This window comes from Panicum virgatum, chromosome 5N (assembly GCF_016808335.1).
Source record: "Panicum virgatum strain AP13 chromosome 5N, P.virgatum_v5, whole genome shotgun sequence".
Lineage (NCBI taxonomy): Eukaryota > Viridiplantae > Streptophyta > Magnoliopsida > Poales > Poaceae > Panicum > Panicum virgatum.
In genome coordinates, this window is record NC_053149.1 from 61,538,891 (window position 1) to 61,608,770 (window position 69,880).

Sequence of the window (69,880 nt, forward strand, 5' to 3'; positions counted from 1 at the left end):
ATCGATGCACATCCTCCATCCCGTGATGGTTCTTTGCGGTATCAATTGCCCCTTCTCATTTTTCACAACCGTGAGTCCTCCTTTCTTTGGAACGCAATGCACGGGGCTTACCCATTCACTATGTGGCACGGGGTATATTATTTAGGCATTCAATAATTTGATAACCTCCTTCTTCACCACATCACGCATAGCATGGCTCAACCTTCTTTGATGCTCTACGATCGGCTTGTATTGCTCCTCGAGTTGTATACGATGTGTGCAAAAAGCGGGGCTAATACCTTTCAAGTCATTAATCGAGTAGCCGATCACCTTTTTGTGCTTCTTCAATAAATTCAGCAACTTCTCCGTCTCTTCCGGGCTTAATTCGTCGCTAACAATCACCGGGAAAGTCTTTCCATCTACCAAGAATTCATATTTCAATCCCTTGGGGAGCGGCTTCATCTCAACATCGGGCGCACCATCCTCTTCTTAATCTAACTCTCCAATGTCTTCAAATTTTTCTTCCTCCAAATTTTTCAACTCTTCCATTGTTTCCACTAGTTCTCCATCTTGATCATCTGGAGCATCCCCATTCTCCAAAGCGCGTTGGAGAGGATCCTTGAAAGAATCAATGAAACGAATGCTCTCTACCCCTTCGTTATCAAGAGGTAGAGGTGAAGCACTAGACGGTTTTGAATGAAATTTAAAAGTGTGCTTCTCTCCATCTAGATCAAAAGTGACAATCCCTTTTCCAACATTTAGAATAACATTTACTAATTTGAGAAAGGATTTTCCAAAGATTATGCTTTCATGTTCATCATCATTAGCATTAATCACAAAAAAGTCGGTAGGAATATCTTTACCCGCTATAGCAATATTTAGATTTCTAAGCACTCCTAGCTGTTTGATTAATCTACCATCTCCCATGATCAATTTAATGATTGTAGCATCTAGGTTCGGTGTTTCGTTAAAAAGCCCAACATAACCCTTGGAACTCATCACACTAACATGGGCGCCAACGTCACATAGAACATTGCAACATTTTACTCCTCTATCATGCAATCAACACGAGGTGTGGGTGATGGATTACCTTCGCCTTGATTGCTTCCAATCGCATATACTTGGGCTATGTGCGCGTAGCGTGATGATTCTGATTTCACTCCCATGATCCTTTTGACCTCCAGCACTTCGTCCAAGTCAATCTCTTCCTCTTTTTCTTCAAAAAGTTTCCGAATAATATCACCGGCCGATTCCTTGCCAAATGTATATCCCGTGTGATTATCCGGCGGAAAGTCTTCCGCTATCACCTTCGCCATTCCTCGTTGATTTGGATGCAGTCTTGCTTTGTCGAACAATCTTCCGAAGTCAATTGGTATCCAATCCATTTACTCGAATTCCCTTAGCGATTTGGTGGTGCCCAAGGTTCTTCCTTCCTTTTCCGGGTCGTCTTTCATTGCACTCCAGATCGATGTTTCTTCATCGTGGTTTGTCTCTATGACTTTCCCATGCTTCGGTTGTTCTTCCCTCACTTCCGATGTCTCTTTTCTGAAAATTCCAGCAAGCACCCGCACTTGAGATTCTTCCTCGGAGCTTGCCGAACATCGTTTTTCCCAATATATTCTCATGGCCGCACCCTTGCTTATTTTTTGTAGGAGTTGGGCGGCTTTCGTGAGTGTTTTCTCCATGAGATCTCCTCCTGCACACATTTGAACAAATTGCATGCACTCGGGGGTTAGGGAAAAATAAAAAGTATGCAAGAGTACATCACCGGAAAATCCGAGCTTCGGTCCTTGTTCAATCAATCCATTGAATCTATCCCATGCTTGGTCTATCCCTTCTTTTTCTTCTTGTGCGAAGTTGATCACTTGCTTCCGAATATGTTGAACCTTGCTTAACGGAAAGAACCGCTCGCAAAATTTCTTCATCAAGTCATCCCAATTTCCTTTTACCTCGAAGGATACAAGTGCAAACCATCTTCTCGCTTCTTCCGCAAGTGAGTATGGGAAAAGATTCCATCTAAACCAAGCTAGCGGAACTCCGTCTTGTTGTACCGTATTGCATAGCATTGTGAACCACTTGATATGTCTATATGGGTTGTCCGTCTCATCTCCTCTAAAGGGGTTTGCCCATCTTGATGATTTGAGGCTTGATCTCGTACTTGATGGCTCGCAACACCGAATCTAATTTTTGCATGTCGAAGTCTCCGATCGCGGACTTGTATAATCCCTTAGTGATTTTTCTCCTTCCTCCACGTGTTGAATGAGAAGGGCCATCTAGACAACCAAAACAAAAACAAAAATAAAAATTTTCTAGGGAAAAGGTTAGGCGTTAGTAACCAACAAAATTAATACAAAGTTAAACGTAGCAAAATCGCTTGTTCCCCGGCAACGGCGCCAGAAAAGCTTGTTGACGCTCCTTAGAGCCCCAATTTACGTACCGCAAGCGCACGGATCGTGTAGCTTTTCCCTTAGAGTATTCCCCCAAGGTTTATCAATCCACGGAACAAGCATTCTACTATGCTTAACTAAGCACTAATGACGTTGATAAAAGATCTATATTGAGTGATTGAGTGTGAAATAGATCTAATCTAACCAATCTAATCTAATCTAGACTAGTGAGCAATGATAGGTGTGTGCACAAGATATGAAGATCATTTGTCCATAGGGTCTAGGATCACTAGAGATATAATCGCTGAGCAATAAAGAACGGATCTAATCTACCAAAGGTGTGTTCCAAGATCAAAACATTTTCCTCCCGCATAATGTCACTACACGAGGATAATCGGTAACGAACAACAAGAACACGATAGTTGATGTAGTCTAAGTAAAACATGCAAGAGCAAAGCAAACCCAAAGCCAAGTTGCGACCTATTAAGCATCAAAGCATCATCAACAAGAATCATGATAGATCAATCTCATAAAGGATTCGGCAATTACAACTCAAGATCTCCTTACAACCCCATGAACAAACGAGGACTTTACCCCATGAAGCTAGGCGAAGCGTAGTCGATCATGGTGACGAAATCTCCGGCAAGGGATGGATCCCTTGCTGTCCTCCAACTTGCAGCGGCGCCGAGGGACGATGAGGCCTCCGGTGTCGCCTTTCTCTTGTGTCTAACTCGAATGGATCTCTCGAAATCGTCTCTGGATGCTCTCTCTCCTTCTTGACGGCGGCTTCGGGGCATATGTAGGCGGCTCTGGTCGATGGTTTTGGTAAAACACCAGCTGGGGTTGACGAGTACTTCACGCTGAAGAAAGTTGAGGCTGATTGGGCCCTGGAATGGGCTAGGCCGGCCGGCTTAAAGGCTCCAGGCCGGCCGGCCTGGGCTCTTTCGGCCCCTTTCGGCTCCATCTTTCGCGTGTGGGCTCTTCTCCTTATTCTTCATCTTAGCCCAATTGTGACCCTGCGTCAAAACATCTCCGAAAATGTCCAATTTCCTGCCAAAATACAACATACTCCAAAATCCAAGACAAAATCGAAAACGGTTAAGTTCGGGTGCCAAGTGGCGGGTTAGTACATGAATCATCCCGAAGAAATTACCAAAACCACTCCTAATTATATAATAAAATGGGTACTTAAGGAGCGCCAACACTGTTCAATTGCTAGTATGCCTTTCCATTGATGTTCAGCTAGCTAGTTTCGACCAAGCAAAGCAGACACGACGTCGGCTCGAGGGAGGCGGCGACTCGAGAGACAAGGCTGCGGTCCGACGGAGGAGGCAGAGGCCCGAGGCAGGCGGCGGCGGCCCGAGGCAAGCGGTGGCGGACTGAGGGAGGCGGGGACCCGAGGGAGGCATTGGAGGCCGGAGGTGCTGTCGAGTCCGCCGGCGGAAGACCTAGGCCAGGCAGATGTGCTTGCCCAGTCGCACGGAGGAAATGCAGGCACTCGCCCAGACGGAACGGAACGGAGGGGGCAACATGCAAAAGAAGCAGGCACCGGTGGGGTGAGGGCGGGCACCTGGATGCAAATTTTCCCCACCTCTGTCTAGTGCTCTCGGATGGAGATCTAGTGGTTTCTATTGGAGTTTTTAAAGTTTGCACAAGGACTTTAATTTTCATAGGATACGATATCTTCTACAGGTGCCAGGTGATGTGATTGAGCCCCGCTGGGAGGGTGGGGGGGGGGGGGGCTATGGCCCGGTAAGCTTGGTTTAAGCGTATGCGCGTATACATATTAAAAAATATACTAATCTAGTGTACACACAGCAAACTGACTTTTATCTATTACTCATGTTAATATATTTTAATTATATATTTCACAAAGTATGATTTTTAAGTAATCATGATCATTTTTAGCTAATATAATTTGTTTGTATCTAACTTTTTAGATATCAAAGATAGTATAATAAATATATTCTTATGGTAAGTCAACTGTGGGTTTCAAATATCCAAACCTTTAACACTAAATTACTTTTGCGGCCTCCTACTCCCACGTTGATGTCCCAGATCTTGCCATCCGGCGCTCAACACGTGATCCTATCTTAATTCTATCTCGCAACGTCCCTCGTTTTGTTAGGAAATAACACCTATGTAGCACCCCTCGCTCCTAGCCTCTTTTTTTCTACAACTACTCCCTCCGTTCTAAATTTCAAGAATCTTGGAGAGTCAAAATTTTTCAAGTTTGACTAAATTTATATAACAAGATAATAATATTAATGATACCAATTAAGTATCATTAGATTTTTTATTAACTATATTTTCATAGTATATCTATTTGATGTCTAAATCTTTGTGTTTCTCTCTAACTTTAAGATGGTTTGACTTTCCAAGATTTTTGGAATGACTTATAATTTAGAACAGAGAGAGTATCACTTAAGAGTTAAGATTGGCTCCACACCACAAGAGTTTGCACCAAAATTATTTTTGAACCAAGCAAGAAATGTAACTCACCCACATAAGAGCCTATTGCTACCCTATAATAAAAATAAGTCTATTACTGCGCTACAAGCACGTATTCATTTATCTCATCTTAGCATCCTCTTTCATTAAATCCTGGCTCTGTCACTGTTAATTACGATCTCGTACCATGGCCTTCTGCTGCTCCCAAACTTTTTGCTAACGCTGTGTTTAGTTCATGAAAATCTTTGGTTTGGAAACTGTAGCACTTTTATTGTTATTTGATAATTAATGTTCGATTATGGACTAATTAGATTTAAAAGATTCATCTCGTAAATTCCAGTTGAGCTATGTAGTTAGTTATTTTTTCAACCATATTTAATGCTACATGCATGTGTTTAAAAATTTAATGTGACAGATACTGTTGGAAATTTTTTGAAAAACTAAACAGGGCCTAAGGTAGGAAGGCCCTAGATGATTAGCGCAGCATTCTGTGACTACTAGCATCTCCTAATAACAAAAACGCTCGTCAAAGCTTGCCGCCGGTCGCGCCCGTAACATCCGACACCTGTTAAAAGAATCGCCCGCGCTCTCGGACCGCCGGACCGGTGATCCACCTATGACCCATCCACCTCAACCTTGACCAGGGCGGTGGGCTCTCTCTGCCATGGACAGCGCTTGACCTGTGCTGTGGGGATGGTGATGAAACCTTGCCCCACCTGTCAGGGTGCGACCTTAGATTCAAAATTTTTATAAATCATATGCATGATGTATTAAATATAGTCGAAATATAAATTGCATTACACAAATGGACGGTAAATCGCGAGACGAATCTAATGAGCCTAATTAGAGCGTGATTAGACACTAAATTACTACAGTAAATCTACAGTAAACATGCTTTAATGATAGATTAATTAGGCTCATTAGATTCGTCTCGCAGTTTAGAGATAAAATCTATAATTAGTTTTGTGATTAATCTATATTTAATATTTTAAATGTGAAAAATTCTCTTCTAAAAATCCCAAAATGCAAAATACAAAGTAAACTAAGGGGGCGTTTAGTTCCCAAAAATTTTTGGGGCCATTTGACCACTAATTAGGAATATTAAATATAGATTAATTATAAAACTAATTACACAGATAGACGGAAAATCGCGAGGCGAATCTATTAAGACTAATTAATCTTTCATTAGAGGCTGGTTACTGTAGCACAATATTATCTAATTATTGCATAATTAGGTTTATTAGATTCGTCTCGCGATTTCACCCGGGGGTTATGGAATGAGTTTTGTCAGTTATCCACATTTAATACTCCAAATTAGTAGTCAAACGTTGTAATTTACTATAGCCCGTGAAAATTTTTAGGAGCTAAACGGACTCTAAACAGGCCTGAACCCCAACACCTAGCCCTCCCTCTCTGTCCGTCCAAAACACCCCGCCGACTTCCCAGGTTTACCGGCTCATCAAGTACACTTTTTGTTTGGGTGTACTCATCCATTCTAAATTATAAGTCATTATAAAAATTTTGGAGTGTCAAAATATTTTAAAATTTGACTAAAATTATAAAGAGAAACATAAAGATTTATAATATCAAATAGTTGCACTATAAAAAAATAACTAACAAAAAATCTAATGATATTTAATTGGTATCATAAATGTTATTATCTTGATATATAAATTTAGTTAAATTTGAAAATTTTTAACTCTCCATAATTTTTAGAATGACTTATAATTTGACAGAGAGGGAGTAGTTTATTACCAGCCCTTTCGCTACCACCACGCCGTGCCGCGAGCAGCCAAAATCCACTGACCGCTAGGACCACATCTTTTCTGGGCCCACATGGACTAAAGAAACACTCACCAGGTGCCAATATTTACCGTCCGGCGATTCGAAAAATCAAACGAACGGAAGACTCGAGAATTAAAAAAAAAAGTAAAAACGCGGAGCAAAGGACACGCATCCATCCTGCCCCCGTCTCCCGTCGTAGTCGCCTCCTTTTCCCAGCGGTCTCAAACCCGCGCACACGCGCAGCGCCTCGCCGCGAGCGAGAGGGCAAGGAGAGAGCCCCGCGGGGTACGAGGCTCTCCCCTTCCGCCGATTCGAATCTCTCAGGGCCCGTGCAGTCTCCGGCGGCCGCGCCGAAGGATCCTCTCTCGCCCAATCGCCCGGGTGAGTTCTGGACCGTAACGGCAACCGCTGGGTCCTATCGTTAGAGTTTGGGTTTATGAGCGGTGGTTTTTTTCCCCCTTTTGCAGTTGCGGGTGTTGATCTAGTAGTGGCGGTTTTGTGTCTGCGGCGGGGGTCGACATGGAGGACCTGCTGGACACGGAAATCCGGAAGAACGACTACGACTGGTGATTGAATGATTTCTATCGTTTCTTAGTGATCGATTTCCTAATTTGGGGATGATTTCGTGCTGCACGCAATTGATTAATCATTTGAATAGTTACTGTGAACTTGGTGACAATGGGTGGCAATGCGGTGCTCTCAAACGGTCTGGAGAGTTGGCCTAGTCGCTCCCGGACGAGTTTGTGCTGATTGTACTTGTTTTCTTCAGGGGTTTTCCCAAAATCATGTTTGGGATTTTTGGGTCTGATGATTGTGATTGCTTGTGGGCATTAGCCAAGGTTGGCCTGCCTGGTAGGGACCTTATTTGGACTAGCTGGACAGTTAGTTGTGCTGAGAGCAAAGATAAGCATGCAACTTGATGGTTGGTGTGTGGGCTCGTTCCAGGAAGACCAAAGCTCTGGACATTATGTTCATATAATTTTTCTTAGAATAGAATGAAAAATAGGTTTTCCTACTTCACAATGTCATCAAATTATCAAACATTAGAATGACTTTATTGTTGTTTAAATGACATGCAGTGATTTATGCAGAACAAGATCACATTGCCCATGTAGTTCTGGAATTTTGAAAGTACACTGATCAAAGCTATGGGTTGACTTATCATTTGAATACAAGTTTACTTGAAATATGTATTGCTTTCATGCAACCATCCCACCATTTCGATTGCACTTATTGAACATGGTAGCTTCACCTGTATCAGGAAGTGTAACAGTGGTGGTAATGTGCTGTAGCCATGGGTCCAGACCGATCTGCAGGAGCTTTTAGGCAAGGCTGGGTTGTTACAGTAGCAGGGGCAATGGCTTGAGATCGTTTCTTGGTCGTAGTTTCAACATTTTCATGGCTTATGTGCAAAATAAAGTAGCCTGTACCGTAGAATGGCTTGTAATCGGGCTGTTTTTTTTTCCACTTATTTTGATACAATGATGTACAATATCCTGCGTGTTCAATAACAAAACAGTGATGTACAATACTAATTCGTTTTTCACGAAAAAATATAAGCATTTAGTTGTACAATAAGGCTGCTTTGGATGCCATTTTATGAGATTGTTCCAAAATGGATTGTTGTGTTGTTGCCTTGTTGGTCAAAATTTGGAGTTGATTTCCATTTATGCTTGCTTGAACCTCATCATTTCACAGCTAAAGATTTCTGATATTTGCTTTGCGGGTGCATGTGCAATGTGTGCATGATTGACTACTTATGTTGTCCTGATCTTATGTAACATATGTAATGCATTACTCAGGCTTCTGACACCCCCTGGAACCCCTCGTGTGCCTGCATTAGATGCTGCTGAGAAAGACCCATCCTCAACTGTGACTAAACGCACTGTTACCAGATCATCCTCGACGAGTAGAGCTTCGAAGGTTGGTACAATTACTATTATTAGATACCATTTGTTTCTACATGCAACCATGCATGCAACTTGTTGCTTGATTCTTTATGTATGTGTCAAGATACCTTGTGAAGACTATATATATTTTATATTGCCAGTGGCATTTGAATTCACTCAGGCCATATTAATGGTTTGTTTGCATAAGGAGTAACAATGTACTGCCGCATTCAAGTTGCATGCATCAAATTTACCTGCGGTATCAAGTATATTATTCTACTGGTCGATACTATTGCCACATGCTTGCAATGATCTTTTATTCATGCTTTATGGAATCTACAACTGCAAAGCTAGGAATTTTAACTATTGGGATTTCAGAGTTCATGGTGATTTAAAAGTGATTTGTGTCTAGCTTCAAGAAGTTGCTGGAATCGTCTTCTGGACAGTCTTAGATAGTATGCATAAGAGTGATAATAAAATTCTTGATCATCTGGGCAGCCTGTTAAATTAGTGGATGTTAGACATGGGTATTACAACATAGTTCATCCTCTATTTTCAAAAATCACATCTTGATAATTTGTCAACATGGTCAGAAAAAACTTTCCTTAGAAATAATCATTATCTGTGTAATTGGCGGAAACCGATGTTCTTCTCATAGCATGATGCTTATTGGCTTGCTTAATAACTTGGTACCCATATTTGAAAATCCTTGAATTATTGCACACATCTCTCAGATGTTAGTTGTACAACATGCGGTAGATTTGCATCCACAGTATACTGGAATTTACTTGTGAGAAATGAAAGTTAAGTTCATGTAATTTAGAATGGAAAACTTGATAATCACACCATCTTCAGTCTAACTGTGAGAACATACTCAGCTACAGACTTGTTTCTTGAAACTTTCTCCGCAGCTGCTCATATCGTGGTGGATCATGATTATAGTTAACGTAGCTTTGTATTTTATTGCAGCTTTCCTCTTCTGAACCAGAGAATGGGCACTCAACATTTTCCACTAGACCATCACGAAGTAATTCTGTCTCCCGCCGGGCAGTTCAATCTACTCTTATGTCTAGCAACAACAGATCATCAATCCTCAACGCAAACATTTCCTCTGTCAGTTCAAGACCTACAACCCCGAGCAAGCGGACTGCCACTATTACTGCATCAAAGCCATATGTTCCATCTTCACGTCCAGTGCCAACACGGTCCTCTACACCTGTCAAGGCCCGTCCGTCTACAACTAAAACTCGTCCATCTACTCCTGCAAAAAATCATCCTTCTGTATCTAGCTCTAGGACCAACTCTACTGCTCCCAAGACCACATCAGCGCAAAGCTCAAGATCATCAACTCCAACGTCTCGGTCTCGAATCTTGTCTACTTCATCTTCAAACACAAGTGGTGCAGTGAGTCGTCCCAGCTCGTCCTCTGGTAAAATTCCTTCAATAACTCGTACCAGTTCTTCAAGTACAGTTTCTTCAGTGAGCCGTTCTAGCTCTCGGTCATCCACACCCACTCGTCAGCCTACCATGCGTTCATCAACACCATCTGTTGGTTGCTCACCTTCTGGTGGGCGGATTTCTGGCAGCAATAACTTGACATCTAATGGCAGAGTCTTAGCCAGTAGTGGTTGGAGTTCAGCACCTTCGTCAGCACCATCATCCCGTCCAAGTTCCCCAAATACACGGCTACGAGCTCCGGTTCGCCCACTAGATATTCCAGATTTCCCAAGTGAAACTCCACCAAACTTAAGGACTAAACTGCCAGAAAGACCACTCTCTGCTGGTAGAGTACGACCAGGTATGTCTTTGGGGGTCAGGTCAACACCGAATGCTGAACCAGTTCCCACAGCTCCCGTAAAAAAGATGTCTGTGCCTGCTATCTCTCGAAGTAAGTTCTCTGATATAGAATCAAAGACATCTCCTACGAATGGACACCAAAGTAGGCAGAGCGAAAGATCTTTCTTGGAAGGTCAAACGACTAGAACCTCGCGGTCTGTCACAGCAGCAGACAATGGATTTGGTAGGACTATATCAAGGAAGTCACTTGACATGGCTATCAGGCACATGGTATGTGCACCCCTCATATTTACGTTAAATTCAACAAGGTCTTATGTGTTTCTACCTGTGTCATTTTATCAGAAAAAGAGAGAAATAGTTTTTATCTGTATTCAGTTAAGATTGCAACCATCACGTTACTGAATGAAAGTAATTTCCATATTACGCCTATTTAAAGTAGTAAATTTGAATGCTTTAAAGAATTTGGTATCTCTTAGAAGATGTTTTTTTAAAACAACAACAACAACAACAACAACGTGAATTGGTAAGTTATACCTCTTAGATCTGCAGTTGGCAAAGTTCTCTCTTAGTTAATTCGAGTTTCGTAAGTTTGCACTTTTTTAGGTGGTTGTGATTTTAAGTAACAGTTTTGTTGCTTAGAAGAAACTGAATGACATATTTTTTATAGGACATTCGACAAAATTTGGGTGGCATCCGTGGTGCCTCTCTTTTTCCTCATAGCATTCGCTCTACTACTACCAAGGGCCGACCAGCTCGAGCATCAGACCCAGGCCATTCCATCACTAATGGTGACCGATATATCACTGATAATGGCAGCAGCAATGGGCACTTCTCTGGAGATTCTAGCAGTGCTCTTTCGCACAATGGTGGGAGCTCAATTGGTTCCCCTGACAGGGAAAGCACTGGAACAAAAGAGGTTTTGAGTGAACTGGATATATACGCCAATTCACGATATGAGGCGATGTTGCTGAAGGAGGACACCAAGAACACGAGTTGGTTGCACAGTGTGGACGACAAGTCTGACCAGAGCCCAGTGTTTGATCACAGGTTCGAGCCGCTTCCTGAGCCATTCGGTCCGCTATGAACTGTTTACAACCCGTAAAGATACTTCACTGTTCTGTTCTTCCCTAGCTATTGCAAACCGTATGGCACTATTTGTTTCTGTTTCGTCGCCTACTTCCCCCATCTTTTCATAGATCTGCTAGAACAGATAAAGATTGTGGGGTCTGTACCTTGTACTCCTTGGATAGCTTGAATCTCCATTTTGAGCGATTTTTGTGCTGGAAATCCAATGTAGGGGACTCATTATATACTCAATTTACAACCTTGACATCTTTATGATGTGTAAGTTTCAACAGTTCACGGTACGATGATGTAAACCACTTTGTGTCCTGGCTTTGCATTGTTTTACAATTGGAAAAATGGCAAAGGAAAAAAACGCAATACAAGCAATGGGGATTTCAAAAACCTCTGCATCTTAATTGTTACAGTTTAACACCCGTGAGGCCGTGAGTTCTATAAGTTTTTATATTCTCCTCTAGAGAAGTTGTGTGCTTGATATTGTTCACAGTTAACCTCCAATGTAACTCCACCGTTGCTTGGACATCCGGGGCTGCTAGCGGACGCCCGTTCCGTCCAACGAACAGTGAGCCCTACCTCCACCTCTTTTCTTCCTTCCTCTTTCTTCTTCCTCCACATTCTTCTTTCCTTCCTTCCTCAAATCCTCTTCCATCTTCCTCCCGCTGCACTGCTACCGGTCGATGGTGCTGCAGCCGCCGGCCTCTCCCATTGCCCATGGCCGTTGGCTGCCAGCGACCGAGATGTCCACCATCCACCCGTGCCGCCTCCACTGTGCCTTTCCGGACTTCGGCGTCCTCCGCCCCTGTTGTCCTACCCGGTCGGCGGCGCGGTCTCGTCGCCTAACCTCACCATCGGGCAACCCGTCACCACCGTCGAGCCGCTGCCGTCCCGCCCCACATCCTTCCTCTATGGTTGTGGGTTCTGGATTCATCAAGCAACCCCCAACCCTAACCTCTAACCCGACCGGTGACGTGGTCCGCATCTGGCGACCTCCGGCGGTGGGGATGACCGGACGAAGCCGCGCGCTGCTACCCGCGCTGTCTAAGGATTTTGACCGGTATATAATTCGCAGGGACCACACCAACATTGTGGCATTATCACACTAGTCTCTCACACGGTGGCATTATCATTGCATCATTTTTATAATTCTCCCCCTAAATAGAAATTCTAGTGATTACCATTGAATTAAAGAGTGCACGATCCGTGATAAAGCACTAAAGTTATATCGAATGGTCTATGCTGTCAAGGGATCTGCAAATTCATTTTTTTGCGGGTATCTGCAAATTCATTAATAATGAAGGTACTGTAACAATTTGAGTTTGAGATGTAAAAAAATCGTAGCTTGCATGTTCTTTTCTTCTTTTTTCACTTTATACTAATTTAAATTCTAAAAGCTTTGTATTACTACCACACTAGCATGTTCGAGTTTAACACCGAGCTGACATATCTGTCTGGGACAATATTTGCTGGAAATCGAGTCAAGTCCACATGTGGTCCCAGTGCAATTCAAGGGGGATCTTGACTCGTGAGCAGCTGGTTGACCTATTAGCTCCGCTGGACACCGGTCTCTGTGACAGTGGTTCAACCACTCTGATTCACAAGCATTATAGGCGAAAAAACCAGAGCTAAGAACAGGTCCCCAAGTTTATTACAGTTCTTTTATTTGTCCCAGGTAAAGTTTTGCCCTGGAGATTCTTCTCCTTGGAGTTTACCTGTTTGTCCGTTGTCACCAACCTTGTTGTAAACTTGAAATTTTGAAATGTTTTTGTTAATCGTCTGCTTAATATTTTTGTCGGGTGGGTCTGCTCGGTTGCCGCTCTGGAATAAATTTTCGCGTTTTGGCATTGGCTTGCCAGTCGATTCATCCAGGCTGCTGAGAAGACAGGAGCGGCGAAGTTGGATGGGAACATAAATTTTGTTTTTGGATCCGTACATGCTACTGCCAAATTGGTCGTGTAGATGTAGCCATGTATACAGATTATGGTACTGCAGATCTGTAATGTAACCACCAATCTATGGACCCCGAGATGCAACCATTCCTGTTGGCTGTTGTCATGTTGCGTTGGAGCATGATGACCTTTTGCATTGTCTTGACTCTTGTCAGATAGTGAAGTGCTGGAGCATTGCCTGAATAACCGGCAGGTTCTTAGACAAGATGCTTACGATAATCCACTGAAGCCAACCATATGATAGTTGATACGCACACAGAGAGACAAGCTGTTAAAGAGCCAACCAACTGTTCATTCAAAACTCAAAAGAGTCCACCAACTGCAGTCCTTCGTTTTGAATTTTTGGCACAAATTTGATGGAGTTCTGCGCATCATCATGGCTGGCTCCTTTTGTTCTGTTACTCTTGCAGTTTCACATCCATCTGTTCATGCCGTTGGAGTTCGGATGCTTTGCCTGAAGTAGTGAGTGCCTGAGTGGGTTGTTGATCGGAGACGTCAGCAATAATAAAATTTGCGCTGCGTTGCTCTCACGCTCCACCAACTACACCTACCAGGCTGCCATAGTATTATCCGTTGACAGGAATTGATCAATATACTGGAGTACTCACCAACCGTCTTCGAATAAGAAGAGAAAAACGATGCCGGAATCATTGTACCATACCAGATTCTTTTCTTGAGAAATTCAAGCTCGGAAATTTATAAAATTGAGAAAGGAATAGTATGGTTCCTGATTATTATTTTTTTTGCAAAAAATGGAGAAAGAAAACAACCTAGTAGAGCACACTGGATACTGCATAATCATACTACCAGATGAACATATTTCATTGGTGAAAAGTTAAGATTCTGGTACGGTAGCATATTTCGTTGTTATTTGATAATTATTGTTCAATTATAAATTAATTAGAGCCATGTTTAGTTCCCAAAAATTTTCAAGACTCCCCGTCACATCAAATTTTTATACACATGCATTGAGCGTTAGATGTAGTTTAAAAATAACCAATTAAATAATTTAACTGTAAATGATGAGATGAATCTTTTGAACCTAATTAGTCCATAATTGGATACTAATTACCAAATAAAAATGAAAGTGCTATAGTAGCCGAACTCAAAAAAATTCACGAACTAAACACGCCCTAGATTTAAAAAATTTGTCTCGTATGAATCAGTTAAATTGTGTAATTAGTTATTTTTTCTACTACTTCTAATGTTTCATGTATGTGTTCGAAGATTCGATGCGACGAGTACTGTAATTTTTTTTTAAGAACTAAACCCCCTCGTAGGTTAGAAGTTTTTGGTTGATCATACGGTACAACCAAGGCATAGGGGGCAGAAGATTGCTGTGGTCAATGAGCCAGGCTGCCAGTGCCAGAGAGGCCACGCCACGCCAGCACATCTCCTGCAGGGCTGGCTGCGGCCCTCGCCGACGTCGACCGGCCACGCTCGGGGGCAAATCCGTCACTCAATAATCCCCAGAACCAAACGCCCAACACGCTTCTCTTAAATGCACACCAGATGTGTACACACATACAAGCGACGCGCACAGCCCGCAGCACACGAGTTCTCACTGCGCGCCTTGCCCGGTGGTGCCCGCGCCGCGTCCACACTACAATCCACACCCCCCGGTACTCCGGACAGAGGGGCACACCCGCACAGGCACGGGAAACAGCTCAGTCGCGGCGAGCTCCCGGGTCTCCAGCGAGCTAGCAGAGCAGGAGGAGAGAGCGCGAGGGGGCCGGCGTGGGATCCCGCCGAGGCTCTCCGCGGCGCCTCGGCGCAATGCTGTCCTCCTCCGGGGGCAGATCGGGCTGAGTCGCGGTCGCGGCTCTCGAATCGGCGCCGTCCTCGCGTGGTTCCGGCGGGAGGTCGGATCTTGCGGCGGAAGACGCGAGAAGAGAGAGTGGGAGGAGGCCGTCTCTGGATTTTCGGCCCGCCGGAGGTTTGGGACCTTCCACGTTCTTCAGTCCGCTTTCTTGTTTTCTGCAATCGTTTCCTTCGGTGCTCGATTTTGGTGCCAAGATTAGGATTTTGTCTGGATTGGCTCCCATTCCCCACCTTTGTGAGAGGATTTAGGCAGGGTATATGGGATACTCTAGGTTGTTGAATGTAGTTTGTTATGTTCGACCTTTTTGCAAAAGATCACTGCTTAGGATTTGATAAAATGTGAGTAGCTGCTATTTTTTTTTCTTCAGCAGACGATAAAATTGACCTACTTTTTTAGTGTTTGAAGAGTTGTGTAGTTTGAATCTTCCATTGTTAAAGAACCACTTGGGATGTAGTACTTGGTACTACTCTCTGGAGTGATGAGTTCTTGGTTACTTTTCCTTTTCTAGATGTGTAAGTAATCCCATTTTTTCATATGGAAAATGGTTTATGCTATATGTTGTAAATGCTATTTGTGTGGTTGAGACAGTCATATCCTCACTTTACTGGGTTCACAAACGTTGCGCGGATGGATTCTCGTGTAGGGCCATGCCAGGCTAGCCCATCCAGGCCATTAGAACAACGGCATTAATTCACCACAGTCCCCCACCAAAAGTTCAAAGCTCTCGTCTTTTTCCCTCCTTTGGTTTCTTGCATTGCATTAGAGAGCTTTCGCTTTTTATGCGCTAGCCTTTAGTATATGTGCCATCACTTTTGGTAAGCTTTTGGTTCGTTAGAATGCAACGGCACGACTACTGTATCAGGTGTAGAAGGAAGGTTTGGGGTGAGCTAGAATGCAGTATTATGCGGTAGTACATTATGGAGATTCACCTCCAAGTACAGGAATCTAGCAGTTTTTCCATCTGGGAGACTTTGGCTAAACAATTCTTGGCATCATGTGCCACTGTTCTCTCATGATGGTTAATTCCTATATGTTAGTAGAAAAACCTTATCCATTAAGAGATGGAACTTCAAGAGCAGCTAGGTCTAGAGGGAAGTTGTGAGCATTACGTTCGTGCATTACCTCCATACCAAGATTAGCATGGTTGATGATATCAGCCCAAGTATTAATAACGCGACCTTGGCTATCAACTACAGATTGGTTGAAATTGAAACCATTTAGGTTGAATGCCATAGTACTAATACCTAAAGCAGTGAACCAGATCCCTACTACAGGCCAAGCAGCCAAGAAGTGTAAAGAACGAGAGTTGTTGAAACTAGCATATTGGAAGATTAATAGTCATAATTCCAGTGCTTGGGGATAGTGTCTACGAGTATTTTTGTCACTAATTTGTTAAGATAGAGGTATGACGTATGTGCTTTATTAAAAGGAGGCTCGTGACTGATGAATGATGGCTACTTTCTGATGTGATATTGATGGTTTGCTTTTTGTCATATGCTCCTAATCGCAACCCCAACTGCCCCGTTTAAAAATATGGCAGGTCGGTTTGATGGTTGTCTATGGTTGAGACTTGAGACTAGATGAAAAGACTCTTGAGGGTCATGTGTGTTTCCTTTCAGAGGGGCGCCCTGCATAGTATGCCTCACTATGGAACCACTTTAATCCAGTTTTTTTTTTAAAAAATTTCAACAAAGGTTTTGCTCTGACCATGGGAACTCCAGTTGCTAAAGTGAATTATTTTGGGTTGTACAAAGTCCTAGCATCGGTAGGTACTAGGTAGAGTTTGGGTAGCTCTCAATGCTGCCCCTGAAACTCCTGAAAAAATGGTCATTTTGTACAAGTTACACTGTTTTTTTAGGGCCAAGTTACACTCTGTTGTTTGTGTTCTAATGCAGTACTCTTTGTAGTTTTAGTGTGTCACAGTTCTGTAGGCCGTAAAAGTCATTTACTGAACAAGGGTGTCTTTTTTTTTTTAAAAAAATGAGCTAAGATGAGGCCTTTATTTGGAACTAGGTAGAGATGCTACTGACAGGACAAGAATTTGTCGTACTTTCCACCTATTTATCTGAAGATCTCTTGTGTTCTGGGGATTATACTATTGGATGTATTATTTTCTATAACATTGCCAACATTTGCAAGATGCCCTTCTTTTCTCAAATTTCTCAGCTCTTATTGTCTTTATTTTTCTCATTAGAAAGTTAGTGATGAATGTGTCTCAGAGGTCAAAAGTTTATGCATCATGCTTCATATACTGGATTCTTTCTTTTATGCGAAACACGCTCTTGATGTTATCTGCTGCTTGCTAACTTCTGTTTCTTTTTCTGTGCTGCTATAGAGGATTGAAGTTCTGATGGGAAAGCTTCTATAGTATTGCTGAATCCAATTCTCTTCAACAAGTCTCAACCATGCAACCTCTTACTGTGATAGCCTTTGTGGCTGCTTCTCTCCTTCTTGCAAGCATTCCTCATGCCAAAAGTGCTGATCTCAACTCTGACAAGCAGGCTCTTCTTGCATTTGCTGCTTCACTGCCCCATGGCAGGAAGCTCAACTGGAGCTCCACAACACCTGTCTGCACATCTTGGGTCGGGGTGACATGCACACCAGACAAGAGCCGTGTGCATACACTGCGGCTACCTGCTGTAGGACTCTTTGGTCCAATACCATCGGACACTCTTGGAAAGCTTGATGCCTTGGAGGTATTGAGCCTTAGGTCCAATCGCCTTACTGTTGACCTCCCTCCTGATGTAGGATCTATTCCTGCCCTCCATTCCCTCTACCTTCAGCATAATAACCTGTCTGGAATCATACCAACTTCGCTCTCTTCCAGTTTAACATTCTTAGACCTGTCATACAACACTTTTGATGGAGAAATCCCATTGAAAGTGCAAAATCTTACTCAACTTACTGCATTGCTTCTCCAAAACAACTCACTTTCTGGGCCCATCCCTGACCTCCAACTCCCCAAATTGAGACATTTGAATTTGAGCAACAATAACCTCAGTGGGCCAATACCGCCTTCGTTGCAGAAATTTCCGGCAAGTTCCTTCTTGGGGAATGCTTTTCTCTGTGGATTTCCTTTGGAACCATGTCCAGGAACCGCACCTTCTCCTTCTCCAATATCACCACCATCACCCAGTAAGACCAAGAAGAGCTTATGGAAAAAGATCAAAACTATTGTGATAATTGCACTTGCTGCTGTTGGAGGAGTATTATTGCTTATTTTGATTCTTGTGCTCTTGATATGTATTTTCAAGAGAAAGAGGCACACTGAACCTACCACAGCTTCGTCCAAAGGAAAGGCTGTTGCGGGTGGCAGGGCAGAAAACCCTAAGGAAGACTACAGCAGTGGTGTTCAGGAAGCAGAGAGGAATAAGTTGGTTTTCTTCGAGGGTAGTTCATATAATTTCGACTTGGAAGATTTACTGAGAGCTTCTGCTGAAGTTCTTGGGAAAGGAAGTTATGGAACCACCTACAAAGCTGTTCTTGAGGATGGCACCACAGTTGTGGTCAAGAGACTGAAGGAAGTGGTGGTGGGCAAGAAGGAGTTTGAACAGCAGATGGAGATAATTGGCAGGGTTGGCCAGCACCAAAATGTTGTTCCATTGCGTGCTTACTATTACTCCAAGGATGAGAAGCTATTGGTGTTTGACTATGTCCCGTCTGGTAGCCTTGCTGCTGTTTTGCATGGTATGTTCTTTGCTTGCCTATTTAATTATCATCAATTAGCACTTTATTTCTGGCTTTCTATCCTGTTAACTTGTTCCTTAATACTGAAGCCACAAATTGGCAATTCAGTTTGACTAATATGCACCAGTTCAAGGCTATAGCTATATAGCTAGAAAATCATAAAATCAAAACTATAGACTCATTTTGACTGTTACAGTGAATGCTATTAGTGGGTTCAGGAGTGGGCTAAATATATTTGAAAATTTCTGTAATTTCCTTGTGAAGCTTAATGCTTTGATGTAACTAATAATCTAGGGTGATTCCTTCATACTTCAGTAGATATAACTTATTTTTGTCATCGGTCTAACTTTTGTGATCTGATTTTTTTCCTAGAGAGAGACCATCACATATCACCTTTCTGTTTGGATTGTGCTCTTTAATCTTATCGTTAAACAAATAGGCTCAAGTAGTATTGTATTTTGTGCTAGCTCTTGTTTCTTGTGAGGCCATATGGAGACTGACCTTTTTTTCCTTCTCTGACAGAAAGAATCAACTAAACTTATTACCATTTCTCCAAGTTAATTACATTTTCCCTTTTGTTTCAAACCATGAGTTAGAAACTGTGCAGGCATCATCTTTCAAAATGAAAATGCACGGGAATTAGTGTTCACTATGTGTATCGATAAGATTCAGACATTTTGATTCCACCAAAAAAAAAATTCAGGCATTTAGCATTATGTTTTTAATGTTTGCTAGCTTATGCCAGAAGCATCAGTCTTTGTTGAAGAGAAATTGTCTAATGTGTGTTGACCGTTGAAATGAATTGACACTATTGCATTGCATTGTAACTACTTTCAGGGAATAAAACTGCTGGACGACCTCCATTGGACTGGGAGACAAGGGTCAAGATATCGCTTGATGTAGCCAGTGGTATTGCTCATCTTCATGCAGAGGGAGGTGGGAAGTTCATACATGGCAACATCAAATCATCGAACGTCCTCCTATCACAGAACCAGGACGGTTGTGTGTCTGAGTTTGGCTTGGCACAGCTCATGACCACTCCACAGGCGCCCCCACGGCTTGTCGGATACCGAGCACCGGAAGTCCTTGAGACCAAAAAACCAACTCAAAAGTCCGACATCTACAGCTTCGGTGTCTTGCTCCTCGAAATGCTAACGGGAAAAGCCCCTCTCAGATCTCCCGGGCGCGAGGATTCCATTGAGCACCTTCCAAGATGGGTGCAGTCTGTGGTTCGTGAAGAATGGACCGCCGAGGTCTTCGACGTGGAGTTGTTAAGGCATCCCAACGTCGAGGACGAGATGGTTCAGATGCTCCAGGTCGCAATGGCATGCGTGGCCATTGCCCCCGATCAGCGGCCTAAGATGGAGGAGGTGATAAGGAGGATCACGGAGATCCGGAACTCCTACTCTTCAGGGACAAGGACGCCCTTAGAGGAGAAGCCGGAGACTGCCCAAGCACCATGAGGGGTACAGCATAGTTTAGCCAGAGATGGTAGCTAGGTTGCATAGTGAATTGCCTATAGAGCTTCAGCAAAGTTGATAGCCGCCTGCGCATCGCAGTTTTCTGTCGATCCCCGATCGTTTTCAGTAAATCTGTTCATTTTTTCCATCTTATTCTAGCGATCTGATTGATAATCCATGCCATTGTGTCGTTCAGTTAAATCAGTAGCTCTTCTGATTTTCGTAGGATAATGTTGCTCCGTAATTTGACATAATCTCTGCAGCCTGATTAATGAATTTGATTTCCCTTGTACATTTCCGCCACTCACTAGTCGGATCTCGCAGTGCTTTTCGCATAGATCTTGTGCCCATTTTTTTGAAAGATTATCTGGTGCCTATCCCCTGCCTCTTTTCTTGGGGTTTTTGGTTCGTAGCTGTTGGAAAGATCCAACCAAACGAAGCCATTGCTTTACCTGCTTGCTGGCGGTAGGGTCCTTAGCAAACGACGATGCGCTCTTGTGCCCCTTGATTCGTGACTGCTCCTCCATACGCGCTTGCCTCGTAGCTGCTGTCGCAGTCTCGCTTGAGGCAGGAAGGTTGTAGCCCGTGCGCGCCTTCACGGCGTGCTTGGTTGCCGGGGTCGGCGGCAGCCGTGAGGCGTGATGGCATTCATGCGCCGGGGCCGCGATTTCACGTGGCGGTCGTCCGACGCCGTGCCGTGCGCACGCTGGCCGACGCTGACGAGGGAGGAGCTCCGAGTTCCGGCTGCCTTGTCCCATGGCAGTTAGGAGGGACCTTGCTATCGCGAAGTTGGAAACTGGAAAGTCTCAAGCATGACTTGATCCAGTGCCTACTTTAGCTACGGTGCAAATTTGATGCTCACTTCAGGCTTTTTGACTGGACTCCCTCGATTTTACAACTGTTGCACACGGACTAAAGGATCGTCTCTCAAAGGCACACAATTTAACAAAATACTGTTCTAGTTCTAGATGGTGCCCTTCTACAATGTATTACATTTCAGAAAAAAACATTTATTTTAAACCTTACACGCAACAAACTTGTAATTTATAGTAGATGTCATTTCTTAACCTGTCATGTCATTTTATTTTTATGCCATTGTAAAACGCATGAAGAATTCTTCTCCGTTCCTGAAAAGGCAAGCCACCATATTTCAGACGGGATTCCCGAATTACCCCCGGGGCCACCTTGCATATTCGGTTCGCCACGCACCAACCGAGGCAAAGCAAAAGACCACCACCACCACCACCACCATCATTCCCCAGCTCCGCAGGCTCTTCACCGCCCGCCCGCCCGCCGCGCTGGACGCGCCCCGATCCAGATCCAGGTACCCTTCAGCCGGAACCGCGGCTCCCTCCCTTCTCCCGTAGGCGTCCTCGTCGTCCCCGTGCCCCCGTCACCGGCGTGGATTGGAGATCCATCCGAGGCTGGATTCGATCCCTTTTTGTTTGGTTAGGAAGCCCTAGATTGCTTAGGCGGATTGATCGTTTTGCTCGGCAGAGTATCATCTCTGCCGCGAGCCGTGAAGTCTCATGCATCCAGTTCGTTGCGGATTTGCTTGCTGTGTGGTGGCGTTCTGAATTGATACCGGTTCAATTTCGCAATTTTTTTGGGTGTTCAAACTTGAGTCCCATGTCCCCGTGTTGGTTCTGCCCCTGGGTTTAGCAGTAGCGGGCGTTGATCTGACGTCCTCAGATCGTGGTGCGTGTATTTTTGCTAGTGCTACCATAATTCATGCAGCTAAGTTTGTAACTGGTAACCTTATCGGTCCAGTTGATACCTGATTGGTGTCTTATGTGCTTGTATTGAACAGAATCAGGTCTAGGTTTGGTGTATTTTTGAATCCTCATAGGTTTTATATGTTCCGGGTTTACTTAGGATGAGGTGGTACAGTATTAGCCAAATAATGCCTGCCCCCTTTACTTTCTTCTTCTTCTGTTTACACATGTTGCCAGTTTATTTAATCTAAGTTGCAGTAGATTAAAACTTGTGTTCGACTCATGGGTTTATAATTTACAACAAAGTACTCACAATATATGTGAATGTTATGAAAGTAGGGGCTTATCATGGCATCAAAACGTATCCTCAAGGAATTAAAGGATTTGCAAAAGGACCCTCCAACATCATGCAGTGCAGGTACAGGCTCGTTTACCAGTGGATATATGAATGGTGCAATATCTACATGTGGATATGTACTAATTAAACTGCTCATTTCTGATCAAGTTAGTCAGAAATCTTTGTTATGCTAGAGAATATAATTTGTTGTGAAGGTATATACAAATGTTTCTTGTCTGCCATATATTTCTGTACTTTGAGTGACCCTGAATAAACTGGAATTGTTCATGGGTTTGGTTCTGTCAGGAATCCGTCATAAGATATTTTGAATTCTGTATATCTGTAATGCAGTTTGTCAGCTGGGAACGCAGTTGCTGTAATCAAAGATTTATTCATGAATACATGTTTATTCACCATTCTTGTTCAGGATACTGTGAAATGTATCTGTTGCCATCTTGTTAGTGTCTCATGTTGTACTAATAGCTGATGTTGATGTTTCATTGTCAGAAAAGAAGTGTCAAGAACAGAGCATCTTACTTTTGTTTATTTATTAAAATCTACGACTTGATGAGTCCTGATAACTTATTTTATTTTTGCTCTCTTTTATGTACTTTTCTTCTACACACTTTGGCATTCATGGATTATAGGTTTCTATTTATTTAGGTCCTGCTGGTGAGGATATGTTCCACTGGCAGGCAACCATCATGGGTCCTCCTGATAGTCCATATGCTGGAGGTGTTTTCTTAGTGAACATTCATTTCCCTCCGGACTACCCCTTCAAGCCTCCAAAGGTTAGCATCAGTTTTATTTCAGAGTTAAATTCTGTGTTATTTGTTTTTTTCTTCATTAAAGGATGGAAAATGCTGTGCTGTCAATATCTTCTTTAATGTCTTAATATGAAGAGGTTTTCTTGTTCTTGTTTTATTTCAAAAAAAAGAGGTGTTCTTGTTAGCTGCCTACACATTTCATGAATGTAATAGTCTTAATTCTCATATGTATGTTCTCCCCCAGATATTTACCTTTAGGGTCAACTAACACTTCTATTTCTATTATCTTTGCTTTTTAGCATTTCATTTATCTTCATTATGTTGATGTTTATTCCCTTTTTCCTATTATTTTCAATATTCTTCACAGTGAACTTAAGGTTGATTTTGGATAGACTCAAACTTTTAGGTTTGATTCTTTTTGTAAAATGTTTTCTCCTGTTTCTGTTGACTGTCATTGAACTATCTCCTTTATAGGTATCTTTTAAGACGAAGGTGTTCCATCCAAATATCAATAGCAATGGGAGCATATGTCTCGACATTCTTAAGGAGCAGTGGAGCCCTGCTTTGACAATCTCTAAGGTGCTGACACAGTCACACAACTGTAGTACTTTATAGCTTCTTGAAATCTGAAATTGCAAGTCTTTGCCACCTGATAATGGTAACAATCTTTTAATGTTAGAAGATTTGATGGTGTATTGCTGTTTTTTCCATGCTAATGATTTAGAATAAAAATTTGCTTAAGTAGTACTATTTCTTGTTTATGCAGTTAGCAACTCAGCATAATTACGAGTTTATGGTAGAATATTGATTGCGAGTGTCTTCTTTAGTTCAAGATTTGCACGTGCTCAAATAGCACTGGAGAAATTATTATATTGTTTAGGCTCTGTAGTTTTGTATTTATACACCTTTCAGCTACAGGACTGTCAGATAATTGTGTAATCTACAACTACCATTCAGTATGTAGTATGCAATCCTTGAAAACCTGAATATGCATAGCTGCACAACTAAGGACCATCCTTTCATGTTTCAGGTTTTGCTTTCTATCTGCTCGCTGCTCACAGATCCCAACCCAGATGATCCTCTTGTCCCTGAGATTGCTCACATATACAAGACAGACCGTCCTAAGTACGAGGCGACAGCCCGCAGCTGGACCCAGAAGTACGCCATGGGATGAAATGAAGCCCCCAATTTGGCTTCCTGCACAAATGCAGACGATTGTGATGTTGCCCCATAAACTGTCTTTGGGGCCGTTATGTTCTTCCATTCCTTGTGGTCCGTGTGCATTCTCCGATCCATCTAGGATTGAGCCCTAGCCCAACATCAACCTATCATTGCCGTCGATAATGAGATGACTTATACTTGCTGTGATAACTATGCTAGTGTTGATGTTATTTGGTAAATGTTTCTCATTGAAGATGCATGTTGTGGCTCTGGGCTTGTGGCCTGCTGTGGTATACTTCCTGAGGTTGGGCTCTTGGGGCACCTAACCTCTAGAACTCTGCCTCTGTTGCCCATCGCGGCATCGCCTGCTTAATGAACAGCCAGGCGATGTGAAAGAGCATCTAGGCCCCAATTGATTTTGGTGATTTTTGACAATCACAATTTGGGGATATGATGCTTTGATTAAGTGTGTGCAGACTTAATTGAGAAAATTCAAGAAGAAGATGAAAGGAAATCCCCCAAATTTAAAAGTCACTTGGTGGATTCGATCGGCATTTAATTTTATTTTTCGGTTTGAATTTGAGTATAGGATCCACCGTACTATCAAGGGGGATGCATTCGAATGAGTTTGAGGTTGCTAAAGTGCTAAATAAATCATCCAAACACTTGAGAGAGAAATCCACTCACAAAAATAACCCTAGCACAGTTTTCAGCACAGGACCGGATGATTCGGCCCAAACTCTCGGGTTGGATCCGGATAATCCGGCCCTGGCCGGATCATCCGGACCTGGTGTCTATGAACGTCCAAGTGAGCTCAAGTCGGATGATCCGGCCCTACGCCGGATGATCCGGACCTGGGACTTTCAAAGTGTTTTCTAGCCTATTCTATTGCTCCTCCGGAAGATCCGGGGGTCACCAAAAAACACATAACGGTCACTTTCGGGGTGGGGCTATATATACCCCTTCACTTCTCTCTCTCTTTTCCCGAACTCTCTCGCCTCCTACACTTCAAATCCACCACTTTCCTCCATCATAGAGCTTGATTTGAGCAAGGAAACTCCTAGGGATTGTAAGGAAGTGAGATTAGAGGCAAGATTTGAGAGCACTCCGTGTTCTAGCACGTGTTCATCCTAAGAAGCACTTCAAGCGACCTCGATTCGTCGATTCGCGTTTGTTACTCTTGGAGCTTTGCTCCTAGACGGTTAGAGGTGCCGGTGAGCTCCCGTACCTTTGTGGTTGAGCCCCGGAAGTTTGTATTTCCCGTCCTTTGTGGACAAGTTGCTAGTAAGAACCTCAATCCTCCTAAGTGGTTGATTGAGTGAGGAAACGGGTTATAGGGCAACCCGGCTCTTTGTGGGCACCTCAACGGAGACGTAGCTCCTTTGTGGAGTGAACTTTGGGATAAATTCTTGTGTCTATTTCTTATTTGTTCATACTCGTGTTCTTGAGCTTTTCTTGACCCGATCTACTTGTTAGTAGTTCTACCCTTGTGTCTTTGAGTTTCACAGGGCTCATTACTTCACTAGGCAACTTTGCATTCAAAGGAAATCGTCAAAAGCTAAGTAGATTTCAAATTTCGTGTAAGATTCCTTCTGTAGTCGGATCATCCGGCCCCCTTTAGGATCATCCGGCCCTGACAAGGACCGGATCATCCGACTAGGGTCCGGATCATCCGGGCCTGACCTTTCTGTGCTAAGTTTTTTAGGAAAATTTTTAACAGGCCTATTCACCCCCCTAGGCTTTAGTGTCGATCCTTTCAATTGGTATCAGAGCCTAATCTCTTGATTAAGGCTTAACCGCTAAGGGAAAAGCACTATGGCCCAAGAGATGTCCGCAAGTGGTGGTGCTTCATCCGCCTATGAAGTCAATGACAGTGATTTTGAGGTCAGCGATGTAGAAGGTGATATGACCGAGCAAGAAAGATCAATCATTAGAATAGAGAAGATCAAGAAGAAGATGAACGAGAGAGTTGAGAAGAAAGCTCTCGCTCTTTTCAATGAGAAGATGAAGAAGGAAAGTGAGAAGAAAGAGCAATAAGGTTATCATTCCGCTTCTCACACCTATGATAGTTCAAACACTGAAAACAACAACAACAATCTCTTGTTCTCTACGGTTCCAATTGGCAAGCCTCCTCATTTTGATGGAACCGACTATGCAAGATGGAGTGATGACATGCAAGTCCATCTATATGGTCTCAACCCTCATCTTTGGACCATTGTTTGTGTTGGAGTGCCTCAACTTAGAGAGGGAGATGAAGTCACTCCGGAACATGAGCATGACATGTTCCGCAACGCCCAAGCCTTGAGAGTTATTCGGAGCTCACTTTGCACAACCGAGTACAACAAAGTGAGAGTATGATTAGTGCTAAAGAGGTTTGGGACACTCTCCAAATGTCACATGAAGGAAATGATGAGGTCAAAGAAGGAAAAATAGACCTCATCCAAGGAGAGTTAGAGTCATTTGTTATGAAGAAGGATGAGACCCTTCAACAAATGTATAATAGGCTCACTCTCCTAGTCACCGAGATTAGAACTCTCGGTAGCAAAGATTGGGATGACTTCAAGGTCACCAAGAAGTTGCTTAGTGCATATGCCCCCAAGAAACCAATGTTGGCAACCGTCATTAGAGGCAAAGATTCATTTAGAAGGATGAAGCCAATCAACTTGCTAAATGAATTGCAATTTCATGAGATGCATGATCTAGATGTGGCCAAGTCAATTGGCCAAGAAGAAGTCAAAACCATTGATCTCAAAGCCGAGCCAAGCAAGACGGTTGAAACAAGTGAGAAGCCGTCAAAGCAAAAGAAAAAGGTGGAATCAAGTGATGGTGATAGCACCGATGAAGAAACGGCTATGATGGTGAAGAACTTCAAGAAGTTCATGAAGAAAAGAAGCTTCAAGAGAGGGACAAAGCAAAGGACATGCTACAAGTGTGGTGCAAAGGACCACTTTATAGCGGATTGTCCTCAAAATGACAATGAAGAAAATGAAGACAAGAAGAACAAGGGCAAGGACAATGACAAGGAGAAGAGCAAAGAGTACAAGAAGAAACATGGCAAGGCACATGTTGGTGAAGAGTGGGAGTCTAGCGATGACTCCGACAATGAGGGCACGGCATCTCTTGCCTTGTTCTCTACTTCACCAACACCAAGACTCTTCAACAACCTCTCCGACGATGAAGATGAAGGACCTATGTGCCTCATGGCCAAAGGCACCAAGGTACTACCCTATGAAAATTCTCCATCTTCTCCAACCTCTACATCTAGTGAAGTAGAAAATGACTTAGATGAAGAGGAGACCAAACTAAAGGAAAACATGATAAAAAAGTTTGGCAAACTAGGCTACAAATAAATTAAGAAACTAATGGAGAAATTAGAGAAAAAGAAGGAGATTCTTAAAGAGCAAGAAGAATTGCTCATCCTTGAGAAGGAGAGAAACATAGCTCTAGAAGAATATCTATCTAAGGAAAAGAATAAGGTTGAGAAATTGGCAATGGACTTGTCTCTTGCCAATGACTCAAGATCGAGGATGTCAAAGGATCATACTTTGGCAAATGACTCACTAGCTAGCCTAAAGAATGCACATAGTGACCTTCAAGAGAGGCATTCACGCCTTGAAGATATATACAAAAATCTTGAAGTAAACTATAGCACTCTTTGGGAGAAAACCAAGTCCAGTTCCAAGGCAACTCTTGACTCTAATGCCTCCACTAGCAAAGGGTGCTCTAAATGTTTTAATCATGATATAAATGCTTGTGCTACTAACCTTGCAAAGCTAGAAGAAGCAATCAAGACCAAGGATGCTCAAATCCACAAGTTGAACTTGCTAATTGGAAAGGGAAATCTCAAGCCCAAGAGTGATTTTGAGTCACATCCGGCGTATAGCATGGCACAAAGATTTCCTAAGATTCATGATGGACTTGGCTACACAAGAGGAAATAACTCAAATGGTTCTAAGATTGTGAATGGCAAGTCCACCCCACTTTGGAAGAAGGGAGCAAACCTTGGAGATTTGATGAACATGGCACATGGGAGCACAAGCATGAGCGTTGATCAAAACAAGAACAAGGTTGAGAGCACATCGAAGGTCAACACAAGCAACAAGAGTGTGCCACCTCCCATATCACGGAACTACTCCATTGACTACACCGTGGTGATCCAAAATGGGAAGATGGTGGTCAAGTACATTGGTGCTCACACTAGGAAGTTGAGGAGTGTGTGGGTGCCAAAGTCGGCTTTTACTAACCTTCAAGGACCCAAACAAGTTTTGGTACCTAAATCTTGAGCCCTAATTTGTTTTGTAGGCATACTCCTCTGGTGGAAGCGCATGGTTGATTGATAGTGGTTGTTCAAATCATATGACCGGGGAGAAAGACTTGTTCACTTCTTTGGAGACCGATGATATACCCAAAGAGACTATTGTCTTTGGAGATAATAGCAAAGGAGAAGTGATCGGTTTAGGTAAAATTGTTCTTGCTCATAACAATTCAATTAATAATATTTATTGGGTTGAAAAGCTAGGGTACAATTTGTTGTCCGTCTCACAACTTTGTTTGATGGGCTACAATTGTCTCTTTACTAACGAGGGTATGACCATCTCTAGAAGGGAGGATTCCTCTATTGCTTTTACGGGTCTTTTAAAGGGCAAAGTTTATCTTGTTGATTTCTGTAAGGAGAAAGTTGAGCCCAAGACTTGTTTAGTGGCAAAATCCGACTTGGGTTGGCTATGGCATCGCCGACTAGCCCATGTTGGCATGAGGAACTTAGCCAAACTTCAAAAGGGCGGACACATCCTAGGACTAACCGATGTTGTCTTTGAGAAAAATAGATTGTGTAGTGCATGTCAAGCCGGGAAACAAGTTGGTGCTCCACATCCTCCCAAGAACATCTTGACGTCATCAAGACTATTGAAGCTTCTACACATGGATCTATTCGGGCCAATCACCTACATAAGCATTGGCGGTAACAAATATGGTCTTGTTATTGTTGATGATTTTTCTCGTTTCACTTGGGTGTTCTTTGTGCATGACAAGAGTGAAGTACAAGGCATTGTCAAGAAGTTCATTAGAAGAGCACAAAATGAGTTTGAGTTGAAGATTAAGAATGTTCGGAGCGACAATGGTTCGGAATTCCGAAACACCAATGTTGAGGAGTTTCTTGATGAAGAGGGAATCAAGCATGAATTCTTCGCACCATATACACCTCAACAAAATGGGATTGTAGAGAGGAAGAATAGGACGTTGATTGAAGCCGCAAGAACCATACTAGATGAGTACAAGACTCTGGATATCTTTTGGGCGGAAGCAATCAACACGACATGTCATGCGATTAACCGTCTCTACATCCACAAATATTTGGGCATGACACCCTACGAGATATTCACCGGTAACAAACCCAAGGTGCATTACTTTCGAGTTTTTGGTTGCAAGTGTTACATCCTTAACAAGAAAGCCAAAAGCTCAAAGTTTGCACCAAAGGTTGATGAAGGTTTTCTACTTAGTTATGGTACTAACGAACACGCCTATCGTGTTTTCAACAATAACACCGGTGTTGTTGAGACCACGGTAGATGTGAAGTTTGATGAATCCAACGGCTCTCAAGTAGAGCAAGTTGATATGAACCTTGTAGATGATGAAAAACCTCCAAATCTAGCAATCATGAGAATGGGCTTTGGAGAAGTGAAGCCACGAGAAAAGGAGGATAATGCTACAGTTGAAGCAAGAATTGATGATTCATCATCATCCACTAGAGTTGAGCCATCAAGTTCTCAAGTCCCTCAAGATCAAGGTCATGATCATGGTGACGATCAAGATCATGGCATGGATCAAGGGGGAGCTCAAGTTGAAGAAACTCAAGTGGAAGCACCTCAAGTTGATAACATTGATGATGGTGAACCTATTCAACCACAACGCCAAGTGTCTCATCCTAGAGTGAACCAAAGCATTCAACGGGATCATCCCGTTGACAACATCCGAAGAGGGGTAACTACTCGTTCTCGTTTAGTAAGTTTTTGTGAACATTACTCATTTGTTTCCTCTTTGGAACCTCTTAAGGTAGATGATGCACTTTGCGATCTGGATTGGGTAATGGCTATGCAAGTAGAGTTGAACAACTTCACAAGAAATGAAGTTTGGGAACTAGTGCCAAGACCCAAGCAAAATGTTATTGGAACCAAGTGGGTTTTCCGGAACAAGCAAGATGAACACGGGATTGTGACAAGAAACAAAGCTAGATTGGTTGCTCAAGGTTTCACTCAAATAGAAGGCTTGGACTTTGGTGAAACATATGCTCCGGTGGCTAGGCTTGACTCAATTCGGATTTTGCTAGCCTATGCCGCTCATCATGATTTCAAGCTTGTTGACGCTTCTTAAAGCGCCAATTTACGTACCGCAAGCGCACGGATCGTGTAGCTTTTCCCTTAGAGTATTCCCCCAAGGTTTATCAATCCATGGAACAAGTGTATTACTATGCTTAACTAAGCACTAATGATGTTGGTAAAAGATCTATATTGAGTGTTTGAGTGTGAAATAGATCTAATCTAACCAATCTAATCTAATCTAGACTATTGAGCAATGATAGATGTGTGCACAAGATATGAAGAACATTTTTCCATAGGGTCTAGGATCACTAGAGATGTAATCGCCAAGCAACGAAGAACAGATCTAATCTACCAAAGGTGTGTTCCAAGATCAAAACCTTTCCCTCCGCATACTGTCACTACACGAGGATAATCGGTAACGAATCAACAAGGACACGATAGTTGATGTAATCTAAGTAAACCATGCAAGAGCAAAGCAAACCCAAAGCCAAGTCGCAAACTATTAAGCATCAAAGCATCATCAACAAGAATTGTGATAGATCAATCTCATAAAGGATTCGGCAATTACAACTCAAGATCTCCTTACAACCCCATGAACAAACGAGGACTTTACCCCATGAAGCTAAGCGAAGCGTAGTCGATCATGGTGACGAAATCTCCGGCAAGGGGTGGATCCCTTGATGTCCTCCAACTTGCAGCGGCGCCGAGGGACGATGAGGCCTCCGGTGTCGCCTTTCTGTTGTGTCTAACTCGAATGGATCTCTCTCTGCGATCTCCCTGCGATCCTCTAGACGCCCCTATTTGACGGCGGCTTCGGGGTATTTATAGGTAGATATGGTCGGTGGTTTTGGTAAAACATAGATTAGGGTTGACGCATACTTCGTGCTGAAGAAAACTGAGACTGATTGGGCTCCGAAATGGGCTAGGCCGGCCGGCCCAAGGGCTCCAGGCCGGCCGGCCTGTGCCCTTTCTAGCCCCTTTCGGTCCCATCTTTCGCGTGTGGCCTCTTCATCTTATTCCTCATCTTAGCCCAGTTGTAACCATGCGTCAAAACATCTCCGAAAATGTCCAATTTCCTGTCAAAATGCAACATGCTCTAAAATCCAGGACAAAATCGAAAACGGTCAAGTTCGGGTGCCAAGTGGCGGGTTAGTACATGAATCATCCCGAAGAATTTACCAAAACCTCTCCTAATTGTATAATAAAATGGGTACTTAAGGAGCGCCAACAAAGCTATATCAAATGGATGTCAAGAGTGCTTTTTTGAATGGACCACTCTCCGAGCTAGTATATGTAGAGCAACCACCGGGATTTGAAGACCCCAAGCATCCCGACTACGTGTTTAAGCTCCATAAGGCGCTCTATGGGCTTAAGCAAGCTCCTAGAGCATGGTATGAATGCCTTAGGGAAATTCTTCTCAAGAATGGCTTTGTAATGGGCAAAGCCGATTCTACTCTCTTCACTCAAAAAGTAGAAAAAGATCTCTTTATTTGTCAAATTTATGTTGATGATATTATCTTCGGTTCTACTAATGAAAAATTTTGTGAAGAGTTTAGTAGGATCATGACCAAGAGGTTTGAGATGTCCATGATGGGTGAATTGAAGTTCTTCCTTGGTTTTCAAAACAATCAAATGAAGGAAGTGACATTCATATGTCAAACCAAGTATACTCATGATATGCTCAAGAAGTTTGACATGGCCGATGCCAAGCCTATTAAGACACTTATGGCCGTCAATGGACATCTTGACTTAAATTAAGATGGAAAATCTGTGGATCAAAAGATATATCACTCCTTGATCAGTTCCTTGCTTTATCTTTATGCATCTAGGCCGGATATAATGCTTAGTGTGTGCATGTGTGCAAGATTTCAAGCCAATCCTAAGGAATGCCATTTGGTAACTGTTAAAAGAATCTTGAGATATTTAGTTCTAACTCCAAACCTTGGCTTATGGTATCCCAAGGGCTCCACTTTCGATTTACTTGGCTATTCCGATTCGGATTATGCCGATTGCAAAGTTGATCGAAAGAGTACAACGGGGACTTGCCAATTCCTTGGTCGGTCCTTGGTGCCTTGGAGCTCTAAGAAACAAAATTCCGTTGCGCTATCCACCGCCGAGGCCGAGTATGTTGCAGTCGGTGCTTGTTGTGCTCAACTACTTTGGATGAGGCAAACCTTGAGTGACTTTGGTTGTGAGTACAAAAAGATACCTCTCTTGTGTGATAATGAAAGTGCCATCAAACTAGCCAACAACCCCGTCCAACACTCAAGAACCAAGCACATTGACATAAGACATCATTTCCTAAGAGACCACGAAACCAAAGGAGATATCGCTTTGAGTCATGTGAGTACCGATAAACAACTAGCCGATATCTTCACAAAGCCTCTCGATGAGCAAAGGTTTTATTTTTTTAGGAGTGAGCTAAATATCTTGGATTCTCGTAACTTGGCTTGACTTATTGCACATACCTTGTATTGATGCCTAGACTAGAGAAAAACTTGTTATTTGTGTGAGTTTTTCAAAATATTTGATGTTGTGATCGTTGGATGACTCCTTGGCTCAAATGATTATTGTTATGTATTGTTGATTGTGTCTGATCATCTTGAGTTAAGCCTCTCTTATATGTCCATACATAATCCTCTATTTCATCGGAACCAAATTCTCCATCAAATTTCTCTAGAAAAATACTTCCTGGCAAAATCTTCTGGTCATAACAAGATGATCCGGACCCCAGCCGGATCATCCGGCCAAATCTCTTGGGTTGAACCCGGAAGATCCGGCTCTTGCCCGGATCATCCGGCTTCCCCCGAGCCCGGCCGTTCTGTCAACCTCCGGATCATCCGGACTCCCTCCGGATGATCCGGCCCTGGGGGTCGGGGTATATAAGGGGAAGGGGGCCGCGGGTTTCCTAACCCTAACTCACTCCTAGCCGCCGCCGCCCCTTTTTGCCCTCTCTACTCCGCGCGGCGATCTTCGATTCCGTCCGTGGGATTGCTGCGTCTTCTTGCTCCTTCGATTCTCCACGCCTCGGAACATCCGGACCCCTCCGGAACTCTTCGAATCGCGCGGGAAATCCGAAGGTATTTTTTATTCAAAATCCCCTCGCCCCGATCTCTCAATGTAGGATGTTCTAGGCTATTTCCTCCGGTGAATCATGTTGTTTATCTATCTAGAGGACATGCCTAAAATTTCATAGCTTTTCATCGGCTAAATCCGCAGATTCATTGAAGTCGGGCTCATCCCGAGCGCCGGCCGGATGATCCGGACCTGTCAGGTCCGGATGATCTGGTGCATAACCGGATGATCCGGCCCTGCCCTGGGATGTTCCTTTACTTCCTTGAATCTGTCATCTCCAATCATTCATATCTTTATCTTTGGCCATTTCTCTTGTGTTCTAGATGCCGAGGATGAAGACTAGTAAGAAGAAGGGTCCTCCCACTGACTCAGACAGTGATGATTCTTACCAGGGGGATTCAGATGAGCAAGCTCCGCCCAGGCCACTGAGCACCAAAAAGGGTGCTAGCAAGAGGAATGTTAGAGGCCGTGGATCAGGCAACCCTTTAGGCAGAGGCAGAGGTACTTTTCATGGCCAGTCCAGTTCTGCTTTGGCTGACACTGTGGATGACATTGATATATCACATCTGGAGAATGTCATGGCCACTATCCATCCACCTGATCGCCACCGCCATGATCGTGCTTTAGTAAATTACAAGAAGGGTGGCAACTCAGTGGAGAGTTTGAGATATAGTGAGAACCCTGCAGAGGTTGAGAAAGAGTTTCAGGGTGATACTAGATTCTGGTTTCCTCATCAGGCTGACTGGTATGAGTCAGTCATTATGACCATGAAGAAGATCACCACAGACATGAGATGGATTGACTGGAACTATCTCAGGAGGCTGGGTTCACCTCTCAAAGAGGTTGTGGATGCAATGTACACCAGGTGTCAGGAGATGGATCTCATTAATATCATGGAGTTTAGGTGTAACTGGAATGAGGAGGTAGTGGCTCAATTCTATGCCACACTTCACATTGATGAGTATGGCAGGACCTTCCAGTTTCTGATTGGTGGCAAGAGATTCACCTATGACATGGCTCAGTTTAGTCAGCTATTTGGGCACTTTGGTGACAGAGTGAACTATGGTCAGCACTGGCTCATCAACAGAGACACTACCAAGATTGATCTACATGAAGGTAATGAACTTGATGCCTCCAGGTTGCAGTTCATGTATGATAGAGCCTATGGAGAAGTTGTGCTCGGGCAAGTCAATGGTCTCACTCCTTTCTATAGACTGCTTAACACTTTGTTCCGCTTCACTCTCACTCCCAGAGGGGTGACTCAGATAACATCTCTCACAGGGCCAAGAACTTGCTAGTCCAGATGGCTCCAGGGAAGCCCAAGTTTGTTGTGATGGAGTTCATATGGAATGAGATCATCACCTGTGCTTCAGACTCCTCCAGTGCATGTCACTATGCACCATATATCTTCCATATGATCAAGATAGAGACTCAGCTTAACATACTGCATAGCACTCTTCATGTGTCATATCACTCAGCTCAGGGCAAGATTGAGCAGTCTCTCCATATTGGCAGGCATGGCACAGGGATTGAGCCTCTTGGACCTTTTCCAGGTGATTACTCCTCCACATTCACCCCTGGTGCATCATCCTCTGGAGCAGCTCCTCCACCCTCTAGTGGAGCTCCTTCTTCTTCTCGAGGAGCCACTGCAGATCCGGGTCCTTCCACCTCTCGTAGGCGACGGGCCCCAAAGACAAAGAAGGGAAAGCTCGAGGCAATTGCTCAAGGTATATTTGCTTGCTTCAACATGTGTCGCCAAATGCAGAAAGACGACCTTGAGTTCAAGAGGCGTGTGGATCAGGAGCTCCTGAAGCAGGAGAAGAGGACCAAGGAGCTGTTAGCCAAGGCTGATCTCCCATACTCCCTAGTTCGTGAGCCGTGGGATATTCCTTCTCCTCCTAGGGTGTACAACCCCTGGGATGAGTATGCGCCTCAGGATGAGGACGTCGAGCTTGACTACGGCGGGGCAGAGATGCTGGGCCAAGCTCATGATGATAGTGATGATGAGGAGGAGGCCGCAGGAGATGATGAGGAGACAGAGTCCGATGGAGATGGAGACGGCGATGGCGATGGTGACGACGACGACGATGACGAGTAGCTCTCTTTTTTGCGCTTGATGCCAAAGGGGGAGTGAATTTGACGCTTGGAGGCCCCTCACCCGCTTTTCTCTTTATCGTGTTATCTATCTATCTATTTCATTTATGTATTGGACATGTAAGAACTTATTTGTGATGGTGTTATGTGTGGTGTGTGCCACGTGAACAATTTCGGTTTGTAAGACTTTATTTGTGCTAGTGTGATGTTGAACTTCTTATATATCTATGGTGTGATGCTTATGGATGATGTATTGTTATCTTCACTTTATTGTTGTGATAATCTTGTCATATGCATCACGGTCTTCATATCACACAAAAGCACATATATGCAATGTTGTAGGGGGAGCTCACATAAATATGTGCATTGGCATTTGAGGCCACTTTGGAAACTTCTATGCACATATTTAGGGTGAGCTCTCCTATCTCTTGCTTAGCTTTCTTGAATTTTATTCTCCCTCTTTGAGCCCAAATTGGAATTATCATCAATCACCAAAAAGGGGAGATTGAAAGAGCATCTAGGCCCCAATTGATTTTGGTGATTTTTGACAATCACAATTTGGGGATATGATGCTTTGATTAAGTGTGTACTGGCTTAATTGAGAAAATTCAAGAAGATGAAAGGAAAGCCCCCAAATTTAAAAGTAACTTGGTGGATTCGATCGGCATTTAATTTTATTTTTCGGTTTGAATTTGAGTATAGGATCCACCGTACTATCAAGGGGGACGCATTCGAATGAGTTTGAGGTTGCTAAAGTGCTAAATAAATCATCCAAACACTTGAGAGAGAAATCCACTCACAAAAACAACCCCAGCACAGTTTTCAGCACAGGACCGGATGATCCAGCCCAAACTCTCGGGTTGGATCCGGATGATCCGGCCAGGGGCCGGATGATCCGGACCTGGTGTCTGTGAACGTCCAAGTGAGCTCAAGTCGGATGATCCGGCCCTACGCCGGATGATCCGGATCTGGGACTTTCAAAGTGTTTTCTAGCCTATTCTGTTGCTCCTCCGGAAGATCCGGGGGTCACCAGAAAATACATAACGGTCACTTTCGGGGTGGGGCTATATATACCCCTTCACCCCCTTCACTTCTCTCTCTTTTCCCGAACTCTCTCGCCTCCTACACTTCAAATCCACCACTTTCCTCCATTCTAGAGCTTGATTTGAGCAAGGAAATTCCTAGGGATTGTGAGGAAGTGAGATTAGAGGCAAGATTTGAGAGCACTCCATGTTCTATCACGTGTTCATCCTAAGAAGCACTTCAAGCAACTTCGATTCATCGATTCGCGTTTGTTACTCTTGGAGCTTTGCTCCTAGACGGTTAGAGGTGCTGGTGAGCTCCCGTCCGGGGCCTCACCCACTCGCCACCGTGCCTGAACCAGAGGCCACACACGTCGTTGGCCTACACCATGCATCGCTCCTTCAAGGAGAGACCGCGGGCTATCGGGTGTCGCTGTCGTTGTCAATGGACCCAGCGGCGGCAACCGACCTCAAGCACCAGCAATCGCTGGCCATGGACGCACAGCCACGACAGATGCTACCCCTGCGTAGGCATACTGTCTCCGATCTTCTGGCCGTGGTGCCGGCCATGGGGGTTGACTCTGAACTGCTGTTGCAGTCGTTGTTAGTTCGACGACTGTCCTCCATTCGTATGAAGCCCCTCGTCCCTGCACGACCATTTCATGGATGAAGGAGAGGACACGATTATTGCTGCTCGCATGGAGTCATGACAGAGCTCCCGGTGTCCTGTCGAGGAGGATCCAACCTATATAGCAGATGACCAACGGAGTAAAGTGGTTGATGGAATGCCATTAGTGCCATTGTGGTGTCTATTGATCTACTAAAAACGGTTCCATTATTGAGTAAATGAGATGGTGATATTTTAATAACTGAAGAGTTGGTGAAAGGCATAAATATAAGATCCTAGCTAGTGGATGATGATGTGAATAGCTTACATGTTAAAAGAAATAGAATGACTCTAAGTGGGGATCTATATAAGAGAGTTATAGATTCCACCACAACTCGTCGACCGCACTCGCTGGGCGACGCGACGCGACCCTGAAGGTTTTGTCCTTGTCCCGACATGGTAATGGACACTTCGACTTCCGTTTCTTCAGGTCTTGGACAGAACTGATGCGATGTAGAGTACGAGGCAACCCCCCCCCCCCCCCCCCCCCCCCCCCCTCCGGTGACAGGTGAGAAATCTAGGTTTCCAGATGAACAATGCATGTTTTATAACAATCGAGGCCCAACCGAGGCACTGGGCAAAGAACAGTTCAACCCATTTGTTAACCCACCCGTGGCGCAGGCAGAACCACCAGCGTGATGCTGGTGTGAACCGTGTGGTGGCGTGACCGCGTGAGGGAGTCATCCTGGCGCCCGAGGCCGCGAGCACAGCAACGAGACCGGGTCTGCCGCCTCGCTTTCAACACCCGTGCGCGTTGCCCCGGCAGGCACCTACCGTCTCCTTCCGCTCGCGGCAACGGCGGTTTGGAGGCAGCAATCTCGCCATAACACCCTCTCTCGTTACAGCAAATCTTCTCGTCGTGGCGCCAGCTTGCCCTCAGCCCAGGCCCCAGCGACTGCTTCCTAGCTGTTCCGAGCGACGACGCTTCTCCCGGTTCTTCCTCGTCCAGCTTCCTTCGGCCTCACGTCTCCTGGGTTTTCTTGGAACGGAGCATCTCATTCCTTGGGAATTCCTGTCCTTCTGGAGATCCGTGGATGAAGAGGTCGAGGAAAATCTGAGAGAGTTACCAAGGTGGTTCGGCGTCTAGGCGAGCCTATCGACGACCGGTTCCTTCTCCGTGGCGTGCTGCGGCGCAGTTCTTGTCGGCGGCGCTCACGGATCCCTGCCCTCATCTCGCAGTGTTGCGCCGCACGCCGGGCCGCCGGCGCCACCGTCATGCAGGCCGAGGAGGTGAGGTCGCGGTTCGGGCGGTGCCCGTACTGCCGCGCCATGATCTACCAGGACCTCACCGCCATCATCTTCTACTGCAGCAAGTGCCGCACGCCGATCCGAGGTACGGGCCGCGGCTCCGCCGCCCGAATCGAGTTCTGGAGTGGCACCACCTGACCTGAGGCGCGATGGGTTGATCGGTTCTTTTTCTTCTTCGTCTCCTCCCGCATTGCTGCAGGCAAGAACCCGCGGCCGACCGACGAGACCGAGTACGCGCTCGCGCAGCTCGAGATCCTCTCCGCCGACACCGCGTCGGTCTTCTCCGACGACGTTGAGCCGCCGAATCCGAGGTCGGGCTGGGGCGTCGACGACGACGACGATGGGCGGCTTCCGCTGGGGAGCAGGTCAACTACCGGTAGGAGCTTCGTGCCCAACAGCAGGCAGGGTACTGGAGCCGCGTCGTCCTCGCCGTACAGAGAGTCTGGCTCGGTCAGAGAAGGCCAAAGAAGCAGGGCAATGAACTCCGGCCTGAACCGGGACAGCCAAACGGAGGCTGAGCGGAGCGCTTCGCCGCTGCGCAGTCGCGTGACCGATCTCCGGCCGTCGTCGAGGAGAACCAGGCGATTGAGCAGCGGCGATGTGGACGCGCGCAGCGGCGCAGGATCGGGCACCGACTCGGAGTCCGACGTGCCGGCGCCGGCCACGTCTTACCGGCGGCGGGCGTCGCCGCTGAGCTCCCAGGAACTCGACGTGGCGTCGGTCCTGTCTGGACTCGAGCCGATCAGTATCGAGAAGTCGCCGCTGAGTGACCCAGCGTTCCAGAAGGACCTCCTGCTGGCGCTGGACAACCTCCGGAAGCTCATCGCCGCCGTCGACCACCCGCGCAGCATCGAAGGGCACTGGCAGGGCATGATGCCCCGGCTGAGCGCGTCCTGCAACGGCGACAGCGGCGGCGGCAAGCGTCCGATCACAAGGCGCAGCTCCCGCCTCATGCGCCGGCTGGAGTCGCATCTCACGCGGGCATTGCCCGCGGAGCGCCCGCGCCGGGACGCGAGCACCTCGTCGGCGTCGAGCAGTCGGCGCGGCGGCCTCAGGCCGCGGGCGCGCCACTGCCGGCCGCTGCTGGGCGGCACGCCGTTCGTGGTCTGCGACGGGTGCTCGGAGATACTGCAGCTGCCGGCCGCGCTGCCCGCCGGCAGAGTCTCCAGGCTTAAGTGCGGTGGCTGCGGCGAAGCGTTCGAGCTGACGCTGCCGGCGGCGAGCGGCTCGACGGACCGGCCGAATAGGATCTTTTCCGCGCCGCAGCCTGCCGCCGGCGGCGCGGAGGACACCGAGCATGCGCTCGCGTGGAGCAACCTGAGTGGCGAGCAGCCACGGCCGGCGGGGCCGCTTCACCGCGTGCTGGGGTACAGCTCCGTCAGCTCGGTTCTTCGGAGCCGGCGGTACGACCAGCACAACTGAGCATTTGTCTTGTACATTAATTTAGGTGTAAATCGCAACGAGTCCGATCAATTTTGGGGGATTTTCGTGAAGAAATGCGAGTTTTTTTTCCATTCATTGTGTATTCTTTTAGCAAGCATTCGTAATGAATTTGTATTTGTCCATAATGTGAAGAGGGGATTGTGATCAAATTTGAGAAGAACACGCCTGGTCTGGTAGAACGGGCCCGCATGCCAGCGAGAGATGCATTTGATCGAACGCCTCCTGTGGCTCTGTCCCAGGCTACCAGATGATGACAAGGCTATGACCCATGGGCCATGATGGCCACCGAGCCTCCCACACCCGCCGCCGCCTTCGCCCGCGACGCGAACTTCACCGAGCCATGGAGCGCGCGGGTGCGGACCCTGACACGCCTCGGGCGGCACCGAGAGGCGCTGGCGCTCCTACGCCACGGCGACCCGTCGCCACCGCCGCACGCCCTGGCGCTGCCGTCCGCGGTCATCTCCTGCGCCGCGCTGTCCCTCTCCTCCGGCGTCTCCCAGATACACGCCCTCGCCGCGAAACGCGGCTTGCTCCCTGCCGCCGACGCCTACCTCCTCTCCGCGCTGCTCACCTCCTACTCCCGCCTCGGCCGCCTCCCGCTCGCCCACCAGCTTCTCGACGAAATGCCTCTTGAGTCCACACCCCAGACCACGCTCCGCACCGCGTTCAACTCCGTCATCTCCGGCTGCGCGCTCCACGCCCTGCCGGCCGCCTGCTTCACCGTCTTCCGCCGCATGCGCGCCGCCTCGGTCCGCTTCGACGCCGTCACCCTGCTCGCGCTTGTCCCCGCCGCGCCTCGGAGCGCCGTGCCACAGGTCCGCGCTCTCGCGGCCCGAGCCGGGCTCGCTTCCGAGACTTCCGTGGCCAACTGCCTCATATCCACCTACGCGCGAGGCGGGGCGGCCGGCGCCGCCCTCGCCAGGCGGGTTTTCGACGAGATGCCGCTGGCCTCGCGCGATCTCGTGTCGTGGAACGCCGTGCTCTCGGCGCACGCGCAGAACGGCCTGGCCGTCGACGCCCTCAAGCTCTACCGCCGCATGCGTGGCCCGGACGGCGGCGGGGTTGAACCTGACGCCGTGACGCTCGTCGGTGTGCTCTCCTCCTGCGCGCACCTGGGCGCGCGTGGCGTGGGCTTCGACGTCGAGCGCTACGTGCGCGAGAGGCTCCTCGGCTTTCGCACCAACGTGCAGCTGTGCAATGCGCTGATCAACTTCCACGCGCGCTGCGGTAGTCTGCCCCGGGCGCAGAAGCTGTTCAACGAAATGCCCAGGAGGAGCATCGTGTCGTGGACAGCACTGATCACTGGGTACGGCATTCACGGACACGGCGACGTCGCCGTCAGCCTCTTCGAAAGGATGGTGTCTGAAGGCATCCGCCCAGACAACGTCGTTATGGTTGGCCTCCTGTCGGCGTGCAGCCATGCCGGGATGTACGACGAAGGGCGCAGGTATTTCTCAATAATGGAAAGTGCCTACAAGCTGCGACCGACGCTGGAGCACTACACATGCATGGTTGACCTCCTTGGACGTGCCGGTCGTCTGGGGGAGGCGCGAGAGCTCATCTCGTCGATGCCCATGGCAGCCGACGGCGCGGTCTGGGGTGCCCTTCTTGGAGCGTGCAAGATACACAAGAACGCAGAGGTAGGGGAGGAGGCCTTCCAGCAGATCGTCGAGCTGGAGCCGAGCAACGTGGGCTACTACGTGCTCATGTCAAACATATATACCGACACGGGGCAGCTGGACGGTGTGGCGAGGGTGCGGGCGATGATGAGGGAGCGCGGGCTCAAGAAGGAGCCTGGGTGCAGCTACGTCGAGCACAAGGGCCGGGTCCATCTCTTCATGGCCGACGACCATTCGCACCCACAGGCAAAGAGGATATACGAGCTTGTGATCAGGCTGGAGCAGATGGTCAAGGAGAAGCCAGGAGCCAGGGAGAGCGGGGCAGCCGAGGGTGGCGCGGAGAAGGCGGCTGCGCAGCCGCTGGTCGGGTTTCACAGCGAGAAGTTGGCTGTGGCCTTTGGATTGCTGAACACCGAGGCCGGCAGTGCGATCGTGGTGATCAATAACCTCAGAGTGTGCGGGGACTGCCACTCGTTGTTGAAGGTGGTTTCAGGGATTGCCAACCGGGCGTTCCTGGTCAGGGACGCCAGCCGCTTCCATCGATTTGAGGCTGGAGTCTGCTCCTGCAAAGATTACTGGTGAAGGACTTGGTGCTCGCTGTGGGAAGTCATTGTCTGCCGAGCATCAGATACCGACTCCCATACTGTTGGGCGACAACCAGCAGAATAAGGGGCTACTTTGAATGTGCCGATACAGGAGTCGCTGCTCCCTGCTCACTCCAATGGAAGAATTTGGGAGGCGCAACACTGATCAGGGAAGTAATTTGTAATCGTTGCACAAACAAACCGTTGGAAAAAGGAAAGATTTGCACCGAGGCGACAGTGCAAGGCACTTTCGCTCGAAGACCATCCAGGGTGTCCAGCCGAACTCTCATTGCAAAGCAATGCTGCATACGGATTTGATGTGGATACTTGAGATCGCATACCGGACCGTGGTCTGCGACGCTGAAGCGCAGATTTGCACAGCTCCACGGAAAGGCTGCGTTCACAAAGTCCGAGACGAGATCTAGTCTGCAGTCAAACAACATATGGCCCTATTTAGAAGGGCTAAAGTAAAGTTTGGTGATAGCTAAAATTTAGCTGGCTAAAAATAGTCTCCTGTTTGGATTTAAGGCTAAATTTTAGCTTTTCTTGAATTTTAGCTGTGATACAATAGAAGTCCATTTTGCCCCCACACAAAGCATGGGGGATGAGGATAGGTAAGGTTAGGTGGACGTATTTGTCTTCTGATCATATGGTTACATAATTAGCCCATTTTAAACCCCTCTAGCCCAGCTAATGGGCTAAAAATGTCTCGGGAGTAATGGAGTATATGTTTCATGCCAACCATAAGAATTCTTAAATCTTAACAAAAAAGGGATTGCTAATGTAGTAAGCAAGAAAAAAAATAAGTCAAGACCAGTATAATAATAATGTAGATTCAAGATTGTATCTGTGATGTACATACATCTTCTGGAACTACTTAATACACAGCGGTAAAACAATATTAGTACATTGGTCAAAATCGTGACCGTATAAATGCCTTGGCTAGTTTACAACGATATCCTGGACAGACTCAGAAAGCAGAGGGGAAGAAGAAAAAAAAAGGACAACTTTGCATTCTTGTACAACTCTTGATACCGTGAGACATCACATCCCAGTTGAGGATGTCCTTCCTATTCTTTGGGCACCAAGTTTTGGTTGGGCTGGCTTCGTCCCCCGACCCCGGCCTGATGAAGCTAAGGGTCTAGCTTTGGTTGATGGTGGAGGTGCTGCAATCGCACCCCATAGGTCGTCACTGTTCGCAGCGGCTGTCTTCAAAGGCTTCCCAGATGACTTTGGAGCAGGTGCGGCTATTGCACCCCAGAGATCATCCTCATCATTATTTGACGTTGATGGTTTGATGTCTGCAGACTTTGATGCACTTTTGGGCGGTGCAGCAACTATAGGACCCCATAAAGGATCATCTTCTGTTTTTTGCACTTTCAGTTGATGTGACTTGGCTGAGTTTGCAACTGTGTTTGACAAAATAAATAGAAGAAAAACAAGAATTAGATGGCTATTTTAATAACCAGTTAGCTCAGTACCATCACAAGGATGCATAGTGCAAATGTCATCCAATGTGAAGTTGAGACGTGGGTCAAGGGCTACAAGTAATTGACAGAAGTAATTTCTCATTTGATCTTTGCAACAGTACTAAATAATAGGGAAAATTCGATTACAAGTGTTTTTCAATTAAAGTCGATCGTACAACTACGTGAAACAAACCAATGCACTCGACAAAAGCAAACTTACCTGCTTGCTTTGGTTGCACCACTGGACGTTTCTGAGCAGCTTGTATGTTGGATAGAAGAGATGGTGATGGCTTATCATCAAATGGGTCTACATCATCCCATCCTTCTTTATCACTACCATTCTCTTCTTGGATATTACCATCCTCGAGCTCACCCCATCCATTTACTGAAGATCTTGCTGATGCTGGTGCAGCTTGATCAAAGGAGCTGGATGTGGATGGTGCATGCCCTACTGTAGAAGCTTGAGTACCTGTGGCAATTGAATTGATGCTCAATTGTAGATCTTTCGAAGTGAACAGAACAAGTAGAGGTGTTCACAGTCAAAACAGTAGCAAAAATAAGGCCTGTTCGTTTTAGCTTGCAGGTCGTGGATTGTAACTTGTAGAATTGTTACAATGTGCATGCTGGGGGACGTAGATTGTTGGATTGTAACAATCTGGTCTTTGGATTGTCACAACCTGGGATCTTTTTGTCTCAACTTGCAGACTGTTAGATTGTAGCAATCTGCAAGCAGCAAATCCAGTCTGCAAGCTAAAACGAACAGGGCCTAAATAACAGGACAGATGTCGGGAATGTGGCAAGAAGGTACTATAGATAACAGGATAGCACAAGGTTAGGATTCAGATATAACATGACACTATCAAATCTTGTTTGTCATGGTCTTCCCATTCTTTCTAGTTCATCATCGAAGGCTAAAATCAGTTCCAACCAACTTTCTAAAGTTCATTGATATACAAAGCTTCTAAATTTTGGAAGATTAATCCATTGAATGTAGTCAGATGCATCTCAGAAACTGTTAGTCAAAAACTACAAATAAACAAGTATGGTGGGACTTGGGAGTACTTTCTTAATCATCTCTTCAGACATGTTTTATGCAAGTGAGAAATGTGGTGATGCTTAGGAATTAAAGCAGTTGCGAACTTGCGATAATTAAATTACCAATACCTGGAGTGGCAGCTGAGGTTGCAGAAACTTGCGAATTACTGGCATTTGTAGTGGATATTGAGCCATGGTCAGAAGGTTTGCCCTTTTGAGTAATAGAACTCATGGCCCACCTGGATTCAGATGAGTTTGAATAAATAACACAGTAGAATGTAAAATTAGACTACAGTAACATATCATTCAGCATCGGGGTTGCCTCTTAGAATCAGAATATGTTTTCTACTGCTGCATAGATCTTGGCACATCACATAAATGATACATGTGTGTATATATATTACAGTCACTCAGAAATTCAGAATGCATTTGGGGGAAGTTTCAATGAGAAAATAACTAGTTACTAGTGTTAATGATTTGATTAAGAACCAAGCCACCCACCAAATTAATAAACAACATTTGTTTTCCTTTTGGCGGCCAACATAGAGGCAAGACAGCTTACCCAAGTAAACCTGCATTTCCAGGCTTTAACTGAACACCAGTACTTTCGGCCACCATTGTGTCTCCCGTAGTAAGCTGATTGTACACAAAATTAAAACATCAGATAACATAGGAATAGCATAATTGACAGAATAGAATGTAAATTAGAATATTCTACTAGTAAATATTACAGAAGGTGACCTTATCCCAGAAATAATGTAAAAGGGGCAGTTCTAAAAATAGTAAAGTACCAAAGCCCTTGAATCAAAAATGAACAAAATCGAAACAACTAGCATCGAAATGCAAATGAGATCTCTGAGGATCCCTTCCATCTTTGTAAGGATCCAGAACCAATTGCAGTGGTGCTTTTAGAATGTGTTTTCAATTTTGCATTATCCAGATATTTTTATTGATTTTTTACTTTCTGCCTTAATCACGTCTTAAGACAAGAGATGTTTCAGAACATGAAGAGGAAATAAAATCTATACTGCCTGTTGCAAGTAACCCAAAAGAATTGCACAAATCTGGTAAACCATTAAAAGCAAAGTATTGGTAGGCTAAAGTGATCCAACAAAGTGGATAGATCATAAACAACAAATTAGTTGTGTATACCTTTTCATGGTGTTGCTTTGCTATTTGCAAGAACTGATCAGTAGCCTGAAACGCCTTGGTTCGCACATCACTGTAGAAACATCACATGATTTGTTTTAAATACCAAATCACCAATGCATCAGGCAGAAAATTACAGTTAGAAATGCAGTTTTACAAATGGGATGCCAATTTAACCAATTTGGAACCAAAGCATTTAGGTGGAGATTGGGCGATGACCTGGTAGCAGTAAACTAGTAGTTGGCAGGCAGTACCACAAGGTAGGAGGAATTGGTAATGAGAGGCTGTTGGGCTTGAGTGTGGTGATGAGACATGATAGTTGGGCTTGAGTGTGGTGATGAGACATGATAGTAGTACCTCATGTCCTCTCTTTCCCTTCTTTTATCTACAACATATGTGTGAGAAATGGGCCAACTACAATTGTGCAATCTTCACTAAAGCACATATCCTTCCCAGTGCCCAAGATGCTACACCTGGTCTAGCGCCATGAAAACCTTACACTCATCATCTCCCATAGATCCCCAGCAATTTTACAGGGATGAAGCCTGTTATTACCAGTTAAAACATGCAACAAGGAGAAAGTAGAGACTGAGCTAAAGGTTGTACCTATCTGGGTCAAATGTGAGGACAACAATGTTAGGCAGGACGCGAGTTGCAATTTCTGTCATCTCATAGTATGAACTAGTGACACTTAGAGCCATAATTCCTGCCATGAAGCAAGAGCAAATGTCAGTTACAGTACAAAACATGCACACATGCTCACTGATAACCATTGCTAGATGGATCCAAAAGTAGTATAGCAGCACATCTGCAAAGGTACATACCAGCTGCTCTGGCTGGAGGGAAGGTATCACGTAATGCACGGACTGTGAATGCGTTGATCAATACTCTTTTCCTGGTCTGTCAGATAACACAGCCTTTGTCAGCAAAGAGGAAAAGATTATGCTAGAATAGCACATAAAATCCATCTCCAGGCTAACATGTATACTGTTTTGCTTTTCAAATAAGGGTGAATAATAGATACAAGCAGTTTTCATCACGTTTTTTCTATTTTTTTATCATGTTTCCCCAGTAGTAAAATAGTGCTGAACACCCTTAATCAGGCATACAATCAGGTCAGCTGTGAAAACCAGTGTCTTTAACAGAAACATGAGGAAACAAATATGCTACAACTATAACTGATGCATGTTAAAAACAGCTAATTTAAGTGAAATCCCATAATGCTACATGTTAAACATGGCTGCCAGCACATAACACGTTAAAGGAAAATCAACGAGGAAAATAGGTAACATGACAGCAGTATATTTGAGACAGACCCCATCATTCATGTAGTTTGCAATATTGCCAAGAAGAATTGTAGTGTTCGTCCTGATTCCGGGGTCTTCGTCCACCTATAACAGACAGCAGTGCTTACTTTAACTACAGTATGGTATAACCGAGTCAAAGGGTATATTAATCAGAAAAGAACAGAACCCACCTGTAGCTTAGAGAGATACTTCAAGAGGGATCCTGAGATTGTGCGCTGAGATAGCTGCAGTACCAGACTAAACAATTAATCATCAGGAAACACAACAAATCTAAAATCCCAGGAGGGTAAATAGGTATGTGTTATGTACATGCTCCTGCATCTAAAGTAAATAATATGAGTAACTCTAACTTCACATAGTATTTAACCTTCGAAAAAAAAACATTTCCAGAACAAAACTGAACACATGAAAAAAAATTAGAATGTAACACACGCCAAAAATTGTTTACCAAAGGAATACATTTAAAGTCTTTGATTTCTTTGGAATATAAATCATGACCAAATAAATAATGAATTCAAAAAATTTGACAAATAATTAACAATATTCATAACTCAGGTGAATGATCAAATATTTACATCTAGATGATAGACTTCCCCAACACGAGGTTAGAAGCAACTCACTTTTGGTGCCAACACGAGCATCGACTTCAATGTCAGTTCACGAATAGAAACAGTAGTATCAGAGAAGCCAGTGGCAACATGAGGAAAAACCTTAAAAAAAAAGAACATGAGACCATTAGGTATATTTATGCAGAAAATGTTCCAGAAACACAAATACAGATGTCCAATTCTCTGTTACAAAACAGATCACATACTTGTTCATCAACAGTTTGAGCAGACAATGATTCCCCAAACTGATCTATGTGCTGCAAAAGACAAGCTCGGATAGCTCTATCATTGGAGGCAAAAAGCTTGACAATAGTTGGCAAAACCTGAAAAGGGCCAGCATTCTCTATTAATCAGATTATTTGAAGATTCATAAAACAGCTTTGACCATAACAAATCTTTAATAAGCGAAAAGAAAAAATCACCTTGATACTAAATTGGTCAGCTGGAAGCCAGGAACCCATCTTTAACAGAACAGTTAGCGCGGGAGCAGCAGCAGAACCAAACTCAAGAGAAGAAGCCAATACAGGGAGTAACTGCACAAAAAATAGTCCAAATAACAAGCATGTAATGTCACCCAGCTGATTGTGTGTGTGTGTGGGGGGGGGGGGATAAACGAAGGTAGAAAGAATAATCATGTACAGAGGAATCAAGGGTTCTACTTGAGACTTTGGCAGTACCTTTTTTAGGACTATCTCACGGGGAAGCTGTTCGGCTATATTTGGGAGTTTCCGGAAAAAGCTGTCTTTCTCAACACTGTCTTTTAAATTAAGAACTTCCATGAACTGGATGGTCTCTACTAACTTATTCTGGAAAAACTCTGGAAACAAAGAGCCAAAGACATCATTTCAAACTTTTGAATCTAATGCAATTACCACTTGTGGGGCAAAATTTTGTAATAACACTGAGCTCTGAAGAAATGTATTAATTCAATAAAATGACACCCCAAACGTGGACTGAGCGACAAGGAAAAATCTTGAACTTACCACTGTTATCAATAAGTTTTGAAGGATTTAGTCTGCGAGAAGGTGTGGAATTCAAGAGCCTCTGGTAATCTGGAAGTAGAGACTACAGGGAAGAAATAGTCAATAACTTAAAAAGACAAATGTGTACAAATGTCTGCAGTTAGAACAGAGGGGAACTCCAAAACCAATAAAGGTTAGGACAGTGCGAAATAAGTGCCTAAGAGAAATGATGTGAACAAACCTTTGGGATTGAAGCAGTATTTCGAAGGTACTCTGTTCTAGCCAGCTTTGCTCCAGAAAAGAGTTCAAAAATTAAACACCCTGCAATGAGTGTCATGCTCTCATTATTTCAGCTTTCAGGAGATAATAACCAACGATGAAAAGCACTGAAGGTAAACAATAGACAATTCCAAATGGTATCAGTTTCTCAGTTTACACTTTGATGTTTATGTTTAGTGCCTCCTGGCTTTATCTATAAAATAATGCAAAAACTCAGTAGCATTTAACATAAAAGATTAGGAGGTATGGACATAAGTGCAGATAAATTTCTCCCATATAGTAAGTGCTCGAACACAATTTTTCCGATACAGTAGCCAACAAATTTATAGACGCAATCACTGCAAGCATTCAATGCAGGAGCAGGACAAGGAACAATTAAGAGTTAGTTCTGCTCACCCAGTCCCCAAGAATCAATGGCCCACGGAGGTGATTTTCTAATTGAGGCCCAGTCTGACTTTGTCAGCTCCAATGGCTTGTACTGTGTCCCAACTAACCATTCAAATTGCTGCAAAAAAATTGTAAAAATGGGAACAACTTTTAGATAAAGTCGAACCTTTTGTTATTTTATCAAGGAATTATTTATACGATCCACCTTTTTTCATCAATTTCCATGTTACTAATAGGTATTGAATCTGCTTTCTAGAAACAACCTTAAGTAGACCCTAATAAAATAGATGCAGAAATAAAACAAGTTTTCAAGCTTGACTATCTTTTATAGGAGAACTGTTTGAATATTCAGCAAATGATATAGAGGAGGTAGAGGGAATATATTTAACTAACATAAATAAAGGTGTGGCATTAAGTCCTTACCAACATGGGGCTACCAGAGGCTTCATTGTTAGCATCAAATTCTGACAGAACATCAAAAGCATGAAGCTTCCAATCAAGAGTTTGTGTAACAACTACACTTGCCAAGCATACATTTCCATGAACCTGAATTGATCAGTGATGGCAATCAGGTCATTTAACAACCAAAACGTTTCCAGCATTTGAATGTTTCCAACTATGCATTAAGACTGCACTATTTTGATTTGAATGCACTATATAGTCCAATGATACTCGTACAATGCAGCCACATCAATAATCAAAACAAGGAGATGTCCTAAGTCAAGACTCAAGAACGCTAAAACCAAAAAAAACTAACCCTCTTCAAGAACAACCCCGGTTGCAAGCAGCATACAAGAATACAGACCCACATGCTACATAAGATTGATCGAACATTTACATCTGAACAAAACCACAAGTAAATGCCACAAATACACAACCACGAGCAAGAACGGATGAGGAGGAATCATCAATGAATCTACGAATAAATGTCAGAAAGCAACAAATTATGTTAGGTTTTATCTTGCATCTAGATTATCCAGACTGCGATCCAAACTTCAAATCTTAACGCAGAAACTTACAAGCTTGCAATCATTATTGAGAAAGCTCACAGCTTTCGATATCTGATGAAGCCCCCACGCAAAGTATTCATCCCTGCACCATTGTTTATCAGGCATAGTGTACGTAGATCAACAAAAATAAACAAACAAATAACAGGAGTACTTCAAATATATTGATAAATTGCCAGGAACTACAAAAAAGAAAAATCTTTGTGAAGGAACATTATGATAAACATTAAACGAAGCTCATGGTACCTCTGTGTGCCACCAAGATTCAATTCCTTGAGCTTTTCAGAAAGTGGCATAACAGGCTCCGTTACAATATAAATTGTGTGCTTCATTGCAGGTCCATCAGGAACTTCTGCTTCAGTACTGTGTAAAAAGGATAAGATATTTGGATGCCGCACCTGCAGTAACCACAACAGCAGTAAACTGACTTAGCAGATATTGAGAAACAAAATAGCAAACAAACCAAAGAAAAAAAAACTTGTATATTTTAGAAGTACTCCATCCGATGAAAGTAGGATAAGACAGAAACGATGCAATAGTGGTGTGGACAAAACAGCACATAGAAGTATATAATGCTGAATGTTGAAATATCACGAGAATCCTTCTTCTTTTTTTGGCACAAATTTCTGCCTTCCATTTGGTATGGAAATTTCAAGAGACAGGGATTGTCCGGATTTTCAGAAAAAGGCTTCATCGCCATCGAGATTTTTTGAAAGCCTTGACATTTTGCCACAACAGACTCCACCTTAAGTCTTAAATTTACAGCACTATAGATCATCAAAACTCAATGACTAGAGCTATTAGCTTACTGTTCGCAGTCTCTTAACACCATTGCGACCAGCAACCAAGTGTCTGTCCTGAGGGTTGCTCCCTGACAGAGAAAAAATTGACACAGGCGATCCATCATCCTGGGAACAAGGCAAAAACAGTGTTGGCAAGGGCATATATATCTAACAAAAATTAAGACAAAATTATCTTTCAGTGAAAAAAAGAATAAAATGCTTAAGAAATCAAAATTTGCACTGGAAAAATAAGTATTAATGGTAGACCTAGGATAAATAGTAAAACTCTTATCGACTGCTATCAATATCACATTGGCAATCATCTGAATCGTAACATGACTATAAACCTCTGCATATTTGGCAGTATATTAAGGATTACTAAGAGAGTAGCTCCAAATAACAAAAATCTCATGAGAAATCAAGATATGACACCAGAAATTCCACGTCAGCAAATGCAACATAGGTGTTGTTAGTAGTAATATCCGCATTATCCTTGAACCTCACCAAGTTGGATGGCATACTTGAGTTCCACATGAATTCCAAAATCAAACAAGCATATCCAGGTTTGAACTCCACACAACTATCGCATAAAATGTAAACCAAATGCCTCCCATCTGCTAAATCAAACTAGCCTTGAATCAACTCTACAACGAATCCACAAATTTTGATCCTTAGGAGCTACTAAATGTAGCAACAGTACAACACAGTCGTACCCACCCCAAAACAGCACCGAATCCCGAGAGCTCGAACTGCTACAGAGGGCATACCCACAAAACCAAAAGAATATGCAGCCACATAGCACCTGCACGGCTGCACCCGCACACCAAATACACGATAGCATAGCACCCAGGATTCTCTGAACCCGAAGTAGAACAACAGAACCAGCGATACACCGAACGCTTCCAGCCTACGAACCTAATCAGCGACACAGTGAATGCCTCCGCACGGCCCTATGGGGGATCTGATCGATCGGGGCAAAGGGGAAGGGTACGGCCGGCGTACCTTGGAGGTGCCGCGGTGGTGCGTCCATGAGCCCCAGGCTGAGGCGTAGGGCTCGCCGATGGAGTAGGGGAAGTCCTTGAGACCCGATCCGGATCCCGCGACCACCTCCTTTAAGAACTTGAACATTTTGCTCTACGCCTCCGGTGCACGATCCCCGCCGAATTCCCGCGCGGCGCACCGTCCGCCTCGATTGGCTCCTCGGCTCCTCGCGGCGGTGGGTGGCCTGCGCGCCGACGCGGCGAGGTAGATCCGGGGCGGTCGAGAAGTAGCGCCGAGGGTGAGGTGGGAGGAAGGGGATGCCAAGGGGAAGAGGGGGCCCGACGGAAGATGTCTAGATAACCCCAAGTAAGGATGATTCGGATGTCTATTCGAATATCATATTTTTGATCATTTTTTTTCGATTATGGACAAATAAGATATAGAATTTACTATGTAAATTCATAGCCTTGTATTTAACATTGATCTTGTAAATATTCATAAAAACTAAACCTCAAATTTATCATATATATTCTCAAATAATAGATATAAAAATTCGAATACGGATCGGTCCGGATACGAATCTTTTTTCACCTTTTTAATTGTAGGGAGCAAATAATACATAAAAAAATTTATACAAAATTTTATTCTTATGTGTAATAATATGCTTGATAATATAAAAAAAGATTAGCATAAAATTTTAAGCATATCTATTTTAAAATATCAAATTTGTTCTAAGAATTCGGATGTTTAGATCCATCCTTACCCCCAACCATGAGGGTTGAAATATATAACTCCCTCAACTTTAAAATCGGACATTCTATTCTCAACTTTTCAAAATTGATCAAATTACACCTGCAGCGGTTTTGAATGGTGGGTTTGTTAGTAATGCAGTTTTGCCATTTTATTTTTTTATTTATTTCGGTTGAATTTTGCAAAAATCATAGTAAATCACACAAAAATCATAAAATAAAAATTTCAATTTTGTTGGACTTCACATGAGTAGATCTACACATTGAATATATAATATGGTATATTTTAGTACAAAGTTTTTGATTTAGATTTAGATCTATGCCAAATCACAGATAAAAATAGATCTAAATCTAAAGCAAAAATTTTGTACTAAAGCATATCATATTCACTGTGTAGATCTATTCACGTGGAGTCCAACAAAATTGGATTTTTTATTTTATGATTTTTTCTGTGATTTACTATGATTTTTCAAAGATTCAACTGAAATAAACACCATGTTATTGTAGCAAAACCATAGTTACTGTAGCAAAACCACCGTTCAAAACCGCTCTAGGGTGTAATTTGACCGGTTTTGAAAAGTTCAGAGGGGTAGAATGTCCGGTTTTAAAGTTGAGGGGGTTATGTGTTCCACCCCAATAGTTGGGGGGTTATCTAGACTTCTTCCGGGGCACGATGGGAGAGGGGCCTACCTGCAAGAGGGGGCAGAAAATATTTGCACTTTTGCACCTTCCTTTAATGATGAGAGAATCTGGGGCAGAAAATATTTGCACTTTTGCCCCTTCCTTTGATGATGAGAGAATCTGGACACAGACAGCTCATCCTAGCAAGAAAATGAAAGTATTTTGACACGACAAATCGCATGGTTTGCAATGACCACGCACATGGAAGATGTGTTGTACTATTGTACTCTCAGCATGTACCGAGGTATTGAGAAGAGAGCTCTTTAAGAGAAAAGATGCAAAGAAGGCATAGCTGAACCTCGAGATTTGTGCTCAAAGGTTAGAATTTGCTTGATACGTACGCTAAAATACGATAGAAACATACGCACAGTCCTAGCACTTTATAGTCATAAGAAAAAGATAACATTTAGATATTGCATTTTTCACGCCAACAATTGTCCCTACGAGCCGAATTTAGCTCCTTTTTTCTATGTGAACATAACTACCTACTATTTTTCTCTGTCTTTTATCTGTGCACGTTATTAATGGTTGGGGTGGGGGAGATGACCCACACTTAGAGACTTTAGAGGGATGCTCAAAAAATAGGAGACCGTTGCTGGGATGCGGCATAAGAATGTGACAAGACGTTGGTGTCGTGGGTAATGGATGGAGTTGGCGGTGTTTTGCACGGTAGTCGGTAGCATGTATTGGGCAAAGCTTGACAACGATGATCCGTTGTGGCGAGAAAAAAGAAATAGGGTTGACTGGTTGAGCAATTGAAGATTGTTGTGAACTTGCAGGTTGAAGATAAGTGTCAACCTTTCAAATCTCTTCACTCTAAAGTAGGCGTATTCTATGCTTGTCCTTTGAGACACATCACACTAGTTAAATCATCAGTTATCCGATTTGCTCAACTCATCATTCAGATCCTCAAATATTTATTGATTCAGATTTACCATTCAAATGGTGTGACTACTCGACCCGTTCCTCCCTCCCACTCTATTGTCCCACCGGTACCACACAATAGTCTCACCATCTTCATCATGTGGTCATCTCCCACTCCAATGACCAGAAACATAAGTTAAACATAAGTTATGAAAAATACAATAATTAGCACATACCGCAAGACATGGGTAGGAATTTCCTAGCGGGATGGACAACCAAAAGCTGTCTTCACAAAAATTTAATATCTCAAGCAGATAACCTGCATGATTGGCGGTGTTTTTTTTGGTGGGATGGGGGTTTGGAATTTAGTTTGCATTCCGAAAAGGCTCAAAGATTTTGATGCTCCTCCCCTTGTCCAAACGATCCCAAATTCCCAATCCTTTGCGCTGGAACCAAAATTAGCCAACAAAATAGTTTTCTTAGTCGACATGATAGTTAAATTAAGGAAAAGCCAAACCACCCCATATCATGGATTACATCTCACATGCTACATGTGCTGATGTTGCTTTCCGGGACATTTGGGCAGAATCTGAGTGGGAAAATAAGGTATAGTGCTACTTTTTTGAATTGTCTGCTATTTTCAAGACGATATATATTGTTTATGACGCATATGATATTGCTAGTATTTCTGTCATCTGGTTGTAATTTTTGCTGAAATTGTGCCATAATATAGGTTCCCATAAATGAGCAAAATGCCTCTGTACAATTAATTTTGTTTTTCTAAGAGTTGTTGATTAATATCAATACTTGGTAACAACTTTAGGGGTGTTTGAATGCGGAGCATTGCTGGAAGAAATTTTAGGACAAGGAATTGCCATAATTATCTCTATCGGGCCCTTATATTCAAGTTGGACAAGTTAATAGGTTGCTTTATTCTACTTTTGTTGTATCAATTGCCTTAATATTCTGGCTGGGAAATGATTAGATATTGTTGATGTACAATAATACATAGAGATAGTCATGTTTATAGTGTGTATCTGATTCGTTTACCTTATTAATTATTGTTGTAACTATTATTTCTTTGCTTATCAGGTGGCGGTGAATGCAGTGATTTAGGATGAAAAAGGAGTTCTTAGATCATATTATCAAGTCAACAAACATGAAGTGTCTAACACCATCGTAAGTTCCAATTAATTTGGACCAAACTAGAATTACACCTGCCCTTTTTATATATAAATGCTAGATTTATCTGTGGTAGTTTTTTAAAAATGATTTATCTGTGGTGTCATAGGCACTCGGAGTTTCAGGCCCTTGTAAAATTGCCAGAACATAGATATACAAGCATAGTTTTCTCAATAATACTACCATAAATGTAAATTTATGACATTATTACTTTTTTGTATGACAAATAACCTATAGCATAATCACATGGTTGTATTAAGCATACAGGGCTGATCAAAGGCTCAATATGGTTTCTAGTTTGTTTCCTAGGCCTAGAAGCCTAGTCACATGTTTGCTTGAGCTATATGTTAGAAAATGTCATTTTGTTTTTTTTTCTTCCTGCTATAGCCTACAGCTAATAATTGAGCAGAAATCACACAAACTTGCATGCTGTTCATGGGTACGTGAAAGGACCTTGATGTCGCCTAGAGAGGGTGAATAGGCTCACCTACAAATTTTCACTCAAATACAGCGGATAATATTCACTGTCTGCCAAACCCGGAACTTCCAGGTTTCAAATCCGGAACCTCCGGATTTGGGCTGAATAGTAGGTGAACTCGAAACTTCCGGGTTTGTCAAATCGGAACTTCCGAGTTCACTCAGAACAGAGTGAACACAATAAAAGTAGTGCTAGTAAAAGAATATAAATTCAAACCCTAATTGTAGAGTCTGCTCGGTGAAGTTCCTTAAGCAGGTTCACACAGATCCTGCATGCACAAAAACAACAATCTCTCCAAGACACAAGTGTCTAATGGAGATCTCCTCAAATCCACAATACAAATGTAAATGCAATGAACACAAGGATTTGTTTTACCGAAGTTCAGATTCACCCCGTGCACCCACGTGTGAATCCTAGTCTCCGTTGAGGAACTCGTTGGGCGTGAGTCTTTTTCAACTCGATCCCTTGAGTTGGGTCTTTTTCAACCACTTCCTCCTTTCCACTATCTTGATCCTTTTCACCAAGGGGACAAGATCACGCCCGCACAAACTTGCCGCTGCTCACCACACCGTCGGGAGCTAGCATGCGACACCTAGCCGAATAGGAGGCAATCCTCCAAGAGTAACAAATGCAAATTACACAAATCACGGCTAAGCTCAAGTGCTCAAAGTTTGTTGTGCTCTCTAGTGCTCTCAAGCATTCACTCTCCCAACCCAACTCAAGGATATACTCTAATCACACAATCTCACAAAGAGAGGTTGGGGAGAGCTCAACTATGGCTACCAAGCTTCTTGGGACGACCAGCAATCAACAGAATAGTGCTTGGAACAGCAGCCCACCAAGGAGGGGGCTAAGGGGTATAAATAGCCGGTCCCAACAAAACTAGCCGTTATGTGACTGTTAGAACCCGGAACTTCCGGATTCTATAACCCGGAATATCCGGGTTTTCAAACCAACTAGCCGTTAGTGCCACGTGTGCCAAACCCGGAACTTCCGGGTTACAAATCCAAAACTTCCGGATTTGCCCTGGCACAAAGTTAAAATATGCACGTGAGGCTTTTGTGTCTCTCTTAACTCACATGGGTTACTTGAGCACTGAGACTAAACCAAAGACCATTGTGATGCATCCCTCTTGATAGAACGGCATACCTAAACTCAAGATGAAAGGTAAATTACATTTCAACTTCTTTAGCTTCTCATTTTCATCTTATGCCATGCGTTGATCAAGCACAAACTGAGGATTGCATCCAACTTGACTTCTTTACTTTGAGCACATCTTCCTTGAGCTAGTGACCTTGAACCTTTATCCTTGAATGAAATCCACTTCTAGTTCAAGTCACCGTCTTCACAATAAGATTCTAGAAAGATTGATACTTGCCAATATGAACACCACACATGACCAAGATTCTTCAAGTTGAACCCAAAGAACGTTTCGTCACCCTAGCATTGGTTCCTCGGCACAACCACAATTGCCCTTCTCCAAGCTTAGTACCTAGAAACCAATTCCCGAATTCTAACTCTTCATCCTTGCATCATATATAGCTTCACATAGGCTTGTATCACATTTAACTCACAATGAAATCCATCTTGATTCTCAAGCTTTTTTTATTCTAATGAATGACACTTGTCAATATGAAATTCTCCTTGTCTCTTAGAATTCTTGGACTTGATCATTATAGGTTTCCTTGCTCATGCCAAGCCTTTGCTTACATAGCCTCTAAAAACTCGCCTTTCGATCCCATCCATCCATTCTCAAGAGCCCTCTTGAACTCACATTGATTTTGCCATTATAATGAAAACCATTTCTTTTATATTTGCTTGATCATCAAATATCTTATACATTCCTTATGACAAGCTTTCCAATATATGAGACTATGCATAAGCATACTTGTCTCATTCACAATACCTTGACTTGTCATTTTGAGTACCACATACTTCAACAAGCTTCATTTAGATATGGGAGTATTTTTTTTCATTAATAACACATATCCCAATTCACACAATACACATTGCTTGTTATCATTCTCATACTAGATCATGTCATAGCATTTATCTTGTCACATGAGCCCTTGTCTTGAACATTGATACATTTCATCGCATATATAATTGAATATGATAATCAATTCCTGCTCATATACTCAACAAGATGGTTTAGTCCTTTAATCGTGGTGTCAATCAATCCACCAAAACACACTAGGGGCCTAGATGCACTTTCAGTACGCCTGGACGCCTAGGCGTTAAGGCGAGGCGAGCTGTGTACGGCAACACTGTAACCCAACGCGAGCTGGGTCACCCTGGGCGTCTAGGCAACGCCTTTAAAACACTGGGCTGGGAAGGAAGGGGTGTGCATGTGTTCTTTCCTTTTTTTTCTTGTCACTGTTCTCTCCTTGCTTGTAGGCATGGACCATTTCACATTTTATTCCTGACGATATCCAAATACCCCTTAACATTGATAGTAAATAGAAATGCCCTATTTGCTCCACGATCATTTGCAAAAGCACAAAATGTTGCATACTGTCTCGTTTTATTGAAAGCACATGGTTGCTTAATTTGGCATATTGCCTTGCATGTGTTTTCACTTGGATCATTGCTAATGGTGGTAATGTTTTGGAAAATTGGAAAATTGTTAGGGTTTGGATGGCTTTACCGTGAGGAGGAAAGGAAAAAAATGCTCCCGAGCTCCAGCGGAGGCGACGGGTGACGGCTCAGCAGATGGATCCGCCGTCCCTCGCCACCGGTTTCGGTCGTGGCCCTGGAGGGCGGAGTCGGCCCGGCGCGGTGGCGGCGTGGCATGGCGAGGGAGCGGCGCTTGGGGCGGCGGCCCGAGGTGAGGAGGCAGGGCGAGGGGGTGAGAACAGTAATCACGCCACGCGATGGGGCGAGACCGGTAATCATGCCACGCGATAGGGCGGACCGTCGTACGATAGAGGAAAGCACGGCGTGGCGAGGGAGCAACATGGCGGGTGTGGCGAGGGAGCGGCGATTGGGGCGGCGGCAGCGGCCCGAGGATCACGCGATGTGATGGCGCGGACGGTCGTAGGAACGGTACAAAAGGGAGGGCGGGGCCGATGGTGAAGGGTCCCCTCCTGAGAGGAGACTCAAATGTGATACAAATATCAGTCCCAGGAGGCTGATACACATTTATTACATCGGATGGTACATCACCGTACAAACCTCCGAGGAGGTGGACACTCTAGACAGACAATAACAAGAAGTAAAAAAGCTACGGTGATACACCAGAGCACGACCAACATGGGATCCAGCTCGGGCTCAGAGTACTGCGCCAGCGGAAGCATCCTGAACATGGCCAACACCACAGGTACAGTTGGGTGCTGGACGGAACCCCTACTCAACGTCTTCAACCACGAAGTCTGGATCTTCCTCTGAAGCAACAACAAATATCGGGGTGAGTACAAACATACTCAACAAGTCCAACCGTACCCACGGAGGGGGTATAAAAAGAGTTCATGCACATGATAAATCAAGGATAAGGCTATTGTTTAATTTGTGTAAAGCTAATTTTAGCACATGCAGGGGTTTATTTTGAAACAGGTTTTTTTTAAAACAATTCTTTTCCAACCGGTGGGGTTGATCCACACAGTATCCAAGATTTTTAAAAGTTGCTACAGGACTCCTCATCCGCCATAGCACACGGTACAGCTACCGGACACTTTTCCAAAACAACACACGCCATCCCAACCATCCCCAGAAGAAACACTAGTTATGTGATCAAACCGTAACCCGCTCAATACCGTGAGCACGGCTATTCAAATAGTTTTTAACTCTGCAGAGGTGTACACTTTACCCACAAGCGGAGTACCACAGCATGATCACCTTAGTGTCGGTGCAGATCCCATCGAAGCCATTACCCGCCTTAGCTAGACCTGAGTAGCCAACACGGGATCCCCCAAGGGGTCATTGACCAACCAACGAGGCCCAACCGGGGTATAATTCACAAAGATCTTATCTCGTCTCCTTGATCACCCGCTGCTCACCAGCTCTCCTGATGACTAACAGACTAACTAGTGGGATTTATGCTAAGCCGTTGCCACACACAACGGTCGAGTGGTTGTACGATAAGTTGAGTTAGGTGAGATGACACATCAACTCGGTCCTTAATGGTGACAAGATGGATATCTCCCAACCTTGCTCAACCACACAGGTACGAGCACATCATCTGGCAATTCACACAGAAATGCCATCCATCTCATCGAGACACGTCTTTCATTTATTTTCAACAAATCCACCTTTTTCCCTTCCCACACACTCACACATTTTTATTTATAAATAATCATATTTGATGTGTAGTAGACGAGTATAAGGTCCTAAGCAATTCTAGCGGTGATTAACATCCACACAGAACGAATCATATGTAGACATCAATCTAGGTGGTCAAGGAATGGTTATAACACATCAAGGGGTGGCTATCCAACCATGTTTTAGTAGTAAAAGCATATGCAATTTTATAAAATAGGCCAGTAGGTTGTGTTTATAAAATTGGAACAAAATATACATCAAAGGATGAGATTGAACTTGCCGTTCACAAAGCCTTATGGGAAGTCCTGATCGAGGTACTGTCCTTCGGGTTCGGGCTCGCGGTACTGGTCCTCGCACTCTTGCTCGTGGTACTACTCATCGATGGGATCTCCCTCGTTCACACTGTGATCTACGGCGCACACAAACAAACACACAATAAAGAAAAAGAAATAAAGGTTTTACCGTTGAGGTCGAATCGGAAGAAATTAAGATATGGAGGTAGGAGTAATATTTTTGTGTGGTTCTCTAATGGCACGACCGAAATTATGTCGGAAATGGCGTGGTAAAGTTTCGGGGCGAACGGAAGATTTTTGGCGCATGAAATGATCGGACGAAGAGGGGTTTAGGGGCTACACCAGAGTCCAGGGGCCTATTTGTAAATAGTTTTGAGGGTGGAAGGACCAGATTATAATTTCTGAAAATATCTGGACTACTCTAGAAAAGGACAAGGGTCTATTTAGAATTAATTTTATATAGTGGAAGGGCTTATTCATTAAAAGAAATAAGAGAGGGCTTCTTTGTAATTATTTTTGGGATGGCAAGGGCTTGATTGGAATTTTAGAAAGTATCCGGGCTACTCTAAAAATGGGTAGGGGTTTATTTAGAATTAATTCTATGTGGGGGAGGGTTTATTTGGGAAAAAGGAAAATAGGAAGGGCTTCTTTAGAAGAGAGCTAGAGAGGGGGGTTCTTTACAGAAAATAGGAAAGGATAGGGGGTTTTCTGCAAAAATGGATCCTTTCTTCTTCCTCTCGACCGGAGAACAGAGGAGGGGCGCATGGGGGGCGGCGGCGCTAGGGACCGGCGGCCCTGGGGGCTTGGCGGCGCTCGGGAAGAAGGGGAAAACGGAGAGGGAGGCGCAGGGAATCAATTCCCGCCCTCACCTTGCGCGGAGGCGGCCCGAGGGGGCGGCGCCACGAAGGCCGGCGGCGGCGGGTAGAGGCATCTATGGCGGAGGCGCTACAAGGCCGGGGAGGGAGCTGGCGGCGGCGGTGTGGGGCCTATTTATAGGCGAGGCGAGGCACGGAGGAGGGAGGAGCGGTGGCCGGCCGGTGAGCTCGAAGGGCGGCGATTAATGGTGGTGGGGGCCGATTCGTTGTCGTGGAGCGGCGCGGTGGTTCTCGGAGACGACGGCGAGGTGACGGGCGGCGCAGAGAAGGACGGCAAGTGGGGAGGGGGGGCGCAAGTGGAGGGGCGGCGGCCAATGGCGGGGTGCCGCGCGGCGGCGTGCTGCACGAGAGCTCGGCTCCGTGCGAGCTCTGCTGCTGCTCGGGCGCACGCGCACGTCGAGGCGAGCAAGGGGGCACGGCGCACAGCGAGTCGGGTCGGGCGAGCAGGGAGAGGGGCGGTGGCCGGCGGTGCTCTGCTCGGCGTGCCGAGCTCGGCGTGGAGCGGCCGGCTGCGGCGAGCGCGAGGGACGAGGCGGCCAAGGGGGTACGGTGGTGCAGGGCCGCTGGTGGGGGTGCTGGCCGGCGGTGGTGGGGCCCTGGTGGGGAGAGGGGCGCCAGCGTCGAGCTCGGGGTGCTCGCGCTGGGCTCTGCTAAGGAGGAGGAGGGAGAAGGAAGAAAGGGAAGGAGGGAGAAAAAGAAAAGGGAAAAAGGAAAAAGGGAAAAGGGAAAAAGAAAAATGGAGAGAGAGAGAGAGGGGTCGGCAGTATTCGCAGCGGCTGCACGCGTAATGAGAGAAAAAAACAGAGAGACGGGACGGTAATGGGTACTCATGTCGGGATGGCGGGATCGCCGGGAAAGATGTCGGGAGACGGGACGGTAATGGGTACTCATGTCGGGATGGCGGGATCGCCGGGAAAGATCTCGGGATACTGGGTGCTCAGATGGAAAACATTTTGAGGCGATTCGAGCTCAGCGACAAAAAAATATTTTGAAAAGATTTTTTTAGTGAGTGATTTATTTCGGTAAATTTTTGGAATGTTACAGATGGGGTGGAGCGGGACGACGCAAGATGGAGGGACGACGGTCGCACGACGCGCCATCTCCAACTTATTAGTTGTAGAGAGAGAGAGAAGAGATTAGTGTGCAAAACATAAATAATGAAGTTAACAGAACCAAATAACTGAAAACAAAGGAGCATATATGAAGACAAAACAAAGAGCCTATGTGATATGTCCATGCCAAAGAAAATGCTTAATTCTAGACATTGGCCGTGTTTGGTTGGGGGAGGGGAAAAATTCTGTGGAAAGGATTCCACATGTTTGGTTGGAAATTTGGGCCCATGGATGACAGCAAGCGTGGGACCCATGGGCAACTAGACACGTGTAAACTTGTGGCTGTAAATTTTTTACCCAAACATATGTAAACTTGTACCCAAACATATGTAGACTTTTTACATGCTATAACCAAACAGGGATTGAATCCGTCGTCAGAGTTGTGAGTTGTGAGTTGGCTTTACCGCAGTGGCGGAGGACGACAAAAAATTTAGGTGTGGCGGCGTGTTGCCGGTCACACCTCGCCACCAGCCGTTGGTCCCCCGCGCCCGCGCCGGCCACCGCTGCCACCCCGTGCCACTGCGGTGCTCGTCTTCTTCGCGCTCGAATTGTGCAGACCCGCTCCACCTCCACCACCACCGCTTCCCGCTGCCCCGTCACCGGCGTGGACCATGCTACCTCGGCCGGCGGCCGCCGCCGAAGCCCGGAGAGAGAGAGAGAGAGAGAGAGAGAGAGAGAGAGAGAGAGAGAGAGAGAGAGAGAGACGGAGCTTGATGGCGCTCGACGCATCGCGGCGGAGCTCCCTGGCGCTCGAGTTCACCGCCGCGCCGCACCACTGACGGGATCTAGCGCCGCGCTCGCCGGCGGAGGAAGGGGCCGCGAGGTATCCGGCAACGGAAGGCCCCGCGCCGCCGCAGCAGCCCCACGCGATGGCCGGGGGATGGGAGCCGAGCAGCCGGGGGGCAGGGGTGGGCGCCCCCCCCCCCCCCCCCGCCGGGGCAGGGACGAGGGGCGACGCCGGCGAGAGGAGGCCCTCCCTCCAGCCCGCTCTCTCGCCGAGCCGTGGTCCGCCCCCGGCACGCCGTGGTCTTCCCTCGCCCTCGCCCTCGCCCATGGTCCGTCCTCGCCGCGCCGTGCTCCACCCTCGCCCGCACCATGCTCCGCCCTCGCCGCATCGTGCTCCGTCCTCGCCGCGCCGTGCTCCGTCCGCGCTTCCGCCTCTCGCTGCTTCGGGGGCGGCTTCTCTTGAGCCAGCCATGGATGCGCCGCCGCCACCAGCTCCTCCGCCGCTGGGCTTTAGGTATAGCGCGCGCCATACCGGGCCATAACAGGCCCTCCGCCCCTGCTGACCCTTTCTCCATTTGGAAATTACAGGATGTGGTATCATCTTATCTTGCTTATCTACAATATCATCTAGAACCTAACTACTCTAATCATGATATACCGGGCACCTTTCCAAACCCACTGCAGCGCCGCACCAGATCACCGTCGCCATGTCCGCCGCCGCAGCCGACTGGCTGCCGTCAGTGTCCGTGACGGCGTCCGGCCGCCCGGTGCTGTCCGCCAGCGAGGTGGAGCGGAACCTACTCCCGCTCGTCGACCTCAAGCCCGAGGAGAACCCGCGCCTCGCTCCCCTCCGCGGCTGCCTCCTCGCACTCACCTTCCACCGCCTCATCTTCCTCCACGAGCCCTCCCGCTCCGCTCGTGGGCTCCCGCTTGCCACCATCGTCCACGCCTTCCCTCCACACCGCAGGCACAGCCACAGCCCCCTCCGCTACCTCTTCTCCTCCTCGTCCTCGTCCTCGTCCTCGTCTTCCTCGTCGCAGCACCACCGCATCCGCCTCCAGATCTCCATGTGCCGCCCGCGCGATCGGAGGTCATCGCTATCGTAGTGACCTACAAGGCCGACGTGGATGTCTTTTTCGGGAGGCTGCTCGAGGCGATCCACGCGAGGGCCTGGGAGATGACACCTGCGGCTGCTCTGGCGAGCGGCGCCCCCGTGGCCGTGCGTATTGGCGAAGCTAGCCACCCGGCCAATCTCCCTGGGCTGCCCGGGCCAGATGATTGAGCGAGCTTGGAGCTTGTCTTGAACTATGAAGCGGCAAGGTCTCAGGCGCCGTCGAGCGGCGGACACTTACCACCGAGCCCGAGGCCCGAGCATGGAGCACCGCCGCCGAGGGGCGCGGCTCCGGCACCCTGCAAGGCGTCACCCAGCTCCCCGCGCGTGCCTGACAACTGACGAGGACGATAGAGTCGCGACCTGCGCAATACACGGCCGATCTGGACCGCACGTGGCTGATCCCACGGCTGTCAGGGACTCACCCCCGGTCGGGGTTTCGCCTACCATCCACCTCTGGCCGTGGCTCGCCGGAGGCCCAGAGCGCCGCCGCGCCCGAGGAGTCATTGCTAAGACAAAGACATAAATGGGTTACAGATGGCAAATAATTAAATATCCCCTTAGATGCTCCTCAAAGTGGGAAACAATTGTTCATATCAAATGCAGTATAAAGGGTGAGAATGAACAAAGTAAACATATAACTTCTGCCATATGTCCAAATTCGGATCTAGTGTGAAATGCGAACTACGTGTTCGAGGAAACAAAAGGTGTGAACTGTGAACTCAAGTTAAATTAAAACACCTTCTTAAGCATGAGATGACGATGCACAATTAAAACGGTTTGATCCATTCTCAACCTAGAATGTCTTACATTTGAGTATAAAATTTAAATTCTAAATGGCTACGTCAACTTACATGAGATGACGTATAAAATCGCTAGCAATATATTTATTATATGATTTGGCAGCGCTCCTGTCAGTTTTTCAGAAAAAATTATCTTTAGCCTTGACAGAATAAACTGGTTTGATCTGTGGATTGGCAGTGTGGACTATCACAGCCCCTAGACGTGGTGCCAAAGTCTTCCGCCGGCTGCCGGCCGCGCAAGCGTGGGGCGCATTACTCGGGCCTTGCCCCTGCTGGTGCGACGAACATTCCTGGACACGCCTGACCTGAATCCTAGATGGAGTTATTTTCTCCATTTATTTTTAATAGCTATATTTCATCTTGACACAATGATTAAGAAAAATAACTTTACTTCTAATATAATAAATGTAACACAAATTCTTTTGTCTTCCAATACTTTAACTGAAAACTTCTCGTCACTAGTGCTATTTATTGCTATAATCCATGTCAATAGCAAATACATCTATTATTTTTGAATATTTTATTTTTTGAATATATTTATCAAAAATGGATGGAGGGAGTATTTGACTGCAACCATTCTCCGATGTTTGACTAACACATTAGGCCTAGTTCGTTTGCTCAAAAACAGCCCGGAACGGCCTCCAATCCGGCCGGTATAAAATGATCCGTTTTGCAACCAGTTCTGGGCCTGAGTTGTCATTCGTTTTGGGCGGTCCGGGTTGGAAACGGGCCGGGTTTGGCCTCCTTCTTCCCCCTTTCGGCCCGGTGTCGATCTCCTCCTCGTACCATCCGGGTCCAATCCGGGTCGGCGCGGCTGGCGGCGCACGAAGGCGAGGGCAAAGGCGACGGTGCACTAGGCGTCGGCGCAGCAGTACAGCCGCGCACCGGTGGCGATCTTGACCTCCGCCGCCTTCTCACCAGTAAGCCGCCGCCTCTCTCCTTCTCCTCTCTGCATTTCTTGGTATTGACCTCCGGCGGCCGGCTCCAGTAGCAACTGCGAGCGGCGGTGCTGCTACCGGCTCCATGGGCGGCATCGACCACCGCGAGGTCGGCTTGCTCTACCTCTTCTTGTCGTCGGCAGCCTGCTCCTCCTCGTGCGGAAGCTTGACGACGATGGGCACCCAGCCCTTGGCCTCGGACTGCTTAAGGCAATTGATACAAAAAAAAGTAGAATAAAACAACCTATTAACTTTCCAGCTTGAATATAAGTGCCCGATAGAGATGATTATGGCAATTCCTTGTCCTAAAATTTCTTCCAGCAATGCTCCACATTCAAACAACCTCAAAGTTGTTACCAAGTATTGATATTAATCAATATTTTTTAGAAAAACAAAATTAATCAGTGGAAACATCCCAGTTTAATAATGAAACATAAGAACTCTAAAAGTTCTCAACTTATCTTCCAACAACTTAACTGGGTCAATACCAGCATCTATCAAAAACCTACAACTTAACCGTCCCTCTAGACTTGACACTGACTTCTTCTGCAGAAACTATACCCGTAGTATATACCCGTAGTACACTAAGAGGACCTTTTATCTAGATACTAATATGAGAGACCAACTCTATATGAAAACTCAACTCTTTATTCACCGTAACTTAGTACAATACTTTTGCACTCTTTATGTAGCCACCTTACCATGACACGACTACACTACATGGCAACATTGCCATCTCCTTGAGACCTCTTATGCCATGGTATGGCAAAAGGGGAGAGGAGCACCCCTATTTATAGGACTATTACTCATATGGTTTTGACATTGTCCATCTTCTACATACTTTTTATAAAATATCTAACTTTAGAAATTTTCTTATACTAATCTAACCATATAAATATCTAATTTTTAGAGTATTGCATATTTCACCATGAAAAGTGGTAATCATGGTTCATGCATACTCTCTAATCTTCTAAATTTTTTTCACAATTATGCATTTATACTTCAACACCATGCATAAATCTATGAGCAATTTTGCATAAAAAATGAAATCAAGAAATTTCATGTTTTGAAGTACGTCTTGGGTTCATTTTCTATTACATCATTGACAAAATACTAAAGTTTGTAAATGATGAAGTTCAATACTCAACTAATAATAAATAAAGGACTAATTATATGATTTAGTGGGCTAAATAATCCTTAATTTAGCAGCTATTACGGGATATAACCGCCTATTAGTGGATTTAGCCTTTTAGAGTAAGAGATGGATATATTCTCTCTCAAAAGCTATAGCAAACTGGCATGGACCGACCGCCAAAACAATGATCACCGTCGTCGGCGTGGGCACCCCTCAGCAGCCCACGCCATGGAACCTGGTCTGAAGGTCATGATGGCATGAACCGGCCGCCAAAACAATGATCGCCGTCGTCGGCCTGGACACCACTCAGCAGTCCACGCCATGGAAGCTGGACTGAAGGTCACGATCGCCATGTCGTCCATGCATGTTGCAAGAAGGATCGCCATGTCGTCCATATAAAATTTATTTATAATATATTTATACTATAAAGGATGAAACTTTTGAATGCAATTTGCACCAAGATTAATACATCCATCCTCCTCACAAACCATATCTTGATGACCCACATGTAAGCCTGGTTGCTTGACATTATTAGAGGTTAGAAAATGATTCTGTTCAAAATAAAATTGTTTTGTCACCACGCTATTTTATATCCACCCGCGTATACCCACGTCGCTAATTTGCTAAGAGTAAAATACACTATAGGTCTTTAAACTAGTTGAACTGTTCTGTCCAGATCCATGAACTTTGAAAATGCTAAAAATATATTTTTAAAGTTCATGGAACTGAACAGAACAGCTCAACTAGTTTAAGGACCTACAGTGCATTTTACTCATTCGCTAATTTAGGTAATATATGCAGCAAATCAGGTGACGGCGTTACTGTTCTTTCCATAATCAGAAGCAGCAAATCAGGTCCGTCGCCTGTTCCCTCGCGACCTGCCTCCCCCTGACCGACCCCCAAGACGACACCTCGCCCACGCGGCACCCCATCCCCGCCAGCTCTCCGTCCCCAGCCGCCGTCCGCGCCGCTCATCCCCGGCCGCCGTCCTTGCCGCCGCTGAGCCGCACCCGGCATCGTCGATCCGCGCCGTCAGCGCTGCCGCTCCGTCCCCGGCGCCGCTCCGGCCCCAGCCGTCGTCCGCGCCGCCGCCGCGCGGCGCCCCAGGCAGGGGCCGCCGGGCCGGCGTCGCCGATCTGCAGGCGATTCGGTCCCTTGGGTACGTCAGGGACAGGTGATTACTCGATCCTTGATGTCACCTTGAGTTTTGTGATTTCAATTCCATGAGTCGTCTTGGTTGCCTGCAACGTGTTACTTGATGCCTTGTTTTACTTGACATATTTATGGCTAAGCCGTTCACCATCCTAAACCATTTTTTTTTGCGACAGACCATCCTGGCCATCTCTTTTTTAGCAGGAAGGAGCAACTGTTGTATAAGGAGTTTTTTACGTACATACTATTAAGAAAGTTCATAGTTACGTACATACCACTAAAAAATTCGGAGTTACCTGTGTACCATCACGCAAACTTTTGTTTACGTGTATACCATTCCGTCCACTTTCCGTTAGAACTTGATGGATTGTTTGTCCCGACATGTGGGACCTATACATGAAAATGACCATCTTACCCTTGCCTCTCTACCATCAGCATCTAACGTTTTCTCTCTCTCGCATGCAACCCTAATCGCAGAGTCTACGATCGAGGCCGGCACCAGCTCCCAAGCTGCCGCGCGAGCACCCACCCGCCGGCCGAGGCCTTGCGCAGGGCCCCCGCGCATGACCCCGCCGGCGCAGTGCGCAAGCGCCCGCGCGTGCCCCGCGGCCGCTAGGCAGGTCCCGCGAGCGCAAGCCACCGCCGCGTGGCCGAGGCCGGCCCCTGCGGGCACAGGCCGGTGCTGCGTGGGGTGCCCCCCGCGGGCGCAGCAGCAGGCCCGGGAGCGGGGTGCCGGCCTCGACCGTAGACGCCGCGATTAGGGTTGCATGCGAGAGAGAGGAAACATTAGATGCTGATGGTAGAGAGGCAGGGGTAAGATGGTCATTTTCATGTATAGGTCCCACCTGTCGGGACAAACAAACCGTTAAGTTCTAATGGAAGATGGACGGAATGGTATACATATAAACAAAAGTTTGCGCGATGGTACACATGTAACTCCGAACTTTTTAGTGGTACTCCCTCCATATCGGAAAAAGAAGTCGTTCTAGGCGGAGTGCTAGTTTGCAGAAAAGAAGTCGTTTTAGGAGTTTGCAGCTTACTCTGGACGAGTTTGCCCCTTCATTAAGGTCATGCACGCTCCTTCATTAAATGAAGCATGGCAAAAATATGTGTTGATTAAGAATCGAACCCGGGACGGGTTGCCTCGGGTAGTAGCGCTAACCAATCGAGCTGCATGCAGCTATTGTTTGTAGCGCCCCCACAGCTATATTTAATAAGGGTAG

General features: G+C 45.4%; 6 protein-coding genes across 7 annotated transcripts; 5 read left to right on the plus strand and 1 right to left on the minus strand.

Annotated features, from left to right (window-relative positions):
• The first annotated feature begins 6,720 nt into the window (after window positions 1-6,720).
• LOC120673444 (uncharacterized serine-rich protein C215.13-like) lies at window positions 6,721-11,680 on the plus strand. Its single transcript, XM_039954272.1, has 5 exons — window positions 6,721-6,983; window positions 7,070-7,168; window positions 8,405-8,525; window positions 9,461-10,558; window positions 10,956-11,680. Exons 2-5 carry the CDS (start codon window positions 7,122-7,124, stop codon window positions 11,370-11,372), a joined length of 1,683 nt encoding a protein of 560 aa, XP_039810206.1. The 5' UTR covers window positions 6,721-6,983; window positions 7,070-7,121; the 3' UTR covers window positions 11,373-11,680.
• A 3,168-nt stretch (window positions 11,681-14,848) lies between these two features.
• Window positions 14,849-20,580, plus strand: LOC120673193 (probable inactive receptor kinase At5g58300). Its single transcript, XM_039953929.1, has 3 exons — window positions 14,849-15,253; window positions 17,475-18,826; window positions 19,664-20,580. Exons 2-3 carry the CDS (start codon window positions 17,545-17,547, stop codon window positions 20,287-20,289), a joined length of 1,908 nt encoding a protein of 635 aa, XP_039809863.1. The 5' UTR covers window positions 14,849-15,253; window positions 17,475-17,544; the 3' UTR covers window positions 20,290-20,580.
• An 875-nt stretch (window positions 20,581-21,455) lies between these two features.
• Window positions 21,456-24,536, plus strand: LOC120673567 (ubiquitin-conjugating enzyme E2-17 kDa-like). 2 transcript variants are annotated; one of them, XM_039954465.1, is made up of 5 exons: window positions 21,456-21,610; window positions 22,341-22,419; window positions 23,002-23,129; window positions 23,580-23,684; window positions 24,136-24,536. In XM_039954465.1, exons 2-5 carry the CDS (start codon window positions 22,350-22,352, stop codon window positions 24,277-24,279), a joined length of 447 nt encoding a protein of 148 aa, XP_039810399.1. In that variant the 5' UTR covers window positions 21,456-21,610; window positions 22,341-22,349; the 3' UTR covers window positions 24,280-24,536. The 2 variants fall into 2 exon arrangements, with proteins under 2 accessions (XP_039810399.1, XP_039810398.1); XM_039954464.1 differs by having other exon boundaries at window positions 21,489-21,610; window positions 22,338-22,419.
• A 13,640-nt stretch (window positions 24,537-38,176) lies between these two features.
• Window positions 38,177-40,253, plus strand: LOC120671834. Its single transcript, XM_039952083.1, has 2 exons — window positions 38,177-38,774; window positions 38,889-40,253. Exons 1-2 carry the CDS (start codon window positions 38,657-38,659, stop codon window positions 40,109-40,111), a joined length of 1,341 nt encoding a protein of 446 aa, XP_039808017.1. The 5' UTR covers window positions 38,177-38,656; the 3' UTR covers window positions 40,112-40,253.
• A 79-nt stretch (window positions 40,254-40,332) lies between these two features.
• On the plus strand, window positions 40,333-42,599 carry LOC120676961 (putative pentatricopeptide repeat-containing protein At3g11460, mitochondrial). Its single transcript, XM_039958308.1, has one exon. It carries the CDS (start codon window positions 40,408-40,410, stop codon window positions 42,331-42,333), a length of 1,926 nt encoding a protein of 641 aa, XP_039814242.1. The 5' UTR covers window positions 40,333-40,407; the 3' UTR covers window positions 42,334-42,599.
• A 539-nt stretch (window positions 42,600-43,138) lies between these two features.
• LOC120673966 (probable inactive serine/threonine-protein kinase scy1) lies at window positions 43,139-52,639 on the minus strand. The gene is made up of 21 exons (XM_039955015.1): window positions 52,323-52,639; window positions 51,348-51,446; window positions 50,785-50,936; window positions 50,551-50,623; window positions 49,955-50,077; window positions 49,541-49,649; window positions 49,107-49,186; window positions 48,887-48,968; window positions 48,581-48,720; window positions 48,326-48,436; window positions 48,110-48,226; window positions 47,916-48,005; window positions 47,466-47,519; window positions 47,305-47,379; window positions 46,813-46,888; window positions 46,595-46,694; window positions 45,992-46,061; window positions 45,402-45,475; window positions 44,969-45,078; window positions 44,025-44,273; window positions 43,139-43,744 (listed from the first exon to the last, which is right to left on the minus strand). The coding sequence occupies exons 1-21, from the start codon at window positions 52,446-52,448 to the stop codon at window positions 43,380-43,382; spliced, it is 2,475 nt and encodes an 824-aa protein (XP_039810949.1). The 5' UTR covers window positions 52,449-52,639; the 3' UTR covers window positions 43,139-43,379.
• Window positions 52,640-69,880: the final 17,241 nt, after the last annotated feature.

What these genes read in the sequence shown, in the direction of transcription:
- LOC120673444 (XM_039954272.1), top strand. Translation starts at nt 7,122, where the DNA reads ATGGAGGACCTGCTGGACACGGAAATCCGGAAGAACGACTACGACTG. An exon ending in CGGAAGAACGACTACGACTG is followed by an intron (nt 7,169 to 8,404) that starts GTGATTGAATGA and finishes TGCATTACTCAG; the next exon opens with GCTTCTGACACCCCCTGGAA. An exon ending in ACATGGCTATCAGGCACATG is followed by an intron (nt 10,559 to 10,955) that starts GTATGTGCACCC and finishes TATTTTTTATAG; the next exon opens with GACATTCGACAAAATTTGGG.
- LOC120673193 (XM_039953929.1), top strand. Translation starts at nt 17,545, where the DNA reads ATGCAACCTCTTACTGTGATAGCCTTTGTGGCTGCTTCTCTCCTTCTT. An exon ending in CCTTGCTGCTGTTTTGCATG is followed by an intron (nt 18,827 to 19,663) that starts GTATGTTCTTTG and finishes AACTACTTTCAG; the next exon opens with GGAATAAAACTGCTGGACGA.
- LOC120673567 (XM_039954465.1), top strand. Translation starts at nt 22,350, where the DNA reads ATGGCATCAAAACGTATCCTCAAGGAATTAAAGGATTTGCAAAAGGAC. An exon ending in TCCAACATCATGCAGTGCAG is followed by an intron (nt 22,420 to 23,001) that starts GTACAGGCTCGT and finishes CTATTTATTTAG; the next exon opens with GTCCTGCTGGTGAGGATATG. An exon ending in ACCCCTTCAAGCCTCCAAAG is followed by an intron (nt 23,130 to 23,579) that starts GTTAGCATCAGT and finishes TCTCCTTTATAG; the next exon opens with GTATCTTTTAAGACGAAGGT.
- LOC120671834 (XM_039952083.1), top strand. Translation starts at nt 38,657, where the DNA reads ATGCAGGCCGAGGAGGTGAGGTCGCGGTTCGGGCGGTGCCCGTACTGC. An exon ending in GTGCCGCACGCCGATCCGAG is followed by an intron (nt 38,775 to 38,888) that starts GTACGGGCCGCG and finishes GCATTGCTGCAG; the next exon opens with GCAAGAACCCGCGGCCGACC.
- LOC120676961 (XM_039958308.1), top strand. Translation starts at nt 40,408, where the DNA reads ATGATGGCCACCGAGCCTCCCACACCCGCCGCCGCCTTCGCCCGCGAC.
- LOC120673966 (XM_039955015.1), bottom strand. Translation starts at nt 52,448, where the DNA reads ATGTTCAAGTTCTTAAAGGAGGTGGTCGCGGGATCCGGATCGGGTCTC. An exon ending in ATACTGCTTCAATCCCAAAG is followed by an intron (nt 48,969 to 49,106) that starts GTTTGTTCACAT and finishes TCTTCCCTGTAG; the next exon opens with TCTCTACTTCCAGATTACCA. An exon ending in GGTGCAACCAAAGCAAGCAG is followed by an intron (nt 43,745 to 44,024) that starts GTAAGTTTGCTT and finishes TGTCAAACACAG; the next exon opens with TTGCAAACTCAGCCAAGTCA.